This window comes from Physcomitrium patens, chromosome 7, assembly GCF_059467195.1.
Source record: "Physcomitrium patens ecotype Gransden chromosome 7, ASM5946719v1, whole genome shotgun sequence".
NCBI lineage: Eukaryota > Viridiplantae > Streptophyta > Bryopsida > Funariales > Funariaceae > Physcomitrium > Physcomitrium patens.
Window position 1 is genome coordinate 2,193,092 of NC_143416.1, and position 72,089 is coordinate 2,265,180.

The 72,089-nt window shown below is 32.3% G+C and overlaps 3 protein-coding genes and 3 long non-coding RNA genes across 6 annotated transcripts in view; 1 reads left to right on the forward strand and 5 right to left on the reverse strand.

The window, feature by feature from the left end:
- Positions 1-19,050: 19,050 nt before the first annotated feature.
- LOC112284425 (F-box/kelch-repeat protein At5g15710) lies at positions 19,051-21,409 on the forward strand. Its single transcript, XM_024524201.3, has 2 exons — positions 19,051-19,527; positions 19,756-21,409. The coding sequence occupies exons 1-2, from the start codon at positions 19,521-19,523 to the stop codon at positions 20,985-20,987; spliced, it is 1,239 nt and encodes a 412-aa protein (XP_024379969.1). The 5' UTR covers positions 19,051-19,520; the 3' UTR covers positions 20,988-21,409.
- Positions 20,416-22,408, reverse strand: LOC141045577 (uncharacterized). The gene is made up of 2 exons (XR_012217800.2): positions 22,243-22,408; positions 20,416-21,949 (listed from the first exon to the last, which is right to left on the reverse strand). It is a non-coding gene; the product is annotated as an uncharacterized LOC141045577 (long non-coding RNA).
- Positions 22,409-56,720: 34,312 nt separating this feature from the next.
- LOC112284520 (uncharacterized) lies at positions 56,721-58,287 on the reverse strand. Its single transcript, XR_002970435.3, has 2 exons — positions 57,654-58,287; positions 56,721-57,406 (listed from the first exon to the last, which is right to left on the reverse strand). It is a non-coding gene; the product is annotated as an uncharacterized LOC112284520 (long non-coding RNA).
- Positions 58,288-59,751: 1,464 nt separating this feature from the next.
- Positions 59,752-66,464, reverse strand: LOC112285071 (uncharacterized). Its single transcript, XM_073535151.2, has 13 exons — positions 65,187-66,464; positions 64,458-64,786; positions 64,054-64,272; positions 63,635-63,904; positions 63,138-63,313; positions 62,663-62,897; positions 62,490-62,537; positions 62,223-62,342; positions 61,917-62,114; positions 61,651-61,737; positions 61,402-61,502; positions 60,315-61,288; positions 59,752-60,095 (listed from the first exon to the last, which is right to left on the reverse strand). The coding sequence occupies exons 1-13, from the start codon at positions 65,404-65,406 to the stop codon at positions 59,995-59,997; spliced, it is 3,078 nt and encodes a 1,025-aa protein (XP_073391252.1). The 5' UTR covers positions 65,407-66,464; the 3' UTR covers positions 59,752-59,994.
- Positions 66,465-67,475: 1,011 nt separating this feature from the next.
- LOC112284585 (digalactosyldiacylglycerol synthase 2, chloroplastic) lies at positions 67,476-71,319 on the reverse strand. Its single transcript, XM_024524486.3, has 6 exons — positions 70,343-71,319; positions 69,981-70,119; positions 69,373-69,860; positions 68,897-69,163; positions 68,400-68,746; positions 67,476-68,246 (listed from the first exon to the last, which is right to left on the reverse strand). Exons 1-6 carry the CDS (start codon positions 70,931-70,933, stop codon positions 67,685-67,687), a joined length of 2,394 nt encoding a protein of 797 aa, XP_024380254.1. The 5' UTR covers positions 70,934-71,319; the 3' UTR covers positions 67,476-67,684.
- Positions 71,320-72,050: 731 nt separating this feature from the next.
- LOC149988517 (uncharacterized) overlaps positions 72,051-72,089 on the reverse strand; it is a 466-nt gene continuing 427 nt past the window's right edge. Inside the window, exon 2 of the long non-coding RNA XR_016504055.1 lies at positions 72,051-72,089. This exon is cut by the window's right edge and continues 197 nt beyond it. This is a non-coding gene — a long non-coding RNA (uncharacterized LOC149988517).

Consider the following 72,089-nt stretch of genomic DNA (forward strand, 5'->3'; position numbering starts at 1 on the left):
ATGGCATGGTTGAGAATACAACAGAAGATACAACTCAAATCCTTACCAACTAGTGATCAGATTCAGGAGTTCCAGCCATACTGGTGTAAAAACCGAATTTTGGCTTCTCAGTGTTAAAATAAACCGGAGTGGAATCTAGCTGGTCCTAATGATAGTTTTACCCTTAGTAGTACTCTGACCCAACCCTCCTGGGCAGACCTGGCTGGGTTGCTGTACACTAACCTTTGCAATAATGAAATCTTCATTTGTGTAAAAAAATAAATAAATAAATAAATAAATCAACAACACCAACAACATTCATTTCATCTCGATGTTTGAATTGGGATCGTCAGGTGAGGGCTAGGTTGTGGGACACTGCACCCGCATGATGGCAGAGCAGTTAGCCATGCTTGCCAGCAAACATCAACACCTACAACCACATCTACAAAAACATCAATATAGCCCCCCCCCCCCCCTTTGCCTTCACCTTAGCCCCACCTGCTTTGTCGTATCTTCTTTTTCTTCTTCTACGTCTTCTTCATGCACCAGTAGCTGCAGCATCGGCAGCAACAGCAGCAACACGAAAAATAAAATCCTAATTAGTCAGAACGACGGTGTAGTAAAGTGGTGAAGGGCGGTGAAGTGGAGGCTCACATTAGCCCAGCCTTGCCCGGCCCGGCCCAGCCCGGCCCCGCCACTGGCACCATCTCTCTCTCTCTCTCTCCCTACTCCCAGGGGCCAACGCGCCTCCTCGTCACTATTTTTCGTTGCCTCTATTCTGTTCATCCAGTAAACTCTCGTTCGCCATGTTTTTCTCGTTGTTTTCTTTTTCTTACCATGTCGGTGATACGTCAGCGTGAGAGTGAAATGTCTTATACGAAGTCTTAAGAATTTGAAATTTGGGATTTTTTCTATTTTTACGCCCTCTCTCCTCCTCCTTTTTTTATTTTTTTATTTTTCTGTCATTTATTTTATTTTTTATTTTTCTGTCATTTATTTTATTCTCTAAACATTGTAAATTCTATCAATATGAATCATAGCATTGATTTACTAGTATTTTAATTTTGAAACTTTCTACTAAAAGATAATTACAAAACATCTTTTGTTTTCACTATTTAGATATTTTCAAAGAACTTGAGGTATTTTAAAGATTTTTTCTGTTTTTAAACATAAGCTATTAATTATAGAGCTAATTTGTCTTAAAAAGTGGTTGTTATTTTTTGAAGCTATTTTTTGTTTAATTTTGTTCAAATCATTATTCTTTTTGTTTCATTTCTTTATATATTTTAACATTTAATTTTAAGATATTATAAAATATTATATTATGGAATATCTACAATTATTCATATATAAAGATGGTTGTCTTATCGTATCTCATTGAAGCTTATTGGTACTAATTTTTAAAGCACTTGCAAGCTTTGAAGCAACATTCTTTGTCTCAATAAAGATGTTAATGCAAGCTCTAATCCACAAGTTGGATTTGTACATCTTTCAGAAGCTCCATTTTTATCCCAAGAGCCTTCAAAAACTTGCAAGTTTTTTTGTTGTTTTTCAAGGATTACTTAGATAATGGAACTAAGATCATTTGTATTGTTTGCATGTTTTATATACAAACTCAATGGTTGTGTTATTGGACTTAGTCAATCTACTAGGTACTCTCAATTGTAAAACCATAAAATGTTGCAATGGTATCTTTGAGAGGTCAATCAATAGCATTGAACTTTCTAGATTGTCCTCACTAACTCTTTAATCAAAAATTCTACAAGAAGTCTAAGTTGCTCTTGCAGATTTAGGTGCACCCTCCACCTTTGCCAATAAACATAAGTACAAACAAAAATATGATATCTAAATAATTCAAAAATTTCTTCTAAAAATCAAAAAAAATAAGTACATATTTTTAGATATGTATGTTCTATAAGTTTGTCTACTTTTTGCTTAGAAAAAAGAACATAAATTATTTTATCTAAAAATTAAATAAATTACAAAAAAAGTATAGAAGTTATTTATCTAAAGTTAGTTATTTAAAGGATTCAGATTACTATTTTTGTCAAAAAAAAAAAAAAAACTATAAAATTGAAAATATTTTCATGGTTTTTATGATTTTTTTATAAATAATCTAAATATATATATTTTTTATCTCTAATATTTTTTTAATATGTTTTTAAAAAAATTCTTAATATCTTTGTTCATACAATCATAGGCATTTCAATGTTATATATATAGATACATATACACACACTATTATGTCAACTTCTCAAAGCAACTAGAAGAGTGATCAGAATTTAATTTTTTTCATATATTTTTCTATAATATAATTAAAAAAATAATATGTATAATTTTAAGATTTTTTAAATTATTTTATGCAAAACTTATTTACTTAAAAGAATTATGTTTATTTTATAATATATACTTATATTACTAAATAAATAATAAAATATATATTTTTTAAATATAGAGTACTAAGATTTGAATTCAAGATATTAATATATTTGATTATTAAAATTTTAAAAATACTCTATATTTTTAAAAAGAAAAAAAATTATGAATAAATTAATTGATAAAAAAATTGAAAAAATATTTTTAGACATTTTCAACACGTTATGAAATAATATATTTATGATAATTTTTTGTAAAAGGATGTAGATATTGTTACTTGATTGAGATGATTACATTTGTTTACAAAGATGTTATCCATTTGAAGAGTCTATATCCTCCTATGGATGATATCTATCAAAGTACCTTGACAACACTATACTAGAAGAATAATAAGCAAAGAAATAAGGTGCCATTATGAAGTTGCCAAAATTAATGATGATATATTAATGTAGAAGGATATTTAAGTATTAGAAAAAGCCCAATGAGATAGTTGAGAATTAGCACCACAAGCTAAGATAGTATTAGGTCAAAGATCATGTAATTTTGACTAAGTAATAAATAATACCTTGCTATTCTTTTTCAACCATTATATGTATTGTATTTGATCTCATAAGATCTTGTTACATACTTGTTAATAATTTCAAAAGGCCAAATAATATTTGGAGATTATATTAAGGAGCATTGTATATAAAAACCTTGAAAGAATTTGGTGAAGGATGAATATAAGATCTACAAGCAAAATGAATAAAAGAATTGCAATACGGAGAGACATAGAAAGAAACCCTCTTAATCAATCTAAGTCTAGCAAAAAAATCTGAGAGAGGTTACTATTGTTTATAAAGGAACCAGAGATTTATTAAGTTGGTATCAAGAATAAGAACCTAATGAAATCAAATAACCAACTGAGACTTTTCTCAAAGAAGTATGACAAAATAATAATAAAGAAACATATACATTAAAAAGAAGCTAAAATGGCTATTGCTAAAAGACAAGAAAACTATAGACTTTTGAATCTAGACTAGAGCAAGAAAGGAATTGACAAGAATAAAGAAGACTTCACTCTTATCTCTATATATATTATCGACTTAAGAGCTACATAGCAACAAATTATATTTTCCACATACTCTGATCTTTGTTCTCTTTGAAGATGGTTAATAAGTCCTCTCAGCCATCGATAATGTTTTATACTAGAGTAGGAAGACCACCCTATTATTTGATCATTATTGAAGCTTTTTTAACTTCTTTCAAATAAAACATTTGGAACACTTTTAAAAGTTGTTTTTACTTCTAATAAAATTATCAAACAATAGAAGTCTCTTCTAAGGTTTTGATATCAAACTTGTTATATTTTGCCATCTATTTAAAGAAAAATATGCCATTCTTGAAGATCTTTATTTTAATTATGTCATCTTGAAGGTTGAAACAATTACAATGTCTCACCCAACAAGTCAACAAATAATACCTCTTGAGTTGAATGTATTGGTTGTTGGTTTTCTATCTCTTTAGTACCATAATATATACATAAGCTACAAATAAGGATAGAAAATAAAGTATTATCTCTTCTTGATTTTTTTTCTTTTATAGCAAAGATTTGTTATTTTTCATTTAGGTTTTGATAGATGTTGATGAAAAGCTTCTACTTTCTTAGCTACATTTGCAAGGTTCTTTGGTGGCTTCCATGTGCATTCACTAATATCATGTCTAGACAAATGAAGAAGATATTCCAACTAATTTTGATGCCTCTTTGAATCTAAGACTTTTTCTACCTCAAATTCTTTATTATTATCTATTTCTATAATAAGAAGTAGTACCTATTTTTTTCTTAGTATATTTATTAACTTGTATAGTTCAAGAAGAAACTCATGGAATATAAAATAAATCTTTATTAATTCTAGTAGGTATAATCAATAAGCATTTGAATTGATTTCTTCACAAATAAGAAAATGTATAAGCTTATAATAGTCTAATTTATTACAAGAACAAGTAGTCTTAATATTATAACAAAGTAATCATATGTTGTCACTCACATTGAATTATAGTTGTTCCTTGTTATAGGCATCTGTATTTATCTTATGTCATTCTTGAGCTTCTTTTAATTGTGCGTTAATTGTTGCATTTAGCTTTGATAAAAAAATTGCTAAATCTTTTGCCACATAATTATCAACTCTTAAAAAGTCAAAAGTATTAAGTTGTTGATTATAATCAAAATTAATAAAAAAAAGGTATTTAATGAATAGAAGAATATACCATGTTACTATAGGCAAATACTGCCAATGACAAAAGAATTATCCAATCATCTTTTTCGTAGTTGATGGTACATTTCAAATATTACTTCAAAACTTGATTAATATGCTCTATTTGTCTATCAATTTGAAGATAAACGATCAAAGATATCTTTATATCTATCTTTAAAATATTAAAAAAGGTTCTCAAAAATCTTAATATAAATTAATTTCTCTTATTTGATATGATATCTTTAGATAATCCATGATAGTGATAGATGTTTTTAAGAAAAAACGTAGCTATTATTTCACTTGTGATAGATTTCATACATAGTACAAAATATGCTATCTTAATAAAATAATCTGCTATCATGAATATATTATCATACAAACTTGAAACTAAAAGATTTGTGATAAAATCCATAGAAATAGAAGACCATAGTTGTTTGGATATGGACAATGGTTGAAAAAATCCATAGGATTGATGATAAGGAATTTTTAATCTTAAAAAAATGCTACATGACTAAAATAAGTCTTTCATTGCTTTCTACATTTATAGCCACCAAAAATCTATGGATATAAATTCTAAAGTCTTATTGTATCCAAAATATCTAATTGTTGAAAGTCATGACATGCTTGAAGAACACATATACGTGTATTTCTTTTTGGAATATATAGGCATCTTTTAAAATAGAGTAAGTTACTCTTAAATTCAAATTTAAAAACATCATAAGATTTAAAAGAAGGTTGTTTGATATTATAAATAAAAAAATCAATTGACATACTCAATTAAATTTTTTTGACAAAGATTAAATCAATAGTCAATGTTGATTTTATTACTTGAAGATGAAAATGCTTTGGCTTTAAGAAAATCATTCTTTGTTAATCAAAAGATGTGTCTCTTTCTTTTGATATAAAATAAGAATGTTCAAAAAGGGCGTCTAATAAATCTTATTATTTTTTGGATCAATAAGTGATCTTGAAATCAAATCTTGACAAAGATATGTTCTAATAAGCTTAGCAACAATTCAAAATTTGTATTGATATAAAATATTTAAGATTCTTATAGTTTATATAAATAATGATTAGATTAGAAGTGTTTTTTTAGATAATGGCAGCATTCTTGAAATGAATCTATAATTACAAGAAGTTCTTTGTCATGAATCTTGTAGTTAATCTTGACTACTGAAATTTTTCTTGAATAAAAATTATTGAGTAAAGTTTATCATCTGTTCCCATTTATGACAATACAACATCCAAAGTAAAATCTAATGTATTTTTTTCTATAAAGAATAGCTTAGAAGAGTTGACACAATACAAGATTGGTGTAGAAATAAAGTCTATCTTAAAAGCTCTAAATGTTGCTTTAGCTTCTTGATTCCATTGAAGTTTGTGAATAGAAGTCAAATATATAAATAGAGTTGTAATTTGAAAGAAGTCCTTGATGAAGATCAAATAATGATTGGCAAATTTCAAAAAACATTGGACATCTGTTATCATCTATGAGATCTTCCAATTCATAATAGTTTGAATAATATTGGCTTGGAATGCCACTTAAAGTCTTTCTACTATTAGAAACACGTGCAACATAAATAACACTAGGTAATCTTTCTTTTGCAACATATAAAAAATCTCTTATATCCATAAATATAGATATAATTACAATAAACTTATGAATTTCTACTTGATTAATTATACTCTTAGTTATATTTTTAGAAAAGTTAAGACTATAAAAAATCTAATCTATTTTAGGATTATATTTTTTTAGTGATGATAAATCTAAAGTGACTAAATTAGAAGGAGATCTAATGATATTAAATATTATAAAGCTACTATGGCCATTAGTTGTTATTTCTATAGGAAGGATTTCATGAGTAATATATCTTAAAGAAAATGGATGAACATCTATGATTTCTACATAAATATATTTAATTTTCTTTATTAAAAATATATTATATCTTTTAGCAAACTCTTCATTTAAGAAATATGCTGAGACTTCTGAATCTAATAAGGTTAAGGCTTTGTAATGTTTAGGTCCTAAAATAATATTTATTATAAAAAAAAAAAATGATTCTGAGAAGAGAACATAATCTTCACTATATATTATATAGGATTTCAATCGCATGGTCTCTATTATACATGGATAAATTCATTTTTTGACATACTATCTTCTTTGATAACTGTACTCTTCATTTTATGATTGTATCACTTCTTTAAACAATATTGAAAAATATGCTTAGATTCTCTATAATACAAGCACAATCCTTCTGGACAACGATAAGTCTTTTCTTTCTCAATAAGAGATTTAAAATATATTAAATTAATTTATATATTGTCTATTTCTAAATATATGTATTGAAGAAATATTGCTATTATTATTGAATTATAGTAATATTAAGGCACACTTGTGCAACTTTTAAATCAAAATTCAAAAAGTTGATTGTCACACTTTACAATAAAGCCAATTGTTTGATTCAATGTTTGAGGATCAAGTAAGTTGAGCATCAATTTTTTTTACCTCATATTAAAATTCATAGAAAAATTGGCTAACAAATATACCATCATCCTACTTAATGTCAGTTACAAGTTGTCAAAACTGAGAAGCATATAATATTATTGATTAATTGCCTTGTCACGAAATATAGATCTTGTTGGTTGCAACAAAAATTACATTATGTTTTCTATACATGGATTAAAACTTTGTCTAAAAAATCTCATAATTATCTAATATTGAAACTTATTGTTCAAGTAAAGATAAAAATCATAATAGTGTTAAATTTCAAAGAAGTATATCAATGAATCTAACTTGCAATTTTGGAGTTGAATAGCTTTGAGATTGAAGTTCAATTAGAAGTTTTACTTCATTGATAAATCCTCAAAACTTGGATCTTGTGCCATTAAACTTCTTAGACAATGCAAACTTTGATTTTTTAACATTGGAAGGATATTCTATCATAGGAAAAAGGATATGATTTAATCCAAATATTGAAGTAATTCTAATTATTTCTATAACTTTACTCCTTGCTATTTTTGTTGTTACTTGTGGTGATAAATTGAGTTGATGCATTGCAAGCATTAATTCTCTCAATTGTTCTTACATTTATGCCATTACACTCTTTATTTCAAGAAGCTCTAGTATGATAAGACTTAAAAAAGAAAATATCTCTATTATTTCTCAAGATAAATAGAAGAGAGGACTTGAAAATAAATAAAAAAAAATAATAAAGATAATATTAATTTAAAAGAGGATAATTTGCAACTTCTAATATACTTATATCTTATAAAAAAATAATAATAAACCACTCTTAATCAAAAAAAAGATAAAGCTTTGATATTATAAGTATATTCTTGTCAATTTTTCAAGGACAAGAACTTGATGAAATCAAATAATCAAGTGAGATTTTTCTCAAAGAAGGTGATAAAATAAAAATAAAGAAATACATGTATTAAAAAAAAACTGAAATAGCTATTGCCAAAAGATAAGAAAATTAAAGATTCTTGAATCTAGATTAGAGCAAGAAAGGAGTTGACATAAATAAAAAAGACTTTATTCTTGCTTCTATATATACTATCCACTTATAAGCTACATGGCAATGTCCTATAGGACCTCCAACATATGTTGACTTTATAAGCTACATGTTTTAACTTGCAAGGCAAGTTTTTTATGTGTGGGCCACAAAGTTAGTTTATTCTATAAGCTATCCACACATATAAAACATGGCTAACTTATTGACTAAGTTTCTAATTTAAAAAAAAAAAAAAAAAAAAAAAAAAAAAAACTATAAATATGTATAGATTCAAAATTGTGTCTATGAAGCTTCTTTAGAAGATATTATGAAATTAAATTATTTTTATCTATTTTTATATACTTCTATCTAATCATATAGATAATTACTAGAATAAGTATGTATGTCCATGATAGTATGTTTGTGACAATTATATATAACACTACACCACTATAATTGAAGATTACATAAAAACAACTTTACATGAAATATTACAATATTATTAAGAACTTATGAAAGTTGTCATGAGTTCACAACTTAAGTCTTAGGCATTCCAAATCTTATAACTAAATAGAGAGATAGAAGAGGACCATGGCCAAATGCCACAAGAAAATCCACCTATTTTTCCAATATCAATGGCTTCAATTTTGATCTTAGAGATGGTGGTAAACTTGAGACAACTCAAGCTTAAATATTTCATTTATAATTACATAGATGACTCCAATAAACATATCAAAGCATCCTTAATTGTAGCAAAGATTAACAAGGTCATATTACTAAAAATATTATAACAAATATTTGAAATAATGTTATAAGAATCAAGTATTATATAATTTTTATCATTTATCTATAGATATCTTAAGGCCATTTAAAAGAAATTTGAATTAAATTTCTTGAAAAAATTTAGACACATAGAAACCAATGATGAGATTATATTAAATTTGTTAAAAATTAAGTAAACTAGTCATAAGACAATAGAAGATTATTTGGACTAGTTTATGAATCATGTAGAAAAATTCAACACTATTTTCATTGACTCCATGTAGATCTTGTGGTTCAAATAAGATTTATTGCCTAATTTCAATTAAAACATGATATACATGCAGCTCAAAAGTATGGAAGAAACAATTGAGGCTACTCTTAAGATTGAATGTATGTTATTATTCACATAAGAATCTAAAAAAAAAAAAAAAAACTTTGGCAAAACTTTGGCAACAAGTAAATGTTGCCACAAGACGTAGTTTAGAAACTTTTTGTGAGATTCTTCAAATCTAAACAATCATTAGAACAATACTCAGAAAAAGCTAACTACTCCAATCATAAAAATTAAAGAAGAAATCGAATGCAACATGTTTTATTTGGAATACAACAAAAGACTAAAAAATTGGCTAATATAAACTAGTCCATATTTTGCATGTAGAAGAAATCACCAAATCAGCAAGTGCATTCATATACGAAAACAATGGACAAAGTATCAAAATCAGCAAAATTTATATAGAGGCGAGGTAACTATCATAAGCACCAAAGAGCCATAATTTTTTAATAATATCAAGAATAAAATTTGAGTGTGCTATGATAAGTACTCAAGCTAATTAATGCCAATCTAAAATATCTAAAAAAATAAAATGAAAACCTCGCATCTTGTATACTACAAAACATTGAAAGTTGTTAGAGAAGATTTGTAAACAAGCACAACAAGAGCTATGAGTAGACAAGGCTATGAAACCTATAGACTCCACTACTGAAAAAATTGCAATTGGTGACATACTCAATAATATTATGATTATTATTTTACTTGCTTAATTATTCAAATTAAACCCTAAGATATTGACATATCTAAAATACAAGGCACATTCCAAACCATCACATCAAGTAATTGCAAACTTAAATGCCACAATAATAGATCTTAATACCATAGTTATAAAATTTGTATCAAGAAGCATCAACTAACTAATGTACTTATGGATGGGGAATCTAGCATCAATATCATGGCAATTCATATCTAAAAATTCCACAAACTTCTTCAATTTGAAGTAACTTCATTCATACTCTATATGGCAAATAATACTTGTATTAAATTTCTTAGAATATTATCAAATATAATCATCACAATCCAAGAGGTTCAAACACCAATTATCTTTTCAATAATTAAGATGCATGACAAGAGTTACTTCTTAATTATTTTGAAAAGATTGTAGTTGAGAGATATGAATACAACTTATGACTAGTTTAGCAATAAAATCATGATTCACTACCAATATCAACAAATGCATATCCATGTTGATAGTTGTATAATTCAAGAAAAAATCTTTGATAATTTTACAAATCATAGACAACAATTAATTGATTGGATTGAATTCCAATAAAAAAATACTAATATTTGCACTAAAACCTTATTTGTTTTTTATTACAAAAATAAAAATTACAAAAGTTACAAACAATAAACGATTGGATGTATTTATAAAATTTATTGTCAAACTCTAAGATTGTCCTATTATAATGAACATCCAACATACACCAAATAAGAAAGAAAAATGATCATAGGATGGTTGCTTAATTAAAAAAAAATAGAATTTATTAACCTTGGGACACCTTCAAAATTCAAATATGTAAAAATAAACACATACATATCTAGTAACATAAAAATTATTATAATCTTGTTCTTTCATGAATATCATGACATATTTTTATCGTCATATAAAGATTTTAAAAAAAATATATGTGAAGGTAGCTAAGCATTGGATCGATTTTGCTCTAAATGCCATGCCAATTTAACAAAGGCAATATTGAATAAACCTTAACTATGCACAAACCATAAAGCAAGAGCTAAACAAACTCCTACAAGCCAAATTTATTTAGCTTCTAGATTCTATTCCATTGTTATTATATATAATAATTATTTTAAGAAATTATGATTTCTATAGTTTTGTATAAAATTTTGCAAGTTAAACGCTCCTACAAAAAATGGTCATTATTTCTTCTTATATATAGAAGAATTATTGTTAAGGTAGTTGGTCAAAAGATATATAGCTTTATAGACTACTTTTTGAAATACTATTAGATGGCCATGGCATTGAAGGACAAAAACAAAACTGCTTTTTCCTCAAAATCGAGTCATTCTAGTTTGAAGAAATGTTGTTCCCTATAAAAAAATGCACCAATGATGTTCTAATGGATGATGGAGTTTGCTTATAAGCCATACCTTAAGATTTTTTATAGATTATATTTTGATGATAGAACAATCTATGAGCCTATAAAAAAAAAACATATCTGACATTTACAACAAAACTTTGAAGCTTGTAAAAAATATAGTATTAGCCTCAACAAGAATAAATGCATGTCTTTATTCTTCTTCGGACTCATATTCAAGTATATCATCTATGGCCTAAACAAGTTATTAGACCTAAAAAGAATCAAAAAAATCTAAAACATATCCAAGCCTTGCAATCAAAAAGTAGTACAAAGTATACTTAGGATTGTTCAAATCAATAAGGCTTTTATAAAAAAAAAATATGACACATCTAATCTCTTACATATTAGAACTCAATAAACCTAAGTGTAAATACAAACTTCATTAAAACTTGGCAATTGTTAAAGCTTTTAAGGAGGTCAAATGTGCATATATAAACTATGTAATATTATTGGCAATCAACTGAAATTTTGTTTTTTGCATAAACACTAATACTTCTAACATCATTTTCATAGTTATGCTTGTGAAAAATTACATGGAGAAAGTAAATCAACTTATGTTATATACAAGTCATAATTTAAACAAAACAAAACAAAATTATTTAACCACAAAATAAAAAGCTCTTATAATGATTTATATCATAAAAAAATATAAGCATTATTTGCTTAAGAATAGATTTTAGTTTATCATTGATCATCATATATTATTCTATTTAATAAATAAATTTGTAAGTATAAAATAAATAGCAAGATAAATAATGATATTTATGAAATATGACTTTGAAGTTGTTCACATGGATGGGACACAAAATATAATCACAGATTACCTCTCAAGAATACCTAGTCCTATACTAGATTTGAATATCAATAAATCATTCCTAGATCCATATATATACAATGTTATTGTGGATATAACATTACCTACAAATTATTTGATGCATAATATTATCAAATATCTTATGACCAAATAAATTTAGCCTACATCTATAGGATTGCATTCTCTCAATTTTGATGCAAAGTATTATCATATATATATATATATATATATATATATATAAATGATAGATTGTATAAACTTGAAATAGATCATATTATCCAATTATGCATTTCTAAAGTTTAGCAAAATGAATTAATTCATGCTTTAGTTAATGATTACATAAGAAGATACTAAAGAGCTGACACCACTATTAAGAAACTTCTTGCCACATAGTATTGGTGGTCTATGCTTCATAAAGTTATTCACAAATATGACTCCTTGAGCCATGCATATTAAATAGCTAAATCTAGATTTATAAAAACAAAGTAAATCTTAATAAGGTCCATATCTTCACTTGTATTATTTATACATTAGAGGCTAGATTGTATTAGTACTATTAAACCACTTATTTAACATCACAATAAATATATACCTATAGTAGTAGATTATATCACTAAATAATATAAAGTATATTTATTAAAAATCAATATTGTCTTAATTACTATTAATTTTTTTTATAAAAATGCTATTACACATTTTAGATGCTCAATTGAAATAATCTTTGATTAAGATACACATTTTATAAATGAAACAATCGAACAACTTATAGACACATTCATAATTAATCATTGTACATCTATAATATATTATTCTAAAGATAATGGTCTTATTAGGTTTACTAACAAGACCATTATTAATATGTTATGCCATTGTATACATAAGAATAAGGCCAACTGGGATGAATATTTATCATGTGCCTTTTGAATCCATCATATAGCATATAAAATTAAAATAATTCACTCACCGTTCAAACTCTTATTGGTTTTTAACTCTTATTCTTTACGAAATATATTGTGCTTACATTAGATAAATTTATGCCTTTGAAGGACTTAGCTATTAAAGCACTTATGGCTTATATAGAGGATCTTGAAAGAATTGAAGAATTATACCATCAAACCATGACCAATATGAAGCTTAGTCAGAAGAAGATGTTAGTCAAATCCTTAGAAACAATGACAACTTAAAATTATCATATGATCTTAATTATGAATTAAATCCAACACATTTCTTTAAGATTGTGGTTGCTCACATCACCACCTTATTATTTAAACATAATATAATAACTAAAAAAACTATCTTTTCAACAATAAAAATGGTAGCCACCATGATGACATTCAAGAATCTTCACATTAATAAGGTTTTTTATACAAACACCTCACAAAATCAATTTGCCATTTTAGAATCTACCCGTCTTACTATTCCATGCTCACAATCTCTTATATCTTTGTCTTCTTATCTATTCCATCTATCCACTACATTTTTCTTATTAAAAAAGTGGCACCTTGTCATTATGCCTCTCATTTATAATTCTCAATTGTACTCAAGATATAAGCATGGATCAATTTAAAGAACAATGAATTAGTCAATAATATAAAATTAAAAAGTTACTATTGATCTCCATGAATAAGAAGTGATGGAAGGAGTTTATAAAAAATATGACTTATTGCAATATTACTGAAGAACAATATACTTACATAGTAGAGGACTAAAAAATTATAAAGAACATCAATTATTTCCACATTATGTTCACGTTTACCTTCTCAAAGGATATCTATTCAAAGATTTTGTACCCACCTATGGATGATACTTGCCAAAACATCTAAAGATCATGATGTTACAAAAATAGTAAAAAAAGAGATAAGATGTTATTATAAGGGTTGCAAAAATTAATGATGATACAATAAGGTAGAAGGATATTTAAGGGTCAAAGGAAGCATAACAAGGTAGTAGCAAATTAGTACAATACTTAGTAGATCCCCCATAGTAACACCACAAGCTAAGATAATATTGGGCCGGAGGTAGTGTGATCCCAACTGAGTAATAAATAGTGCCTTGCTTTCTTTTTTGATCATTTTGTGTGCCACATTTGGTCTCATAAGGTCTTATCATGTGCTTTCTAGTAATCCCAAAAGTCCAAGTAATAGATATATATATATATATATATATATATATATATATATTAACAAAATTATTATGTAATATTTTTTTTCAAAACAACAATATATATATATATATATATATAATATTATAATAGATTTTTTTAATCATTTGAAAAATTGAGTATTCTAGAAATTTTCATAACTTATATTAAACTTTAAACATATAAAACTTAAAGAAGAATATAGAAAATTTGGTTATCTTAGAAAAGCTTAACATGCCAAAAAAAATTATCATGTACAAAACAGGATTTGTGAATAATACATTACAACTTATATTTCATCTAAAACATTTATTCAATTAAAAAAAAAATTACAAAAATACAAAAATACAAAACCAAACTATTAGAGTAGAAACATTAATCAAGTTTACTGACCTAATGAAAAAAATACTTTTAAGTACAAAGAAGTAATAATTGACTCTACTAATTGTATGGTTTAAATGTGATTGAGAGATACTAAAAGCATTATTTGAATATACTTGTAATTCAGAATCTCTCCAAATTATTCTTGAAAAAAATCACTTGACAATAATTAATAAATATTTGAATATAAATTTTATATATATACATACATACACACATATATAAACATCACTTCAAGAATGTAAAAAAAATATGTCCCTTAAAGATTTCAAACAATTTACTGGATGATGCAAATTGAAATCAGATCAGAAGAAATGTGAATATTTAGAAGTCATTTATAGAAACGAAGAAACAAAATCAACCCATTGATGTACACTGATTGTTTTTCTAAATATGATTTGTCAAAAAACAATAGTTCTGTTACAAGATTTATAGATTCAAGTGTTGTTGATGTCATGGATAAAAATTGGTTCATTTTTGTTTTCTGTGTTAAGAATACTGTGTAATTTGATATGTATTTACTTACGTGTATATATGTATTTATATATATTAAAACAGTAGTTTTCTAATAAAAGACATGTTTGATTAAAAAAATGATAAAATACTTGTGTGGGGGCTGAATTTTTTATTTGAGATGCATCCTTGATTTTTAATTTTTTTTTTGTGTAGTTTTATATTTTTAAATTAAAATAATTGGATAATATTATAAGTATGATTTTAAATTTAAACATGCAGTCAAAAAACTCCTCTACTTTTTGTTTTGTGATCATACAAAATGTAACAAGAATAACATACTTTAAAACTGCCAAGGTAGTTTTGGTCAGAAAAAGTTTCTGAAAGTAAATTACTAACATAACCAAAGAATATATAAAATATAACCAACAACAATAGTAAAACTAAATATATATATATATATATATATATATATATATAGTTTTTATTTTTTTACGGGAAAGGGGAAATTGGTTTTTACTCCATTTGCACAAAGTTGCCCCACAATTCCCCATAACAAGGAGCCATAAACGAGGAGGCTCAAAAGCTTTGCTCAGCCCTAATGCCTACATTTAGGGTTTGGGGGACCCACTCTTATTACTAACCATTAATGGCTTACCTTGGAAGATACAAAATTAAAATTAGGCAATGAAGCCCCAAAAAAATTCCATATGGCTTGGTTTGAAACCACGTGCCAATTCTTCTTCTCATTTTTTCTTCTTGAAGGCTAAATATTTTACAATTTATGTTGGAAACAAGATTCTTTGCAAACATGCAACTATATATATATATATATATATATATATATATAAATGCACTTACACACACAAATATCTATTTATTCGATGAGAAAAATATAAAAAATAAAATGTTCTGATAGTTGTATTTTAAAGATTTCCTTCTTCTGGGAAATTACACTTAATACGACATTAAATTATGTAATTATTATTATTATATATAAAATTATGTATATTATTATTATTATTATAGGGACTTATACATGTCTAGTTTATTATGTAATTTTTTAATAATATAACTATATTTGTTGTAAATCTTTAATTTTGTAAGTTACAAAATGTAGTGCATTATTTCAATCATAGTACAGCTATTCATGCATGCAAGAAGTTGACGAATGTGGTTCTTTATCAAATACCAAAAAAAATCTATTTAGAAAAAAATAAAATAAACACAATGCTTTAATTGGGGCGTTGGGAAAAAGAAAAACAAAATACCCAGTATTCAAAGTTTTATCCCGTAAATTGAATGAATTAACAACGAATTAAATTATTATTATTATTATTATTATTAATTATATCTGTTTTGAATATCAGAATACTAAACCTAAAGTGAAGCTTTTTAAAAATTAGGAGGTAACTTTAAAGAGGAAATTGTACAAATTTTGAATGAAGTGGCCTCCAAAGCAATGTGTGGTCCCCAAGGATGGGAACTCACATGAGAGGGGGCTGGGAACCTCAGTCTTTCCCATATAACGAACTTTCAAAAGGTGAATGAATGAATGAATGAATGGGGAGAAGGGATGATGACCTACCTCACATGGAGACTAACTAACTAAGTGAGTGAGTTAGTGTGTATGTTCCCCTCTCCTCGGGAACAAGAGAGCTTCGTTCCCCTCCTTCTATTCCCAACCCCCCCATCCGGGACCACTGGCTAGAGCTTGATCATTATATAATGCTAATAATAACAATGATTAGAAACTATATTGATACTAATAATGAAACACAGCTCCTGGCTGGGGGGCAGCCATGGGTCCAGCTGGCACTCTTCCTTTGACTTTTCCATGGGAGCAACAAAAAATCAAAAAGGTGTTGTGAACTTTTCTTTTCCCGTTTGTACCACACTACCCGCCAGTAAAGTAAAAGAGGGAAGTAAAAGTAAGAGGATAATATGAAATTAGAAGAATGGATGGCATGAATCGTTGTGCTTCTTAACCTCCATAGTAATTGCATCTGGTGTGTCTTGTCTAGGAATTCGATAGCGGTCCTCAATGGAGATGTCTAAATAAAGGAAACACCACATCATTCTAGTTTCTCATTATCAGATTTGTTATTTAAAAATGAGATTCACTCTGGGGATCTGCGTAACTTTCGAGATCGGACGGATAGATGGATGAAACGGTCAGTATATGGATGAACTATATATTTCCACCTTTCATCGTCCAAAGAAAGAATGCTTGTCTGTGGAGAGGGAATGGGAATGGGCCTTTTCGGGGTGTCGGTTCAAGAGGAAAAAGGTGAAGGAAGGGGAGGGGCAGTCTTTGCTTTCCTTTACCTTTCTTTCTTTCTTTCTTTCTTTCTTTCTTCTTTCTTTCTTTTCGTTTTTAGTTCCAACTTTGAAGTTTCAATTATATATATATATATATATATATATATATACATATATAATGGGGATTTTGGGAGACCGCATTGTTGGGGGCACCTCATGATGGAGCAAATCATTAGGGATGGAACCCACCACCACCTCCACCACTACTTTGTTTTTCCCCCTTACTTTTATGTTTTTTTGGTTTTTTTCCCCTAAAAGGAGGGCAGCTTAGTTCCTATATATAGGTGAGCCCTTCCTTAGAGCGGGCAGCATGCACAGCACGTCTTTTGGGAGCAGCGATGTTGTTTTCATGTTCAATTTTTTTTGAAAAAATATATATATATATTGGGGGTGGTGGCCCATTTGGGTCGGCATTAGTGGCAAACGTAAAATTCTTATTGCACATGCTGGAATAAAGAAAGAAAAAGAAAAAGAAAAAGGAGCAAGCAGGCTTTTTGTTCACAGGGGGAAATTATTTACACATTAAAAAAACTTAAAAAAAAATCACTAAAATTAACAGGGTATCTGCACGTCTAATAGAAAATTGCATTCAACTCAAAATGTATCATTAGTAATGATTGATATCAACAAGAATGTAAAAGGGAAAAAGAGGAAAAAGAAAACTCACTATCTAATTAAAAAGAAGCGACACACTGATAAAATCATCCACACTTAACCAAATCATAATACAAGTCTAGTTTTCACCCAATCATGTATAATCCACCACACAGAGTATAATGCACAATTTTCTGTCCAACATGTGAACATCGATTGTGGGAACATACGAATGAACTTATTGGTGGATGAAAACATGAATGAAAGTATGGATGAAGTAGTTCAACAGAGAGAGCGAGTGAGAGAGTGTTGCGAGGGATGGATGCTTGCTTGCTGAGTTGGGGAGGCATTTGACCAGCCCTGCCAACTAAGCAAGAGTCAAGCAGTGAAAGACGAAGCATGCGGAGGGACGAGGGACGGAAGGAGGAGGCCCAGATGGCTTGCAATGGGAACTCGTGCCCCTATTCAACCTGCGGCTGGTCTGGGCTGCCACACACTCGCTGGGAGCCCAGGCCAGGCCAGTGCAGCCTCATAGTCAATGGCGACGACGAGGGGGGCCATTCCGAGTCAGAATGCCCCCTCCCCTCCTCTCTCCCTCTCTCTCTCTCTCTCTCTAACTAACTAACTCAGTAACTTCGTTTCTCTCTAGTTAGAAACGGCTCCAGTTTAGCGGCAGCGAAGCGAAACCTCCATTTCTCTCTCTCTCGTGTGCTTCACGCATCGCCTCTTTTGTCCGTCTGTCCGTCTGTCTTTCTGTCTTTCTTTCTCGTGACATCAGAAGCTCCGCTGCACTATAAATAAGCTCAGCTCTGCGGCCTGCTGCTCATTCGCATTCATTCAATCCGATCTTCGTCCGGAACGAGTCTAGCCGCCACAGCTCACAACCCACCGTTGATTGATTGCGTGAAACGCGTCTCCATTGCTGCACATGGGCTGAGTCCCCCCCCCCCCCCCCCGACGACGCTGCTGCTGCTGTTGGGTACTCTGTAATAGCGGTGATCGGACCTGATTGCGAGGCTGAGTGGGATATATTAACTAATTGGAGAAACACAGTCTAGTGCTCGGAAGCAAACGCATAGATTGATTGGTGCGTCTGTGTGTGTTTGTGGAGAGTTTTAGAGGAAGAGTTGCTTGGTGACTCTCGATAGCGTTCGAGGTTGGCTTGTTGAGTGCAATAGTTCTGGGAGAGGTTTGAAAGTGGTGTCGAAAGTGAGAGTAGAGGTGTGAATGCAAGTGGTAATTCTCCCCTTTTTATTCATTTATTAAGTGTGGGTGGCTTGCGGACCGATTTCTGCAACTCTCGTGGTGGTGTCTAGTTGGGCAGAGGGAGCTCTACGGAGTTTTTTTTTTTTTCTGTTTGTGAATTTGAAAGCAGCCAGCTAAAGTTTGAATTTGGCGCATTCGGATCTATACCTGGAGCTAGACCTTAGCTTGTTTTGAAACCGCTGCACTTCCAAAATTCCCGAACCACTCACACAATTGTGCAATACACTCACTTCGCCTCTCCTCCACATATCGTGCAAAATTCCAACTGAGATACAATGCCTGGTAATGTCTCGAATCTCATTGAACGCAGAATTGTTGCATTAGTTTCGCCTTCGGAAGTGCTCGCTCAAGGATTTGTGAAGCGCATTTTCATTGATTGTTTTGATAAAGAACCAGTGATATTTTTATTTTATTTATTTTTCTGGTAGTAATCCTCTGACCGTGAAAGTGTTGCTAAACATACATACATACATACATACATACATATTTATATTTTTCTCTTGGTTGCAGGGATAAACATCAACCTGACGAATCTGTCACTGAATACTACCCCGACTGAGTTGAAACGAAACCAAGTGTGGATGGACCCAGATCTGTGGGGTGCTCTGCCGGAGTCCCTCTTGGAGCTCATCCTCACGCACCTGCCTCTCCCCAACCTTCTGCAAATGCGAGCCGTTTGTAGGAAGTGGAATTCTCTTGTGCAGACTCCGCGTTTCCTCGATGCCCAGCGCTGCACTTCAACGCAGTGCCAGTCCTACGTGCTTACAGTCTCGGAGCCTGCTTTCTCCGCTTTCTCATTCTACCAGAAAGGCCCAGAGCTCCATTACCTCCGCAGCTCCTCACTCTACTGCCAAGTCTCGCGGACCTGGTTCAACTTGTCTTTGGACTTTCTGCCATTCGCGGATCTCTATGTGACATCTGTGGGAGGAGGATTGGTCTGTTTCGTGGCTTACAAGGGCAAAGCCAACAGAACTAATCGCGAAGTCGTGATTGGCATCGCTAACCCTGCAAGCCGCACGTGGAGGCTGCTTCCTAGCTGGGGAGACAATACCCCATGCCGCAATCTGCCAAATTTTGTGGCGATGGTGGTGGACAATTTCACTCGGAAATATAGAGTGGTGGCGGTAGACTACGACAGGATCACCACCTACATGTACAACTCGGCGCATATGTCATGGACGAAGAGCAAAGACGTCCCTACGCAACACAACTTCCCATACTATGACCGCACGCCGACGCAGGCGGTGATGACAAGCGACGGCTCCAAGCTGGTGTGCACCACCCAATGCAAAACCGGCATCTCGGTCTATGATATGGACACGGGGCTGTGGGATTCCTACCACGTGTTCCTGCCTGGAATGCACAGCAATGTGCACCTGGTGCAGCACCGGGGCCGCATTCTCCTGATCAGCCGGATAATGAAGGCCAAGTATGAAGGCTCAGAGCGACTGCAGATCTCCGAGCTCGATCGAAAAGGTTTGCGAGTGACCAAGGCCTTGGACGAGGTACCACTCGGTCCATCGAAGCAGTTCCTGGACCATTTTAAGGTTTGTGACCTTGTCGGACCCGACGACTCGCAACAAGGCTTGTGCTTCGTCTCTGTAACCACTGGAGAGCGGTGGGTGTATGATTTGGAAGGGAGGTTTTGGCGGATTATGCCCAGCTGGCCTCGAGTGAGGAGCAAGAGCATGGCAGCTTATGGTGGATTCTCAATTCAGTTGCGAGTGGACATTCAACCTTAGCAACTCCATCGACCCTCTCCTCGCAATGAGATCTCCATCCACGCCACCGATTCGTTTTGTAAAAAATTACTTCGTTCCGACTTACAAAAAGAACCAATTATGAGCTGACATTTTATATCACGATTAGCTCTAGGTCGACGACTGAAGCTTATCGATCATCTGGAACTATACACTGAAGAACTGTCTTCATTCTTTATGAAAAGGCTAATGGACAAAGTGAGTACACTGGAAAAGGGTGTAAGCGGAATTTATGAGGGTGTAGTTAGGCTGGATACGTGGCCATCTTTTCAGACTGGTTTCAATGGGGCCCCAATATTTTTAGCTAAGGTTCACATTCGGAGCCACTCATCAGAAGCTTGAGTGATGCTATCTGCCTTGTATAGAGAGTTCCACAATCAAATTAATATTTTTGATGAAGATCATTACTGTTGCCACAGGTCGCATCATTCCCAAATTGCACCAGGAATATCCAGCCCTTTGGTCGTTTGCACTCTATGTACAGTGGCATTGTTGGTTTTGTAATTATGGACCCTAAATGTCGCTCGTTGCACTCCGCACATTCAGAAGCCTAAGAGCTAATATTACAACCTTCGGAGCCCGGTCAATTGAGTTTGCGCCCGCGCAACTGGGTAAAGTGCATCACACATTCCAGTCTACTATTTTCGGGGAGTGGCGACCAAATGTGGGAAGTGAACCACTCATTATTTCGGAGCATGGACAATTCTAGTATATAGTTCAGACTGTTCTATGTCCTGTAACGTCATATTTTATTGTGCAGCTTAGGGGAAATTAGCTCTAGCGCAGCATGCACCACCATAGTTTTAGAAGTGAGCATAATATGGGCGACTCTCGAGACGAGGGTTTCCGGAAGTACCGAGATGAAAGATGCGAAAATGCCTTGATGTGCTCCTTGATGTGCTCTTGAAGCAGGCTAGGCCACTTCGTTATTATCTGAAGAGCCACTAGAAGAAAAAAAAAAAAGACAAAAAAAAAAAAGAGGTTTAGTTTAGCAGCCTCAATGGAAACTCATCCCCTGTTGACTTCAGCCCCCAATCCTTGACTACAACTTTGCCAAAGCGTGCACCCTCTAACTCTCTCTCTCTCTCCTGCCACAGTAGCTTGCAGAAAACGCCAACTTCCACGTCTAAAAATCTGGATTGTAATTCAATCTCACTCTATATATCATTCAAGTTGCAGAGGAAGGTATTGCTCAGTTCAACGCAGACCATGAATAGCATTCAGGCTTGTGACTCACCGATCAACATGAATAACGGCATACAAAATGATTCGAAGAGCTCCAGAATATTTACCCACTGGATTCAAGCGTGGCCTCCTCTTGGTAGCATGGGTTCAGTTCATCTGCAGCAGAGCATAAGGTTCTAGGTCATATTGATTTCGGCCAAGCCAGTCACTAATTGCAGCGATCTGATATTCTCCTTGACTATGGAGGCATAATCCCAGTACACTGAATTCTAGCTGGCTCCCAAGTCAAGCAGCCACCAACAATTGGCTGGACCTACATTACACCTCAGTACACCAGTCAGATTTCATGATCAACCTTTGAATGTTGAAAGGGGGTATTTTTTTCCCCCCTCCTGGAGCGTAACATTCTCATCACTCTGAGGGTAACATTTTGCAGAGCACTCTCCGGCCCAGGGCACGGAAAGAGGCAACAAAAATATAAAAAAAAAAGAAAGAAAAGAAAGATGAAGAAAAAGATTTGTCATGAGCCAGAGAGCATAATCCATCAGCGATCTGTAGATTTACCTTCCCTCCTCCCCCTCTTCACTTTTTTTTTTGTCTCTTACTAAATATATCAATTTATCTACACACCTATAGTCTACATAATTGCATGGCAACAATCCTTTTTTCTTTTCTTTTTTTTTCCTTTTTTTTTTTTTTTTTTTTTTTTTTTTGTTAGAGAGAGGTATCTGTGAATATATATATATACACAAACCACCAATTCAGGAGAGTAAATCTAAGGGAAGCACAGTGTTCAAACTCTCTCACTCACATACTTCTGTACTTTACTTACGTACTTGCTTGCTTTCCATTGTATGTATTGTATCAACTTATATATATCACACACACATACTTTCTGCAGTGTTGTGGATGTCAGTCCGTTTATCTGCGAGGAGTGTGTCTGTCTGGCTGAGTCCAGTCCAGTCAGTCTGTCTTCTGTAGGGCTGCTCCACAGGCTCTGAAAGGGGGGAGAGGGAGGTTGCTGGTCTCTTGCCGGGGGACCAGTGCCTTTGAGCAGGTCGTGTTGAATGTCAGAAAGAAAATAGAAGCAGGAGTAGTAGGAGTAGGAGTAGGGGACGAGGGGGGGGGGGGGGCTATTGATGGGTGATGATCTAGCAGCATGAGCTCCAGAAGCAAGCCAAGCCAGAAAGTTAAGCTCCCTCTGCACTGTTCATCATCATCATCATCATCATCTCAGTTGAGGAAACAGCAGCAGCAGCAAAGAAGGGGAAGCCAGGAAACCAGGGCCAAAGAGGAAGAAGGAAGGACTTCTACTACTCCTACTACTCCTTCTGCATGCCTTCCTGCCTGCCTGTGTGCCTACCTGCCTGCCCCTTCACCTGCCAATAGTTGCAGTAACAGTAGATGATTGTGTGTGGAAGTGGTGGTGGTTGTACCCTATGCTACCCTAACCCCTATATTATCCTCCTCCACCCTCTTGCTGCTGCCCTACCTGTACCCTTGTAATGCCACTGCCAGTGTATGCATGTGTGTTTGTATGTGTGTGCCTGTGCCTGCAAGTGTTGTAGCTCTGTGAGTTTTTCTGTCCATGGAAAGTCTCATTTGAGAATTTGCAGGTTTGGCATGGCTGCTGAACTCACACAAACAGAGAAAGAGAAAGAGAGAGAATCCAAAGTCAGTCTCCCTCCCTCCCAAAGGAGGAGGAGGAGGAGGAGGAGGAGGAGGATACAAGGTGGTCACATGGTGGTGGTGATCATTTTTCCTTCTTCTTCAGTCTGAATTGATAAAAACTGATTATTATTCTTATTATTATTATTATGCTGGAATATGGGTAGAAGGTGTTGTCCTCCCTCTGACAAATTGAAATATTGGTCAGTGCTCATTTAAAAACCCAAAATGAATGAATAGCTTTAAAATTCTTTTGAGAAGTTGGTGTTTGATAATTTTGGTTAATGGAGGTGGTTTTCTTTTTTCTTTTTTCCTTTGCCTACACTAGAAGATACAAGATGTTGCAGGAATTTGGTTTGTGTGAAAAAGCCAAAAGGCTCTATTCTCTATGCCCTTATTTTGAAGGGTTGAGATCTTTGTTCCTGGATTTGTAGAATCATTGTGGAACTGCATTCAGCTAAAATAAAAACTAAAAACAACTTGTAGGTTATGTATTAAAAAATAAAATAGAAGAATTATATTTTTTTGTTTTTTTGAAGACTGCAAGGATTCTATAGAAGTCAAAGAGCTCTACATGTCAAGCTGCCGCATCTGTTGGCAATGTTCCCAAGGATTGGAACTATTGCCTCGGCAAGTTGACCCTCATTTTTCCCTTTGACATTTGCTTCATCCCATGAATTTTAAATAGCAAAATCTGATGCTGTGACACCATGTTATTATCCATCCTTTAGATGAAAAAGATAAAATATAATTTTGCACATAGAAACAATGATAATACAACACAAAATAATATAATTCCATGGCTTCTAGAAATTAACATTGAGTAGCACAAAATTCACACATCATTTTTAGATTTTTTTTAAAAAATTTAGGTTATTGTTACAAGAATTTCTGTCCTTTTCTGTTATTGTGTTTTGTTAGGACTATACAATCTATAATACAAGGGAAAAAAACTAAAATTAAAATCTTGAGGTTTGAGAAAAGATGAAAATACAAAGGAGCAGTGGAATGGAGCATTCAGCAAGGAAGAGTGAGGATGGGCTCTGAAAATCCCAATTAGGGAGACTAAGTGGAACAGTCTGCCACACTCACGGGTTGCCTTGTGCACACTCTGTGTGCAACAACTGCTGCCTCAATTTGCTTTGCAAGAGCTCACAGGATTCAATTGCTAGTTGTATGGCAATAATATTATTGCTAAGTTTCCTTGAGATACACATCTTGCTGAAATCTCGAGAGAACCAAAGAGTGGTGGAATTAGGGATGTTGGCATGTGGCCATGCAGTTGTTGTTTCTTTTTTATTTCTTGTTTGTTTTGTTTTGTTTTTAATATAAGTTTTATTTATTGTTGAGCATTTGTACAGGTGTAATAGCTTTATAGACAGAGCTTGTCAGGGAAGAGATCCAAACAGAGGAATATAACTATATGCAGTTGGAAGCTAGACGGACACAATTGGTAGAGTCAAGGGATAGAATTGTGGGTGTGAAAGAAGCCTTCTCCAACATCTTTGTAGAGCAAACAATTTCAATGGGGGTGCTCCATCTAACCAAGGTTCAACCATGTGAGGATTTATCTGAAGAGTACTCTAGCAACTATGTTGGGTTTTTACAACAGGACACCAACCATGTCATCCTTATGAATTAAGCAATGGTTAAATAAGAGATGGACTTTCTCTCCAACTTTGTTGCCACCCTTGCTTCATGGGAGGTAAGCCTTTAGATATCCAACTTTGATAATAATTAATACAATGCATAAAACAAGGTTTAAGATACATTGACATTGAGTTGCAATCTAGGTAAAGGATTCTTTTTGATTAAAATTAATAACACAAAATATTGACAAATCTATTGCTGGGAATCTCATATAGATAGATACAAGGGCTATGTATCTTTCAAAAATGGGTCCAAGACTTTGATCCCTTCTTGGAACAAGGTTGCTTAGATAATGAGAAGTTGATGAGCATAAAAATTCTCACTTGGGTTCCATCAAAATAAGTCTTGAATGAATTCCAAGGAACAATTCAAAAATTTCTCTAAAGATATGAAAGCTACTTGGGATAGACATTGCGAATATGAAGGTAGTTGACCTAAGATTCTATCTAGTCTTCAATTCTAGAGTAGAATGAGTGCTATAAATCACAATCTATAAGAAACAAACTTAAACTAAAGCTATAATTCTAATTGATTATAACTATCTTCTTATTTGATACTGCTATTGCTTCAACAATTAAAACCACATTTGTAATTGCCATACACAATTAGAGCTTGCAAAATTGCTTGAAACAACCATACTTATACAACATTATCACAAGAAGGAAGAAAACTACTCTTAAAAAAAAAAAAAAAAAAAAAAATACCCTCAATACAAATTTCAAATAATTCAAGTCGGTTCCTATCAACAATTATAAGTCTATCCATTGATAAGGAATTATAAGTTTATTTGCCAAAATACAAATGCAAGGAATATAGCCACTTCATCTTGAATTTGTATTGGAACTAAGAACTTGTAAGGAAATAGATGCCATAGCTAATACAACCACCCAATATAATAATTCATACCATAAACTTAGCCACCTCTATCAAGCTAATATGCACCATACTAAAGTCTTTAGGTCATTCAATTTGCCCAATTCAAGTTATCACTTCTTGATCCTTATGTTAGTTCCTATCATGGATATATATATATATATATATATATATATATACTTGAATAATTATTCATATGATTAGGTAGAAGTAGATAAATATAGATTAATTTCATAAAATATTCTAGAAAAGCTTCGTAGAAGCTTCATAGATGCAGTTTTGACTTCAGATGTGTTTGTAGGTTGGAAACTTGGCCAATAAGTTAATGGCGTATTGGTAGCTTGTAGAACAAGTTAACTTGGTATAGTAGGTTGTGGAACAAGTTAATCATGTCACGCATATATAGATAATTTGCCTTGCAAATTAAGACATGTGGCTAGCAAAGTCAATATATTTTGGAGGTCCTGTAGGACATTACCAAGTAGCTCCTATATAGTATATATGGAGGCAAGAGTGAAGCCTTCTTCACTCTTGTCAATGCCATTGTAGTCCTTAGTCTTGTTTCAAGACTTTCTAGTCCTCTTGTTTTCGGCAATAACTATTCTAGTTAAAATTACATTACCTTTTAAGTGACTTTCTAGTTCTCTTTAGTGACACAAGAGTGCATCAAGGATACTGTTTCTTTGAGATTCATATCCTTGACAGTTTGACAAGAGTGCTAATATACTATTTCTATCTTATTTAAGAAGTGAGTGAATTATTCCACTTCTATTGTTGTGTTTTAAAGGTTGCGGACTATCCACCTTTTAAACAAAAAAATCTTATTTTCTAATACTGATCTTTCTTTAAAGAGAGTGGATTATTCTTTTTTATAAAATTTTTTATTAGAGGTTGAAGATTATCTTCTCCCAATTTATCTTTTTGAATTTGTTTGAGTTGCCTATACAAGAAAAGATTATAGATGCTATTCCTAGCAGAAGTGAAAATAGATTTGCAAGTATTATAAATCTTCATGAGCTTGTCAATACTCTTGGAGTGGAAATCTCATGTATTTCTAATGTGAATTATGGAGGCACTATACCTATGTCTAAGGAAGAAGTTCAGATTCTGTGGCAAGAAGTTGTACAATTGAAGGAAGCAAGTAGATCAACCTTATAACCAAATTTAGGGAGTTTTGCTTCTATAAGTATGGCAAGGATAAGGATTAGTATGCCTAAGAAGTTTGATGGAATAAGAAAAAAATTTCAAGGATTTTTGCAACAAGTCAAGCTCTATCTAAGGTTGCACCCTTTCCAATATCCTTTTGTATTTATAAGTGCATTTCTATTAGGAAGTACTCTCTTTTGGTTTGCACCTTTAATGAAAAAAGATTCATGACTACTTTATGATTTGAATTCATTCATAGAATTTTTTATGGTCACATTCAAAAAAATTCATCGAGAGTGAGTAGCAAAGACCAAATTCTTATCTTTACGACAAGGATCACAAATAGCCACCACATATGCTGCTGAATTCCAAAACCTTGCTTGCGATGTAGATTAGAATGATAAAACACTTATCAATCAATTTCAATATGGATTGAAGGATAGTCTCAAAGATTTATTATTAGCAATGCCAAAAGCAAAATCTTTGGAATAATTTATTGATCAAGCCATTACATGCAATAATTGATTATTTGAAAGGCGTCAAGAATAAAGAATTGGCTGGAGAGGAACAAGTCAAGTAATGGCAATAGCTTTGAAGTTTTTTAAAATATATTCATCAAAGTAGGAACTAATACAAATTGATACAATATATTTTAAACCTCTCACGAAGTAGGAAAAGACCTAACGTCACCAAGATGGTTTGTGTTTATATTATGGAGAAGTTAAACACACTGCTCAATATTATCCTAAGAAGCAATGTAATTACAAAATGAGGAGTATAATTATTAAAGAAGATAATGTGTCAAAAAATAAGTTTCTCCAACTACAATAGGGACCATGCGGCTAGAATCATATGCAATACCTAGTAAAGGTCCTATTCTCTCCTCAAATCCTTCACCTTATTTTATAATAGATGTGTGTTTAGGACCTAAAAATCACAAAGTCTTTGTCTTATTAGATTTAGAGGCCTCAACCTATTTTATAAACAAAGATTTTGTCAAAAATCAAAAAATATCTTTAGCCAAGAAAATTAAACCCGTACATGTAGAAGTCATAGATGATTGTTCGTTGTCTTTTAGAAATGTTATCCATGAGACTATTTTTTTAGATATAGCAATTAAAGATCATAACATCGTAGTAATATTTAATGTAATAAGATCTCCCTCTAATCTGATTATTTTAAGATTATCATGGCTAGAAAACTATAATCCTCAAATATATTGGATTTCTCATAACCTTAACTTTTTTGGTAGTATAATCCAAGTTTGAGTTAGTAGAATAGAAGTACAAAAGTCTAGTATATCCAAATCTTTATTGATAGGTATGAGAACTTTCATGCATGTTGCAAAAGAATGATCATCTTTTGCTATATATGCTACGCCTATTTCTAATGGTGAAAAAATGTCAAGTGGTATTCTTAGCCAATATCAAGAATTCCAACACATTTTTGAAAAGAAGAATGCAGATATTCTTCCAAAGCATCAACCTTATAATTGTTCAATTGATCTGCAAGAAAGAGCTCAACCATCATTCGAACCAATCTATAGCTTATTGCAGAATGAGTTGGCTGCATAAAAAGAGTACATTGATGAAAACTTGGCAAAGAACTTCATACACCATTCTAAATTTCTAGTCAAGGCTCTTATCTTATTTGTGAAGAAAAAAGATGGATCTCTGCGGATGTGTATGGATTATTGATGACTCAATAAGATCACTATAAAAAATAAGTATCTTTTGTCTTTAATTTCAAGACTTCTTGTCCAATTCAATCAAGCAAAGTTCTATACCAAAATAGATCTACAAGGAGCACACAACTTAGTTCGTATAAAAGAAGGAGATGAATAGAAGACTACTTTTTGAACTAGGCATGGACATTTTGAATATAATGTCATGTCTTTTGGACTCACGAATGCACTGACTGCTTTTCAACATCTTATAAATAATATTTTTTATAAATTTTTGGATGATTTTGTCATTTTTTATTTAATCGACATTCTAATCTATTTTAAGAATACAAAAGAATATGACCTTCATGTTTGTCTTGTATTACAAAAACTTAAAGATGCAGAATTATATGCCAAGTTGAAAAAGTGTGTATTCTACACTACTCAAGTTGACTTTTTAGGGTGCATCATTTGTAAAAAAGGCCTTCAAATGGATCTCAAGAAGGTCCAAACTATCATAGATTGGAAGATTTCAAGAATATTACGAGATGTCCAATACTTTTTGGGCTTTGCTAATTATTATCGAATCTTCATCAAGAACTTTTCTTAAGTTGCAGCTCTATTTATACGTTTGACTTGTAAAGACAAACTTGAGTGGAATAAAGAAGCACAAGCATCATTTAATACTTTAAAGAAAGAATTTATTTCTACACCAATCTTATATTGCGTCGACTTTTTTAAGATATTTTTTCCGGAAATAAATGCATTAGACTTTGCTATAGGTGTTGTGTTATCACAAATAGGAACAGATGACAAATTCTACCTAGTAGCTTTTAATTCCACGAAATTTTTAGTAGCCGAGATTAATTATGAGATCTATAATAAAGAGCTCATTGTAATTGTGGATTCATTTCAAGAATGTCGTTATTATTTAGAAGGTGCTTCAAGTCCACTCACTATGTATATGGATCATAAAAACCTTGAGTATTTCATGTCAATGCCTGTTTTGAATCGTCGTCAAGCCCATTAGAACATGTCTTTATCCAGATTCAATTTCAAGTTCACTTATTGATCCGAAAAATAACAAGATCTATCAGATGTCTTTTTTAGACATTCTTATCTTGTACCAAAAGAAGGAGATGCATCTTTTGATCAACAAAGAATGATCTTCTTGAAGCCCGAGCATTTTCAACTTTGAGCAATAAAATCAATATTAATTATTGATTCAACCTTTGTGAAGCAAATTCAATCAAATACTTCCTCTGATCTTCTTATTTATAATATCAAGAATACTTCTTCTAAATCCTATGATACTTCAAAGTTTGAGTTTAAGAACAATCTACTATATTTTGAAGATCGCATATATATTCTAAAAAGCGTGACACGATTACATATCTTTTAAGCTAGTTATGATTTTCTAGCAGTTGGACATTTAGGATATAATAAGACTTTGGAGCTAATATCAAGAGGTTTTTGGTGGCCTCAAATGTAGAAGGCAGTCAAAGACTTTGTACAATCATGCGATACTTATTCAAGATCCAAAATTCTTTGCCATTGACCTTATGGACTTCTTCAACAATTACCAATTTGAAAACAACTATGGTCTTCCGTTCCTATGGATTTTATCATGGATCTTTTAATCTTAGATTCATATGACTCTATATTTATAATCGTAGATCGCTTCACCAAAATGGTACATTTTGTATCATATATAAAATCTATTTTAGGTGAAGAAATAATTAAGCTTTTCATTAACAATATCTATCACTATTATGGATTGCCAAAGGATACTATATTGGATAGGGGACTCAATTTATATCAAGATTTTAGAGAAATCTATTTAAGATTTTAAAGGTGGATATAAAGCTTTCTTCTGCTTTTAATCTTCAAACTAATGGATAAAGAAAACAAATGAATCAAGTCTTGGAGCAGTATTTGACATATACCATCAACTATCATCAAGATGATTGAACAACTCTTTTGTCATTGGCAAAGTTTGCATATAATAATTTGATACATTCTTCTACTCAACAAATACCTTTCCTTGCCAATTATGATTATCATCTACATCTTGTTATTTTTGTCTTTTCAAAAGTTAATAATCATGCGGCAAAAGTTTTATCAAATTATTTGTCAAAGCTACATGCAAAAATAAAGACATAATTAAAGGAAGCTCAAGAACGACAAAAGACCAATGTGGATGCCTATTGCAAGGAACAACAACAATTCAATATAGGTGATAAGGTATAGTCACTTCATTGCAATATCAAGACTACTCATCCTTGTGATAAGTTGGACTATCATAGTCTGAGATCTTTTTCTATTTGTGAAGAAATCAATCATATTGCTTATCAATTATATATACTTGAGACTTTGAAGATCCACCATGTATTTCATGTATTCCTTCTTGAACCATATAAGACAGTGAATATCATGGAAAGAAAACAAATGCCACCTCCTCTTATAAAAGTAAATAATCAAGAAATCGAGGTGGAAGAAGTCTTAGATTCAAGGCGGTGTTAAAATAGATTAGAATATCTAATTCATTGGCATGGATATGATATTAGCAAACACACATGGAAGCCAACAAAGAAAGTTGAAGCCTTTCATCAACAACATCCATGAAAATCAAGATAAAGAATGAAAAATCTTTGCTATAAAAGAAATAAGATCAAAGGAAGATAACATTCTACCTTCTATTTTTTTTTGTAGCTTTAGTGTATTTGTGATACTAAAGAGATAGAGAACCAAAAATGAGTAGATTCAACTCAAGAGCTTTCATTTGCGGACTTACCTCATGAAACATTGCAATTGTCACAACCTTCAAGATGACAAAATCAAGATGAAGATCCTCAAGAACGACATATCCTTCCTTGAATAGATAGTGAGATACAACATGTTTGGTATCACAACCTTAGAAGAGACTCTCAATGTTTGGTGATTTTATTAGAAGTAGGAACAACTCCAAATGATATTTCAAATATTTTATTTGAAAGAAGTTACGAAGGCTTCAACAATGATCAAATAACATAGTGATCTTCTTGTCTTGGTATGAAACATTATCGATGGTTGAAAGGGCCTATCAACCATCTCCAAAGAGAGCAAAGATCAAAATATGTGACAAATATAATTCGCAGCATCTTAAACTTCCTTAATATATGAAGATTGCTCCTTGTAGAATTCCTTCCTAGAAGGGGAGATAATGTCATAGATATATAAATTTACCTCAATAATTACTTATATGATTAAGTAGAAATAGATAAATATAAATTAATTTCATAAAATCTTCTAAAAAAGCTTCCTAGAATCTTTATAGATATAGTTTTGACTTTAGATGTGTTTGTAGGTTGAAAACTTGGCCAACAAGTTAACGATGTCTTGGTAGCTTGTAGAACAAGTTAACTCAATATAATAGCTTGTGGAACAAGCTAACCATGTTGCACATATATACATAACTTACCTTACAAATTAAGACATGTGGCTAGTAAAGTCAACATGTTTTGGAAGTCTTATAGGACATCGCCACGTATTTCTTAATTAAGAATATATATAAAAGCAAGAGTGCAACCTTCTTCACTCTTTTCAATATTATTTTAGTCCTTAGTCTTGTTTCAAGACTTTCTAATCTTCTTGTTTTTGGCAATAGGGATTCTAATTAATATTACATTATTTTTTGAGTGACTTTCTAGTTCTCTTCAATAACACAAGATTGTATCAAGGATTCTCTTTCTTTGAGATTCATGTCCCTAATAGTCCCTTCTTAGCAACCTTGTGATAATGCAATGATTCTTATTAAGTTGTGGGGACTAAAATATGCCTCCAAACTTGCCCTTATCAAGTTTCTCTCTGCCTTGTACAAATCAAAGGCATCTACTCAATTTATTATATAATCTCTTATTACTATGTAACAAGATTTGAATTCTTTGCCACCAAAAGATAACGTATATATTATACAAGCATCAAGAAAATCATACTCTATTGCCTATATTCAAGAATTACATAAAGTAAATTGGTAGTTATCAAAACCTATATATTTACCTAAATAAGAAGTGTTAGATAAAATATAAATATAGGTAGATTTGATATTATTTTGTGGCAAAGCTTCTTAGAAGTTTTATAGATGCATATTTGTTTTCAAATGTATTGTAATTGATTGATAGGTTAGAAACTTGGCTAACAAATTAGTTATATGTTACACATGTTAGTAGCTTGTGGAATATGCTAATTATATGGCACACATATAAGAAACTTGTCTTGTAAGTTAGACATGTATCAGAGGTTCTTTAAAACCTGATTACATAGTTCTTAGTTAGATAATAAATATGGAAGTAAGAGTGAAGCCTTCTTCACTCTTATCAAAGTTTTTTTTGTACTTTGATAATAGCTATTTTAATTTAACATCATTTCTTCTTTGAGTAATTATCTAATCTTTTTGATTGACACAAGAGTGTATTGAAGTTCAAAGTCTATTTCAAGAAGTTGTGAATTGAAAGAAGTAAGTAAATCAAGTTCACAACTAAATTCAAGGAATCTTATTACTACAAGTATGGAAGAAGTAAGGATAATTATGTTGGAAAAGTTTGATGGAACAAGATCAAAGTTTTGAAGATTTCTATAATAAATAAAGCTCTATCTAAAATTGCATCTTTCTCAATATCCTAATAGATTTAGTGGAGTTAGATTTATAGGTGCATTTTTCTCTAGGAGTATTCTTACTTGGTTTGCACTTTTAATAAAAAAAGATTTACTTCTTTTCTATGATTTGAATTCATTCTTAGAAGTATTTACAACCATTTTTGGAAAAAATGATTGAAAAAAGATAGCAAAGATCAAACTTGTATCTATATGATAAAGATCTCATTTAATTACTATATATATTGCTGAATTCCAAAACCTTGCTTTCATCTACAAATAAAAATTCATCTACTTCAAATCAATTTTCATCTATAAGATTCATCCAATTTAACATAACTTCATCCATATAATTTTCATCCATTGCAAAATTTTACATCTATGATAATTTCCTTTAATTATGAAATTTTGATCAGGTCATTTGTTTGAATTCTCACGAGAGAGAGGTAATTGTCAAAGAATAATTTTTTTGCCCTTGTGGTGCCATTCTTCAACCAATAGATCCAGTGATAGAACAGCCAATTGGAGCTCGACTTCTCAACGATGGATGCACCTTGTTGAGTCGTTCCATTTACTTTTCTTCTTTGTGGTTGCCTCCTTCTAATCTACCACTATAATATCTTAGCTATCTACACAAGTACTAAGCCATTGATTTTGCAAGGCTGACCAACACTATATATCTTGAGGGAATTTCTTCTAAGGATACTCAAGGCCACTGTAATCCCGAGCTACGTCAGTGTTGTACCACCCACACGACTTGGACAAAAGGACTATGGACACTCCTGCAGAGCCTAGCCTACACTGCAACTGCACACAGAGATTGTATTACACACAAAAAAACACACAGAACTGAAAATGTTGTCAAAAAGCCTTCTCACAACTTCCTTGACCGATCCCTCGAGCAACACGTCTATGGATTATGCTGCACAAATTTGATGTTGATCGGAAGTCCAGACAATTGATGTCACTGGTTGCCTTTGATTAGCCGCGGCACGAGCCTTTGCAGTGCTTCTACGCCTGAATGAGAGTTGACATGCTATGTCAACTATAATCCCAATCTAAGCACATAATGCCATGCTACTTCCTCCCAGAACGAGTCACTTAAGAAGAAAAAAAATGAGCGCAGACAATTCTTCCGCAAGTGAGTGCAGACACAATATTAAAGTAAGCCGATAATAAAGAGGATTGTTGTGTTGCAGTACTTTATCTCCAAGTCAACCACCTCCACTTTCTCTGCAGGTGAGAAATAAAGTCTACAACAATTTGTCTTCTCCCCAACAAAATCAACCACCGCACAGCAACGTGAAAGGAAAAGGAATACATGAACTGCACAGCTCCACTACCTGGCCGAATCTTGCCACCCACTACAATTCACATGGCTGATTGACTCTATCAAACCACAACGACAAGTTCAAGAAGAAGAATGGAACCAACGGCAAAGGAAAATTGTGTCGAACTTGCAATGCGACGCCCACCCCACCAGCTTAGAAATTAGCATTCTAATCATTGCTCTACTGCAGCCAATCATCGCTGCCCTGGCGGAATGAATTGCGCCAACGGCCACTGGCCAATAATGCAAGGGAAATAGAAGAAATTGCGACTTTGTTATTAGCCAAAGCATTGAAGGGAAAACCAAAACAGAAACAAGGCGAGCAACGCCGCCTACAACCCAAGCACCATCGCAACAACTCCACTCACCGAGCCTTTGGACACAACTCCGAAAATTGCGAAGCGCTGCGACGTAGCCTAGAAAAAACTAAACATGAAGAAGAAGAGCGTTGGAGTCCAGACCGGACTCCAATTGGCTACACTTCCACCCGGAAGGCAGAGGTCAGTGGCCGATTGACACTCGTGTTCCACTACCCGACCGGCTCAAAAACCGGCCTGCCCCATATCCAGTCCATGGCCCATATCCGGATTTGGTAAGATACTACATATGATATAGCTTAATCATATTATATTATATTTTTATCATAGAGTATTGCATCAACATTGTATCCAATATAGCTTCAAAATTTATTCCTTCTTATTTCGACTATATCTAGATCATATTTGATTGTATGTAGACCTTCTTTAAATCATGTATATATCCTATACTATTAGAATTTTGACTACTCTAGAATACTAGATTTTTTTCTAGATGCTCCTAAGATACTAAAAAGATGTCAATTTGATGTCTCTTAAGATGTCTTTTACATGTAGATTTCTACTAGATTTTTTATACTAATTATATTTTTTCTATTAATACTATTTTGCTTATATCTAGTCTTTTCTAACCTAATCCTTCACCTAATAATTGTACTTGGTATTTTAATTATATATTTTTAATTCTAACACAAATAGTAAGTTGATTTTGTGATTCATGTATGGTGACCATCTATAACAACTTATAAAAGAGAAGAAACTAAAAGTCAATATCTAAAATCTATTGAATGAAAAAAAACTTATTTACAGAGGTTATTAACTTTTGTAAGACTAAAATAAGGAAATATACCTACTTAACATAATAAATTAAAGTTGGTTTAGTTCTATAGAACTTACGCAAGGGATATAGGAAAAAAATAAATCTAATCTAAGACCTAAGAAAAATTTAGAATAAAGCTAAGAATTAAAAAGGTAGTATATCTAAGATCCTTCTATCATGGACATAAATATTTATTCTAATATTTAATTATATGATTAAATAAAATTAAATAAAAATAGATTTATTTCATAATATTTTTTAGAGTAGCTTCTTGGAAGCTTGATAGATGATGCTTTGACTTTATATGTATTTGTAGTTGAATGGTAGGTTAGAAACTTGATCAACAAATTAACCACATGTTGGTAGCTTGCAAAATAAGATAACTATGTGGTGCATACATAAAAAACTTGCCTTGCAAGTTAAGATATGTGTCTTATAAAGTCAACACATTTTAGAGGTCCTATAGGACATTCTTACATAACTCTTAGTTAAGAGTATATATGGAGGCAAGAGTGAATCTTTCTTCACTCTTGTCAATGCCTTTCTAGTCTTTAGTCTTCTTTTAAGATTTTCTAGTTTTTTTGTCTTTGGCAATAGCCATTCTAGTTTAATACCATATTATCTTTGAGTAACTTTTTAGTTTTTTTGAGTGACACAAGAATATATTAATAATTTTTTTTGAAGATTTATGTCCTTGATATTTTGAAAAGAATGCTAACTTATTGTTTTTATCTTGTTTTAGATGTGAGTGAATTATTCCACTTCTATTGTTGTATTTTAAAGGTTATAGGCTATCTACCTTTAAATAATATATATATATATATATATATTTTTCTAACACTGATATTTTTTTTAAAGAGAGTAGATTATTCCTCTTTTTTGAAATTTTCATTTGATATTAGAGGTTGCAGATTACTTTCTTCTAATTTAACCTTAAATTTGTTTGAGTTGTCTATAGAAGGAAAAATTATGGATGCTACTTTTAGTAGAAGTAAGAATAGATTTGTAACTATTGCAAATCTTTATGAGCTTGTCAACATTCTAAGAGTAAAAATCTTACATATTCTCAACATGAATCATAGAGATGCTATTCTTATGCCTATAGAAGAAGTTCAGAGTCTGTGTTAAGAAGTTGTGTAGTTGAAGAAAACAAGTAGATCGACCTCAGAACCAAATTTAAGAAGTTTTGCTTCTACAAGTATGATGGAGACAAAGATTAATATGCTTGAGAAGTTTGATAGAAGAAGATCAAAATTTCAAGGATTTTCGCAACAAGTCAAGCTCTATATAAGATTGTATTCCTTCCATTATTCTAATGAATTTATTCAAGTCAAATTCATAGGCGCAGTTCTATTAAGAAGTTATCTCTCTTAATTTACACCTTTAATGAAAAAAAAATCACAACTCTTTTATAATTTGAATTCATTCTTAAAAGTGTTTATGGCCACATTTAGAAAAAGTGATTAAAAAAGAGTAGCAAAGATGAAGCTCTTATTTTTATAGCAAGGATTACAGTGAATTATCATATATGTTGTTGAATTCTAAAACCTCACTTCCGACATGGACTAGAATGACAAAGCCCTTATTAATCAATTTTGATATGGATTGAAGGATAATATCAAAGATTTGTTATTGACAATATGAAACATAGAATCTTTGAAATAATTTATTGCTTAAGCCATTACATACAATAATTGATTATTTAAAAGTCATCAAGAATAATGACTCGACAAAAGAAGAATAAGTCAAATAATAACGATAACTTCCAAATATTTAGAAACTTATTCATCAAAGCTTAAACCAATGAAAATTGATACAATATGTTTTAAATTTCTCATAGAATAGGAAAAGACTCAACAACATCAAGAGGGCTTATGCTTATATGGTAGAGAAGCTAAATTCACTACTCAATATTGTCCAAAGAAATAATATAACTAAAAAATAAGAAGCATGGTTGCCAAAGAAGACAATGTATCAAAAAAATAAGTTTTTTCAGCTATAATAGGAACTGTATGGTTGAAATCTTGTATAATTTCTTGTAAAGATCATATTCTATCTTTAGACCTCTTATCTTATTTTATAATAGAATTTTATTTAAGACCAAAAAATCACAAAGTCTTAGCTTTGTTAAATTCAAGAGCCTTGGCTTCTTTTATAGATAAATATTTTGTCAAAAAATAAGAGATATTGTTAGTTAAGCAAATTAAATTTGTACACATAGAAATCATAGATGATTATTTACTATCTTTTAGAGATATTACGTAAAAGACTATTAATTCAGATGTAGCAATTAAAGATCCTAATAGCATGGTAATATTTAATGTAATAAGATCTCCATCAAATTTGGTGATTTTAAAGTTATCTTGGTTAAAAAAATATAATCTTCAAATAAATTGGATTTTTTATAACCTTAATTTTTTTGGTAGTTTAATCCAAAATCTTATTATTAAAGTAAACATACATAAGTCTAGTATATCCAAACCTTTATTGATAGGTATAAAAGCTTTTATGTATGCTACAAAAGAAGGATCATCTTTTGCTATATATGCTATGTCCAATTCTGATGGTGGAAAGACATTAAATAATATTTCTAGCTAGTATCAAGATTTTTAGGACATTTTTGAAAAAAAAAATACAAATATTCTTTCAAAGCATCATCTTTATAATTATTCCATTGATCTTTAAGAAGAAGCTCAACCACCATTTAGACCAATCTATAATCTATCACAAAATGAGTTGGTTGCACTCAAGGAGTGCATTGATGAAAACTCGAATAAGAATTTTATATGCCATTTTAAATTTCTAGCTAGAGCTTCTATCTTATTTGTAAAGAAAAAAGATGGATCTTTATAGATATGTGTGGACTATTGAAGACTTAACAAGATCACCATCAAGAATAGATATCCTCTACTTTTAATTTTAAAACTTCTTGATTAATTCAATTAAATAAAGATCTATACAAAAATAGATTTACAAAGAACATATAATCTAGTACATATTAAAAAAAAAGATGAATGAAAAACTACGTTTCAAATCAAGTATGGACATTTTGAATATAATGTCATGCTTTTTGGATTCATGAATACATTAACTACTTTTCAACATCTAATAAATGATGTCTTTCATAAGTTTCTTAATGATTTTGTTATCTATTATTTGAAGGATATCTTAATCTATTCTAAAAATATAAAAGAGCATAAAATTCATGTTTGTTGTGTATTAAAAAAACTTAGAGATGTAAGATTATATACCAAGTTAAAAAATTATGTATTCTAGACTACTCTAGTTGACTTCTTAGGATACATCATTTCCAATAAAAGACTAATGATGGATCCGAAGAAGGTCTAGTCTATCATGGATTGGAAGATTTTAAGAACAATAAGAGATGTGCAATGCTTTTTGGGCTTTGCCAATTACTATAAAAACTTCATCAAGAATTTTTTTCAAGTTGCAGCTCCACTTATATATTTGACTTATAAAGACAAACTTGAATAGAGTAAAGAAGCCAAAGCATTGATTGATGCTTTAAAAAAGGAATTTATTTTTGTACCAATCTTATATTATGTTGAATTTTTCAAGATATTTTTCATAGAAATAGATGTATCAGACTTTGCCTTGGGTGTAGTATTGTCATAAATGGAAGTAGATGACAAATTGGTGGCTTCAAATATAGAAGATAGTCAAAGACTTTTGTATAATCATGTGATATTTGTTTAAGATTCAAAACTCCTCACCATTAATCTTATGGACTTTTTTAGCCATTACCTATTCCAGAACAATCATGGTCTACTATTTCTATGGATTTTATTATAGATCTTTTAGTCTCAGATTCATATGATTTTATATTTGTGATAATAGATCATTTTATCAAAATGGCACATTGTGTACCATGTATAAAATCTATCACATGTAAAAAAAATAGCAAATCTTTTTTTTGACAACATCTATTGCTATCACAGATTATCCAAGGATATTATATCAAATAGAAGGAGTCAATTTATATCAAGTTTTTGAAGAATCTTTTTTAAGATTTTAAAGCTAAATATAAAGATCTCTTTGACTTTTTATCCAAAATTAATAGGCAAATGAAATGGGTGAATTAAATTTTAGAACAATATTTGAGGTATATTATTAATTATCATTAAGATGATTAGACAACTCTTTTGCCATTAGCAAATTTTGCGTATAATAGTTTAATATACTCTACTACTCAACAAACACCTTTTTTTTGCCAATTATTGTCATCATCCATAACTTAATACTTTTGACTTGTTAAAAGTTAATAATCCTACAACAGAAGATTTGACAAATTATTGTCAGAGTTACATGCAACAATGAAGGTGTAATTAAAGGGAGCTCAAAAACTACAAAAAATTAATGTAAATACCTATTGCAAGAAATAACCATAAGGTTATTTTTTCATAATATCAAGTCTACTTATTCTGACAATTAATTATGTTGTAAATTAGTAGATTTATTTCATAATATTTTTTAGATTAGTTTTTTGAAAGCTTCATAGATTCTGCTTTAACTTCATATGTGTTTGTAGTTGATTGGTAGATTAAAAACTTAGTCAATAAGTTAACCAAGTGTAGATATCTTACGGAATAAGTTAACTATGTGATACACATATAAAAAACTTACCTTACAAGTTAAGATATGTATCTTGTAAAGTCAACATATTTTAGATCCTACATGACATCATTATGTAATTCCTAGTTAAGAATATGTATGGAAGCAAGAGTGAAGCCTTCTTCACTCTTGTCAATGCCTTTCTAGTCTTCTTGTCTTCAACAAAAACCATTCTAGTTTAATACAATATCATCTTTGAATGACTTTCTAGTTCTTTTTAGTGACACAAGAGTGTATTAAGGATTTCTTTCTGCAAGATTCATATCCTTGATACTTCTTCAACTTGAGAGGATTTTATTATCAATCTTTTAAAGCTTACATATTGATTAAGTATGTAGTATTGGTCTTTCTTGCACTAGCACAAGCTCATTAAGATAGCCATTTTTTTCAACCAAATTTGAACTTAAGACACTTAATTAACAATCTTTCACTTGAGTAACATTTCTACAATCTTTAAAGATTTAAATATGATCAAAATATACATAATTTTTAATTAATATAATATTATATAAGAGTCTAATCATAAGAGTCTAATCATAATATCCTCTTATTATCATACTTCTTATATTATCATCTTGATAATATTATATAAGAGTCTAATCATAATATCCTCTCTATTTACTTAAGATTTCCTTAAGTGTATAATAAAAGAGTTGAATTTTGAGAGAAAAAAAGACTAATAAACTGTTCATTGCTTGTCTTTAATTCTAATATTGAAGTTCTTAAAATTCATCTAATTTTTATAATTTTTTTATTTAAGGCCTTAGATAAGAGTGAATATATGATTAAAATTTTATTCCTACATATAATAAAAATGACACTTTATATTTTTATATCTATTTTTAAAAATTTAGAAGGAAAAATCTTCTTTATTGAATATTTACAATCAAACTAAATTATATAAAAAGAATTATTTAATCATGTAAGGGCATAACCATATAACATTAAACTTTCTTGGAAAATCTAATTTCATAGCATCTTGTAAGGAAACTAATATGATAAGTTTAAGAGTTCTAAACTTATATTGTTGTCATATTGTAACATGACTATATGATAAAAGATGATAATATGGATCTTATTATAGAAGAGCCAACTTAAAGATAAAGTAGAAAAATATGGATAAAAGATAGGAAGATAGTAAAACTTTTAGTAGTAATGCTAACTTTTTAGAAAAGTGACTTCTACTTATTTTGTTGGACAATAAAGAAGGAAAAAAAAAAATAGATTGAAAAAATAAATTATATAGATATCTTTAAGAAAAAATTAAGAATAAATTATAGCAAAAATCACTTAGAAAACTAGATATTGATGCCCGGAGTGGACCGGTTATGAATCAAGGTCGAAATCAGACCTTGAGGCACAAAAATAAGCCTTGACAAGGATTCAAAAGTTCTTTTGTAAATTGAAGACTGGAATTTGATAGCAGACTAGATAGGATTTCTATATGCATTATTTTGTGTGATTTGGATTCATAATGAATTTGTAATAACTTTACAAAGTCAAGTTTGTTTTTAGATGACTTGGATTTTTGTGAAATAAAATAGGGTTGATGTTTTGAGCGATTTCAAGAGTTTTTTAATAGATCTACATGTGAAAATTTATGGATTAATGGTTATAGTTGTACTTAGTATGTATTTTGAATTTTAGCTAGATCTAATAGTTGAATTGAAGGTTATTAAGGTTTAAGTGGGTCAAGGTCTCAAAAAGTAGAATTTTAGGTCTAGTGAGGGTTTTAAAATTTCTTACAATCTATTGGTTGGATTGGAGTAGAAGTTATGTGTTTGAGTAGTAGACTTGTTTTTCTTTGTATGTGAGAATTTTGAGATTGATTGAATGGTTTGATAAGAAAAAATTGGCACTGGAAATTCCACATTCACATTGGAGAAGAAGACCGACCCACATCCGAGCACATTATTATAATTATCATTTATTTGAAGTTAAAAATATTATCTTGCTCCTCAAAAATTTTGAGCTCAATTTAACAGTTGGATTAGAAAAAATTGAATGCTAAAGTTCTTTAAATTTGAAGGATATTGGTTATTGCTACTAGATATTGGTTATTGCTACTAAGTATTAGTTGTTGCTACTAGATATTAGTTATTGGTCACTGGTATTGATTATTGGTTGGTTCTACTAATTATTGTTACCAAAGCCGATTACTATTATTGATTATTTGTTGTTGCAATTTTTCCTTTATCTTCCATAGCTAGGTGCTTGGTGCATTCTCAAGCTAAACGCTTCTTAATATGATATCATTTATCAAAGGTAATTTTTTTGTCTTTATTATATAGTTTCTTTATACTGGATATTTTGCCTCCTTGTCTTATCTAGACCTTCTAGACATTCCAATCTATCCCCTAAAGATTGTTTAATTGATAATCTTTTTGTTAATGCAATTTAAAGAAAAAGAATTTTGAATCCTATTGATAAAATAGCTTCTATACTATAAATAAAGGAAAATAGGATATATTCTATAATTAAAAACTTATATTTTGATAATATATCTTTTGTTAATTGAATCCTTATTTTTATAAATTTTAAACTTTTATTTTTTAAAGAAATATCTATTATTTTATAATCAAGGTTGTAGACATATAATTGCTTTGTAGGTCTTCTATAGCAATCATTTGAAATTTGTGGATAAATGGCTACATTATTTTCAACCATAAGACTACTAAAAATCTAATTAAATTAAAAAAAGAGGATTAAAGTCATCTTCTTCAATTAAATTGTCTAATTCTTGAACTTAAGTACCATCAAGGTTCACTCTAAAGATATTTTCACAATTGATGTTATCAACCAAGGTTACTAAATCTACCTCTACTTCATCAGTTTGCTCATTCAAGGAGATGGTCCATTATTTTATCATATTTCAATGAGCCACCTCCTTATCTACTAAATTCACAAATCTCATTTTTGTTTTTTGTTTTGTTTTGTTTGTTTGTTTGTTTGTTTTTTTTTTTTGTTTGTTTGTTTTTTTTTTTTGTTTTGTTTTGTTTTTGTTTTTGTTTTTGTTTTTGTTTTTTTAATTTTTTCTTAAGTTGTAGGATATAAATTTCATCTTCAAAAGAATTGGGTGAAGTCTATACTAATGGCAATCTTTGGGATTGAATAAGGAATTTTGTAAGATTTTTTGGTGGACTTTAAATGATATGGGGTTATTTACCATCTTAATCAATTTTGGCATTTTTTGCCTTTAATCATAGTATGAATTAAAATAAATCTCTATTAATTAAAAATTTATTCTAATATAAAATAATAAATTAACTAAGAAAATTTTATAAGTTATAGTTTTTATTTATATCTTGATCAACTCACTCTTAACTTCATCAAATCATCTAAGTAGTAAAATAAATTCTTTAATACTAATTCATATTTCATCTTTAATTTAAATTTTATCTAATAAATTTCATTCAAAATTTTAATACACCAAATTCTAACTGATTCTTTTTTAATTTGGATTTTTTCTATAAATCTTGAAATCACCTTGTTTGAAATCTTCTATTAATAATAGCCATTGAAGAAGAACCTTTATCTCTATATGTGCTCCTTGAATCTTAAAAAATCAACATCTCTATTTGAACTATATGACTTGATCTACTTGTTCAACTATTTATTTTCCATTCCTTATACTTTGAATTGTTACACATAAAAGAAGTGTTTGAGCCACATAGAGTAGTAGAATGTACATCTACATATAAGTTAAAGTTGGCTAGATTCAACTACTAGTAAACCAACTATCGCATATTTTTTAGTTATAAATTAAACATCTTCATCCAATGTTATTATTGAACTATAACAAACTTCAAATATTAAGTAAATTTTTACTTTGAGAGAGACATGAAGAATCTTTGTTCAATTTTACCTCACCAAAGTCTAGAACACATGAACCACCAATAAAAAGTCTAACACAATTTAGTCGCCTCTATCAAATAGCAAACTAGTCATATATTGGAATAATCAACAAAGTTTGTAAATATGGACAATAAATCTCAATGCTAAAAATTCTACTTCATGCCTATGCTATCTAACTCGTCCAATGCTTGAAACTCATATATTTATTGGATATTATTAAAGACAAAAGCTAGTTACAAAAATATCCATGAATAGCCAAATTCACTCTATATTTCTTTTCTTCTTTAAGTGTGATGATCTTCAAATTTTTCTTTAGATTCTTAGTTTCTTTATTCTTACGTTGCTTAAAAACTATAATAATTTTAATGGTTATTTACATAGTTATTCAACCTACCTACCTCAAATGATCTTTAACTTATTGAAATACCATGTTTTATTATCTTACTTTGATATTAAAACAATATAGACTATAGATACTATGAATGATAGCATCATCACTCTACTAAACAAATCCATAAGGCATGCCAACAGAATAGATGTGTTAGTCTTAAAAGTGTCAAGACTTGAGAGCTAGATCTCACGTACCAACTATGTAAGGACATGCACAAATAGATCCTGCAAGGTCTTTGTGTAAATTTTAGAGCTTAAATTTATCTATGATAATTGATGTATCCTATATTAAGAAAATCAAATAATCTAAGTGATAATTTTGAAGTTGATCAGTGAGCTAAATACTAAGCAATACTTTAGAATAAAGGCTACTGCAATACTTAGAACTTATTCTAAGTCAATGATCACACTCACTAAGAGTTATCACCATTGGAGACAATTAGTAGTCTACAAGTAATTACTTATTAAGCTATTAATTTCTTCCCATTCAATGAATTGTTTTAATACTACCATGATTTTCAAGAGCATTTTCATAATGCTTCCCGTGTCCACCAAAATAAAGCTCAATTCAGTGCTATCATTGCCACTAGTTTTTTTTCATAGCACTATCTCAAGAAAAAACTTCTACGAAATTTGATCTTAATAGAAACCAAATACTTATAACTGATTTTAATAATAAGAGAGTGGAAAAATCAATGAGCCACTTCTAGCTCCATAATGTAATAAAAATCGCTTTACACTAATACATATTGCAATGATGAATTTTAAAGGCTATTGTGAGTCACCAAATTGACTCACTAATTGTTTTAGGATAAAAAGATGCATTTAGAATGCTTAGAATCACAATATATGGTATATAGTATCGAAATCTTTAGACAAATAGAAAATTAGAATGTTAGTTGTAGAATTGGCAATTATCTTAGTTGGTTTAGTATTATTTACTTATTATTGAGTATTGAAGGATATTTATTAAGTTCAATATTTATATTGGCCTTTTATCTATGCATATTATTTATAAAAAAAACTATAAATGTTAATTATTAGCTAAAAGAAGCATGAGAAAGAACCTCATGTCTTTTTAATTATTTACATAGAAAGTAGGATTTATAGTGGATTTAAATTAATTTTATTATTATAAAAAATAATAAAGATAAGAAATTATAGCTTCAGAATGGTTTAAATATTATAAAATATTATAATTATTTTTAGAATTTATTTAGAATTTTTAAGGAATTTTAAGAGTGATTTTTAAGACTTTGATAAAAATGAGTTTTACCACTTAGAAAGCCATTATGAAGAAATGGAGTAAGATTTGAAGGCCACACTACGTTTATAGGCTAATTAGGTATTTTTCAACATTATAGTGAAGTAAAAAATACAATATTATTGGTTTTACTAGTAAAAAATAGGAGGACGAGCAGCTAATATAGTCCTTGTAAGAAGGGAGGTGCACAAGTCCCATATGGGTTGTAGCACCTTAAAGGTAGTTAGGAAGATAAAACTAAGGCCTTGTAGCCTCTCTTAGAGACCCATATATACTACTTATGAGCTTTGGTGAGACTTGAATTCTTAATCTCTTAAGCAAGTTATCTTTGAGATAAAAATTATTTACTTAAGTTTTTATTTATTACTTTTTATTTTTAAACCTTCATAAATTATTAATAGTAATTCTAAGTTACATATAAATCCGAATTACTATTAATAACTTATTTATATTATTGAAAAGATAAAAAAATAATTTTTAATTTTTACTAAGTAAAAACTTAGTGAACAAATTGTGACTAGTTTTGTGGCATTCAATTGCTTGATTATACTTATTTATTCTTCTTTACCATGGCTTTAATATTCCATTTTTTAAAAATATTTTGAATGGTTTGGATACACACATGATTATTAATAATATTATTAAGGTTTTTAGCAACCTCAACAATTTTTTTAGCCTTTCTAATGTTGATTTAGCAAATGATTGCCCTTTCATCTACTACGATCAGCTTCTTTGGTTTGCATAATTTAAGATTCTTCCTATTAAAAGTGATCTTTTTTGCTAGCGTAGAGATAGTAGCTTTATTGTAGCCAACTTTTAGAAGCAATTTGATTATAAGATTTTTGAGAATGAAGAAGAATAGAGGTGATGTTGTCTTAGAGAGAGTGGGAAATGGATCTTATAGTTGTTCAAGGAATTATTAAGGATATAAGAATTTGATAAAGAAATATGTCAAGATTAAAAAGAAAAAATGAGATTAATAGAAAAAGTGGTTCCAAAGACTCTTATATATATTATAATGAAGATTACAAAAGTCTATGGTACTTTCTATGGAAGTTTTTAAAAGCCTATGGAACTTTTTAAAAGATTTTAGAAGATTTTACAAGTATCTAGAAGGTTCTAGAAATTTGTAGAAGATTCTAGAAGATCCTAAAATGTGAAAATTTGGAATATGTCTATACTAAGAATTGTGATTAAAAATGGTATTTTTATAACTACTAATAAGTATTAATGATGTCATTAGATTAATAATAATATTTTTATAGTAACTCTAATGATGATAGAATGTTGTAATGTTGTGTAATTGATAGAATCCAAAAACTAGATACAACATTCAAAAAATTGTTTCAATACTATTCCAAATTAGATTGGTCATAGCTTTAGAATTATTTAATGGATTCTTTTCAACCTAGGCTCATTTGATAACCATAAAGGAATATTTTATTATTATACAAACCACATGTTATTATTTACTATAATTTATTTGTAATATACTATTCTTTTCAAAATATGTCAACATTAAAACAGTTTTTTGAGTCACTGTAGAAGAATCAATTGTTGCTTTAATTGATAATTATTTTGAAATAAATCTTATATCTAAAGATTTTTATAAGAAATAAAGGTGGAAAATTGATATAGAATATGGATGGATAATACAAGCAGCTAATAACACATGAGGTGAATTATATGGAATTTGCCTAGATATTAAAATTTGGATTATAGATATTACAATGGAGCAATAATTTTTTGTTCAAGATACAATATCTTATCCAATGATTTTAAAAAAACCATATATTATAGTAATATGATTGAAAATAAAAGAACTTGATGAAGGTTGAGCCTATATACAAATACATAATAAAGATTAAAGAAAAGTGGTATAATTTCTAATTATGCCTCTTAATTATGAATAAAATCAAGATAGATTGAAAAAAAAGCCCTTGCCATGAATTATTGAAGAATTCAAGGATTTTAGAAAAGTACCATTATAAAGTAGAATTATAGAGGTATAAAAGAGGATGTACTTTTATAAGATGTAGGTATCTTTGATGCAAGATTTATTGGTATTTTTTAAAATAAAAATATTATATATAAGAAAATTAAAGATTTAAAAAGAAATATATATATATATATATATATATATATATATATATATATATATATATATATATATATATATATATATATATAATATATTAATAAATAATGATATAAGTCAAAAATATTAGAAGATAATGGGAGGATTTTAGGTGTTTATGAAGAAAATAGATTGGAAGATTTTTTGGAGATAATTGCATCTATTGGATTAGGAGATGATAATAAGATTGTAAAAATTTATTTAAGAGAGATTTATTCTATACTTAAGTCTTTTCAAGCACCAAAAGTTATTATAGAGACAAAACATAAAATAATAGATAAGAAGGTAAAACCTATTGCTGAACCTTTACCAAAAGATTTTATAAAACAAATGGAAGAAGCATCAAAAGAAGAGATTTTACGAGATTCTAAAAATATTAGACATCTATTTACAAAGGACACTTTTGAATAATTGAAGTTTGAATGTACTAGTTCATATTACCAATAGAAATTGAATATTTTAAAAAAATACTTATAAAACGAGGTAAATCATTTGCCTTTGGATCTCATGAGATAAGATGTATGGATCCTAATATTATTGGTCATATAGTTGTCTTTATAGTACCACATGTATTTTGGAACTTAAGACCAATTCTTATGCCAAAGGTACATTTGCCTAAATTGTTAGAATTATTGAAAGAAAAGATATAAATAAAGATTTAAAAGCCTTCTTTTGCTCTATATTCTAATCGTTGGTTTACAGTGCTTAAGAAATATGGATCATTGAAGAATATATATGATTTTAAAAAAAAATACATAGATTTTTAGAAGCTTGTATATTTTATTGTATATGGATTCTTCATTATGCTCATATAGCAAATCCATTATATAAACTATTATATAAGGATTATTGATTTAAATAAAAAAAAAAGCATATTAATGAAATTCAAAAGCTAACAGTATTATTTTTGATACTTTTAATTTTAAAAAGAATTGATTATAAATATAATAGATAAATAATACTTATTATAGATATTAATCCTATTACTATTAAATAGGCTATGAATCAAGATGATTTAAGTAAAAATAAATTTGCAGTTTGATTTGAAACTGAAGTTTTAAATACTTGTCAATATGCATATTTTTAAGTCAAAATAAAACTATGAAAAGTTATTTTGGCTATGAAAGTTGAAAGATTATTTGATTTATGAAATGATAGTAATTAAAACAAATTACTTGCCATTTTTTGGAATGACTATTAATTATTTAATAATAGATATTATAATGCTAAAATAGATTATTTATATAAAAATTGATCTATAAAAAATTTAAATAAATAAATAAATAAATCATATGGATTTTTGCTTCAAGAAGGATTTTTATGGAAGAGCTTAAAGAAAGGAACTAGAATGCTACTACAAGTAATAGGAAATAAAAAAAAGAAATAAAAACTACTAAAAGGTTTTGACAATAGTTTATAAGCAAGACATAGGAAAATTTGGGCTACTTTTACTAAACTTAAAGAATGATGTTGGTAGAAAAATATGTATTAAGATGTATTTTTATTTGTAGAATTGTGCAAAAAAATTTAAGAGTATTCTAATATACTAAATTAAAATAATCTACATCCAATATATTCTTTGGATATATATTTTAAATGGATTGTTGATTTAGTTATTATATCAATTAGATTATGATAAATGAGATATTTGGTCTTAACTTATAAAGATTTATAAAACCAAGTAGAAGGTAGACCATTGGAAATAAAATTTATAAAAGAAATTCATAAAGAATTCATAATTCTTAATCTTTCAAATAATGAATAATGATGAAATAATGAATTTCTTTAAGGAAATAAAAGAAATTCATTTGGATTTTGGTCTTTGATAGTAGATTAGATAATCAACATAGTATTTTATAAAAGTCTTTTAAATGATTATTTGAATCATATATAGTAATAATTATTTATGGTAATGTAACTTATTTATTATGAAAGCTAGACGAAATAAGATTAAAAATACCAATTGTAGAGAAGTGAGTGAAGATATTCAAACAAAGATACATAAAAATAAATATAAAAGACTTTGTTGAAGACATAAATCTTTCAAGAAAATAAGATGATTTTGACTTGAATAACAAAAATGATAAAAAAAAATTAGATAGATATGGTAAACATAATATGAATAAATAAGATTTGGATTATTTGGCATATACCAAAGGATGCTTAGGTTTAGAGAGGGTGGATGTTGAGTAATAATACAGTTATATGGTGAAAAATTAAAAATATAGTTATTATCATAGAAGAGCCTAGTATATAGATGTAGGAAAAAAACAAAGATAAATGATAAAAAGATAGTAAAAAGTTTAGTCTTAGTATTGTTTTTTGAAGAAGGAAGTTCTATTTATTTTATAGAAGCATAAAAGCCTCAAATAAAAATAAATAAAATAAGTAAATAATAAAACCATATTTAAGAAAAAATTAAGAATATAATTAAGTAAAAATTACTTTAATTTATTAAAAGATTGATACTCAAAGAGTAAAAGTTATGAATCTAAATTAAAATCAAATTCCAAGGCATAAAACCAAGTATCTACAATGATTATAAGAGTCGTTTATAAATTAAAGGATGCAATTTGAAAGAAAACTTAAGAAGAATTTCTTAAGAGTTTTTTTTATATCATTTGGATTAATATTAAAGTTTTGAGGGATTTTCTAAGTTAGTGATGTATTCAGTGGATTTAGATTTTGAAAAATAAAAATAAGTTTACAAATTTGAGGATTTTATGAATTTTATAGTATATATATAAGTAAAAATTTGGAAGTTTGTTTTTGTACTTGATATAAATATTTGTAATAAATTTAAGATCAATTAAATATTTAAATTAAAATATATAAATTTTTTTGTAGATTATGGTCCTAAAAATTGGAATTTAGAGGATCAATGAAGATTTCAAGATATCTATCAATCTGCTAGTTGGATTGAAATAAAATTTTGCTTAAAGATAGCTAGCATGGATTTTAACAATCATGCAAAGTTTGAGACCAATTGAGCAGTGAAAATACTAGATTGTGGCTTGAAAATATCAATATTAAAGTTTAGAAAGGAGGTTGGCCAACATCAAAGCAAAATTTAGGAATTAATGTCTATTTGGTAGGTAGAATTTTTTTTAAATGTATTATGCTTATCATTAATTTAGTTTTTTCAAAGTTTAAAAATTTTGAATCAAAATCAAGAATTCAATCTTTACTTATTGATTTGTAATCTAATATAAGATTTATTAATAGTTTGTTTAAGATTTAGGATTTGATTAAAGATTGATTAGGATTGGTCTAAGGTTTAAGATTTTGTTAAGATTTAAGATTTTTCTAAAATTTCATCAAGTCTAATTATGATTTAGGATTTGATTAAAATTTAATTAAAATTTAAGATTTCATTAAGTTTTAATTAAGATTTGACTTAGGATTTAATTAAGATTCATTAAGATTTCAATCAAGATTTCAATTAGAATTTAATTAGGATTTGATTTAAAATTTGATTAAGATTCATTAGGATTTTAATTAGGATTTAATTAGATTCTGATCTAATATTTAATTAAGGTTCATTAGAAGTTCAATTAAAATTGAATTAAGATTAAATTAGGATTTATTTAGAATTTAGTTGAAATTTTTATTTTTAATATTTCTTTAAGGTCATCTCATTTTTTTAAGATATATTTTTATATTTCTTTAGAATTTTTTTGCTATTTTTTTTAGATTAATTTATGAATTTTTTGTATTTTTTATAACTTTTTTAAAATTTATTTTGGATTGATTAAAATTGGATTAAGTTTATTAAAGATTACTTAAAGCTTATTTAAGTTTCTAATAGACTTGATAGGATTATTATTATATTTCTATTTACCTTCCATAATTAAGTGCTTGATTCATTTTTAAGCAAGAATATATATAATATAATACTACTAAAAATTCATGATGTGCTTGAAGAACATATAAACATGCTTTTCTTTTTGGAACATATATGTGACCTTTGAAATAAAGTAGGTTTTTCTTGAACTTAAACTTAGAAGTATCTTGAGACTTAAAAGAAGTATTCTTGATATCTTAAACAAGAAATTAGAAGACATATTTGATTGAATTTTCTTAAGAAAGGTTGAATTAATAAACAATGTTGATTTTATTGCTTGAAGATAAATTTTTTGAGACTACAAGATTACTATTTTCTATTGATTAAAAGTTATATTTCCTTCTTTTGATACAAGACAAGAACATCTAAAAAGAGTGTCTAACAAACTTTGTTGTTTTCTAAGTTAATATGTGATTTTAAAATCAAATCTTGATAATGATATACTCTAATGAGTCTAATAACAATTCAACATCCATGTTGACATGAAATACTTGAGGTTCTTGTAATCTATATACACAATGACTAAACTTAAAGCGTCTTCTTAATAGTGATGCTATTCTTAAAAAGAATTCACAATTGTAAAAAGCTCTTTATTATAGATTTTGTAGTTGATCTCTGTTGCTGAATTTTCTTCAAATATAAAGCTACTAAATGGAGTTTGTCATCTACTTCTATTTGTGACAATAATTGGCTGGTGCATATTGCAATGCTAAAATAGATTGTATGTTCTTTGTAGATCTATTTTTGTATAGATCTTTGCTTAATTGAGTTGGTCAAGAAATCTTAAAATCAAATGTAGGGAATACCTATTTTTAATAGTGATTTTGTTTAAGTTCTTAATAGCTTATGTATATCCACAAAGATCCATATTTTTTCTTCACAAATAAGATAGGAGCTTCTATTAGAGATTTTAAATGGCATATGAAGTTATTGTTAATATACTCATTTAGTGCAATCAATTCATTCTATAATAAGTTGTAGATCAGTCCGAATGGTGGTTGAGCTCTTTCTTATAGATCAATTAAACAATCATAAATGCTTTGAAAGAATATCTACATTCTTCTTTTAAAAAATACCTTAGAAATCTTGATATTGATTAAAAATACTACTTGGCATCTTTCTACTATCAAAAATGGACATAGCATATATAGCAAAAAATGGCCCTTTTTTTGTCACATGCATGAAAGTTTTTGCACTTATTAGTAAAGATTTGGATGTACTAAACTTATGTATTTTTACTTGGCCAATAAAATTTTAGATTAAATTATAAGAAAAATCAAGGTTACAAGAAATAAAATCTATATGAGAATTATATTTTTTTAATCCTAATAATCTTAAAATAATAAGATTAAAAGGAAATCTTATGATATTAAATATTACTATACTAATATGATCTTTAATTGCTACATCTATAGGAATAATTTCATAGATAACATCTCCAAAAGACAAAAAATAATCATCTATGACTTCTAAATATATAGATTTGATTTTTTTGATTAAAGATATTTCTTATTTTTTGACAAAGTCTTTGTCTATAAAACAAGCTGAGGCTCTTGAATCTAAAAATGTAAAGACTTTGTAATTTTTAGGTCCTAAATACATATCTATTGTAAAACAAGGTAAAACATTTGAAGAGAGAATAAGAACTTTATTGGATGTTGTACATGATTCTAGCCGCACAATTCATATTGTATCTCAAGAAACTTGTTTTTTGACACATTATCTTCTTTAGCAACTATACTCCTCATTTTATGATTGCATTGCTTCTTTGGATGATGTTGAGTAGTGTGCTTAGCTTCTCCATAATATAAGCACAAATCTCCATGACACATTCTTATGATGTATTTAATTTAAGTGTATCAAATATATTTGGAAAATAATTAGTTATACTTATAAAGAGAGGAATATAATACTAATATATTTATAAATTTGAATAGAATTTAAAATATGAAATTATTATCTTAAATAGATTGTTTAAGCTTTGAAGGTATTATCTTTTAAGGTACATATTTGGCTCTATAGTGGTTCAAGGTGGATATTGAGAAAAAATTAGGATATAAATTTTGGCATCAAATTGATTTTTTTTTATTTTTTTATTTTTTATGTTTTGCTTGGATAGGAGTGTGTAGGTAGAAGATTGTGGGAATTTTTGGGCAATAAGATTCAAAACTAATTTGAGGTTTTCTATGCTATTTCTTACATTTTTTATTTTTTTGTTTTGAAATTTTGAAAGAAGCTAAATCTTGTTGTTAGCTTTCCAATAAGCTTTAGCATACAAGAAGAAGAGTTGTGATAAGGGAGATCAAAGCTAATTTGTAGACGAAGGTTTTGAAGGAAGTAACAACAATAAGCGGCCAACTTTTTTTCTTTGATTTGGTTCTTATTTTTTCAAAATTTTATTTAATGACTTTGATAATTTGAAATTTGTAGCTTGAATTAAGCTCAATGAACTAATTATAAAGGAGTCATGAATCCTTTTCTATCAAAGATGCAAATCAAGAGAAAGCACTTCTAGATAAAAGTACACCTATGATTATAACTTGAGTAAATCTATGAGGATATTGAAAAGAATGCAATCTTAGATAAAGCTTGAATTGTTGTAGAAATCCTTGAAATTTTGATCTTATTCCATCAAACTTCTTGGGCACACTAATTCTTGTTCCTATTGCACTTATAGAAGCAAGACTTTTTGGATTTAGTTGGAAGGTCAATCTACTTAGTAACCTAAACTATACAAATTTTTAATTTAGACTCTAGACTTCTTTCATATGTATAGGAATAGTATTTCCATGGTTGGCATTGGTGATCTATGAAATTTCCACCTTAAGAGTGTTCACAAATTTGTGAAGATCTGCAATAGTTACAAATCTATTCTTACATTTGTCAAATATAGCATCTATGATTTTTTCTTCTATTTCAAATAACTTAATAAATCTACAAGTCAAATTAGAAGAAGATAAGCTGCAACCTATAATGTCAAATAAAAATTTTCACAAAGACGGATAATCTGCTCTCGTTAAGGAAAAATTCAATGTTAAAAAAACTAAACTATTTGTTTGAAGGTAGATAATCTGCAACCTTATTAATTGGAATAAATATGTATGTCTATGATAGGAAGTTAGGCAGTAATCTAATCTCTAAAGGTGCTAGATCATGGTTGATAGATTGGAATTGGTTTCCTACAACTTCATATAAATGTTCTTAAAAATTGCTTATATTTTGACATAAATTAGGATAAAATTGGAAATCCTATGGTCTTCATTTTTCCACATCTTTTCTTATTATTTATCAATATCTTCAATAATCGAGACTATTTTTTTTTTGTATCTTTTAAATTTTTCAATCTTTCCTTGAAGTTCTCTTTAATTATTCCTTCATTAGTAGATCCTTCGATAAAGAAATGAGTGAGGGTAGTATTTGTGAAAAAGATTCTTACAAATCAAGTGACTACTAGTTCAAATTGCCAAATGTATTTTCTTCTTTTTCTTCATTTCTTCTTTTCTATTTTTTTACTAAATTTTCTAATATAATTTTTTTCTCTTATTTTTATTTTTTTCTTGTCGATAAAGAATCATCTTGATCCTCTAGTTGAAGCTCTTTTTCTATATTACACTTGTGAAGAGAAGGGATACAAGGGGTGGAGGGGGTGATTAAATCCTCCTATGACTAGAGAATGGTCCTCAATTGGAACTCACAAGAATGCAAAGAGATGGTATAAGGAATAGAGGAGATGATTAATTCTACTTGCCTTTTAAGTTGTTAGAATTGCCTCACTTTTGGCAAATATATCAAAATGTGAATTAAAATAAATCCCTATTAGTTAGAAGCCTATTCCAATTCACAACAATTTAATTGTCTAAATACTCTAATAAGTCCCAATTAATGATTGATTTGTATTCAATAATTCCAATAACTTTTCAATTGTGAGCTAAATAAACCCCTAGGAGGTGATTTATTCTAATTTGCAACTACTAATTCATTTATGAAGTGATTAAATAAAATTTCTTCTTAATTCTTACAACAACAAAAAATAAAAAATAAAAAATGAAGTCTTTAATTAGCTGAATTTTATATGAGGTTATTTTATTTTTGATAAATTTTTATTTTATTTTTTATCAAGTTTTAATTATCATCCAAAACTAAAAATTCATCCAATGACAAATTTTCATCTGCAAATGAGTTTTCATCCATAAATGACTTCTCATCCATGAATGAGAATTCATCCACTATCAACAATTGCTCATTCGTCAATTGTATATCTAAATCTTAAAAGTCATCCAACTCAAACCATAATCTCATCCGACCCAAGATCTCAGTTATCATCCATTGTAAACGTCAATTATGTTTAAATTTCATCATATTCTGGGTTTATTCAAATCTAAGAACTCCATCCCATACAAGGCTATCACCTTCTGGATGCTAAAAGGTGAGCTTGAGGTGTTGTCCAGCTCATATCTTCACGCCGCTATCGCACTCAACGATGTTTGCGACTGAGTCCAATTGCTTCCTGGGAATCCCTCCCACGACGCCAACGCCTTCACCGTTGTTGTCCCTCAGTTGTCCACTCTTTCCATTCACGTAGAGCACTGCCACTGGAAGTCACTGCTTCCTTACACAATTCAAATTAACTCTACGTTCCAACTACTAAATTCCGCTATCCTGGCTACTTGGCTAAGTCAATTAGGTTGCTGATTACGATACCAAGATCTAAATACTAGGGTTGTCCACACGAATTTGACAATGCTGATGTCGATCCATCGTTCTAGTGTTTCGGCTGAACTTTGTAGCCACAACCCCACAGCAGTCGAATGAGTCTTGTTGTAGAAGCACCGGATCACGACTAGTTGCTTAAAGGAATGAGGGAACACAACTTGTCGATGCTCCACTTCACTCCAACCGCATCAAATCAGAACCAGACGTTGTTCAAGGTAACGGTGGAGGTGGAGACAGCCAATTAAGAGAGCTAGGAGCAGGTGGCTCCCACGAGCAAAACGCAAGCTGTTTAGAATGACAACACCGCCACCCCAAGATCACCGTCAAGGAGAATGGAGAGAGAATACGGAACGTCGAACGCTCTAGCAACAAGCCTGGCCGTCACACTCCGCACCACTCAAGCAAACTACGGAAACAAAGCATCATCAAAAGGAACAGTAGCAATACAGTTTGAGCACCGGAATTGGCAAAACGCAAAGATCAAAGGAAAAAAACGAACAAGGATCCAGAGACGCAAGGGCAACCAGCTCACGTGCTAGGAGAGCCAAGCTCCAGATCCGCCACCACCGATGCAGCCATAACTTCTCTAAGTGAAGCTTCAGGGACGTTGACCACAGCAATCCGATTCCTATCCAATGTTCAACCTTGCCGCCGTAATGCAACGGAAGAGAAGGGGGACAAGGCATCTTTGATGACGGACGCTCCAGCAGCTCACCACCACAGGGTCTAACCAGGAAATGACTGGAGCTCGCTACTCAACCAACAAAACAGGAATAGGGAGGGAGAACCTCGAAATGCCGTTGCTAGAAACCACTCAGCCTCGACCTCCGTGCCACAATCCAGAAAAAAACTACCGCACTACACCCTCGGAGCTCCAACCATCCTTGAGCACTGGTTCCATAGCACAACAACAACAGTACTCTTCCAGTCGAACAACAAAGGATCCGGAGCTGTAGAATATCATCAGCTCCAGCCGCTCGAACGACACTGCTGACTTTCTCAGCTGCCCCGTTGCGAAGGCCGAGGCTTTTGTCACACCCGGCTCAAGCTCCGCCTGCTCGATACCCGGACGATGGGATTCTCCCGTGGTTGATATCCCCCTAAACTGCACCCGTTTGGATCATGTACAGTATTCTTATTCTATATTGTACAGTATTCCGCTCGTATTCCTATCGCATTTCAACCATTCCACTCAATACAAGTAAGGTAGGCTCCTTGCTCTCCTACTTTCTAGCATAAATAATATAAGTGGCCTATATTTTACTTCTTCTACAATTAAACAAAGTTCAAATAGTTCCAATATATATATATATATATATATATATATATATAGAGAGAGAGAGAGAGAGAGAGAGAGAGAGAGAGAGAAGCAAACAAAGGAGCTATTACTTTAATTCTTTTAAAAATATTTAAAATGGTCTATATAACTATAAAATAAAATAAAATCATGTGAATAGTTTTTTTAAATTTAATTGATAGATGAATAATTAAAGAAAATTTGTAAGGAATAATTCTCTTACTTTCCTTACTAAGAGAGATTACACAATCAATCTTGCCCCTCCAGCCACTTCTCTACAAAAGAAATTATAAATGATAAGAAAACTTGCCAAAATTTAATCTGTATTAAGTAGAAAAAAATCAAAAAAATAATTAAAATATTTTAAAATTAATAATAAAACTTGAAGATTTTATAAAATTGTAATCATTTAATATTGAAATAAATCATGTCATAACTTTTTGTGTGCATATATATATATATATATATATATATATATGAAAAACCTTACATCACTCAATATTTTCCAAAACAAAGCAAAAATATTAAATACAGAAATATGAAAATCATTAAAGTATAACCTCCATAGAAATATAATTTCATGGACTTTAAAATTGAACAATTTCATATTCAAGACTCTTTTCTTTCTTTCTTTTATTTTTATTTTTTAGAGGTTCTTTTTCTGGTGCTTCTGCAGTTTAAAACTTATTACTGAAATTTTATAACAGTTAAAAATCTTCAAAAAACTAAATTATATATAAATAAATAAATAAAAGAAAAAAACAATTTTACAATCACAAACATAGTGATGCCATTGCCATATGTATGTATGTATGTATGTATATATATGTATATATATATATATATATGCTTTTAACAGAAAGAAAAAGAAACTCCTCCGATCATCACAATAATATAATCTCAAGTATACAAAAAGTCACTTTTATTACAAATCCATAACCACAGAAGTTTTACTCAGTTATACTTTTACTAAATATAAGATTTTACTGCTAAATGTATACACACAGATAGAGAGGTTTAACTCACTGAGTAATATATATATATATATATATATATATATAAGCACAAACACATACCTACACAAACAGAGTCATAAATTATTAAAAAAAAGATTCCTTGATTATTTGTCATGACTCGTTTAGTATTAAAAAAATTCAAAGATTACCAAAACCTTTTTTCACGATATGTCACACAATTCAGAATTAATCATTTTTAACAAAAAAACCACAACCAGATGCACCAACCAAAGATGCTAAGTGCTCCTCAAACATGTTTGACGAACCTTAGACCGAAGCAACCACTGCTATGGGAATCACAATTTCCAAAAACAAACTAAAGGTACAACGTTCATCAACGCTTATAAGAAAGAGGATGGTATTTGTTAAGAGAACCAGGAGATCTGGTTCACCAACATGTAAGCATGCCAAAGGGACTCTTCAGGCAACAAGCGAGTGCTGGTATGAGAAGCCACCAGCAGGTACTCGTAGCAACCTACCGACACAGAATCATAGACATGACTCCGGTGCCGTTATGCATCATGTGCATCAATTTACACCTAACTCATGTGACCAAGTGATCACCTTTCAAATGGCGTCAGCTGACAACAGCTAACATGAACCGCCCCACAAAATGTCGCTGCCGATTGAGTGAAGATCCCCTGTTGACCGGAGGGGAATCCTAATTGCACCAAAACCACTCAATAATACAGCTGCACTCGTTATTCTTGAGCTTTCGGGCACAAAGTTAACCTAGTTCATTCTCATTTTAACTTAGCCGAGATACAGACAAAAAATATCACCTTAAGCTATTCACATTCTGGCTGCCTCACGTCCAAATAGGCCATCCTTGCCGCGAAGGGCGACACGCCAACAGGACTTGGGCAGGCAGAAGTCGTACCTTGAATTGGTGACCAATCAGTACTGCCCCTGTGAGCTCTGTCAGATGCACCATTTTCTTCGGTAGATCTTTTTATTTGGACTGTATCTTCATCAACAGACCAGCGGGCCTCTTGCCTCTCCCTCTCCGAGTTGAAGGAAATCTTTCTCATCTCAGTAGCGCTTCTGTCCAGGCGCGAATTTGATGACACTGAAAGGGGTGACAAAGTTGATCCGAATAATGGTGTTTTTGTATCCCCATTAAGAAGATCACCAAAACAAGGCGACTGGGGACTCCCAAAACGTCGTGATGGAGAATATCTGTTGATGTCCTCGGTTGTAAAAGGCATGGAGTTAATAGAAGGAGACGCCTCGGAGTCACAGTTGAATCTATACCTTTTAAAAAAGGTTGGGTTCACAATAGGCTCCGAAGAATTGTAAGTAGAAAAACGCTGCTCACTAAAGATGTGGGCTTGAGATTGAGGTTCAGGCTCAGGGCTGCTCATACGGTCGCCTTGGTCATAAGCTTGAGATGTCTCTACTATTGCCTCAAGTCGTTGCACACTAGATTCTGCAGTCTCTGAATTACAGTAGTTTCCTGAAATGTCTACAGTATCCAGAGGCTGACCCATGCCAGACAGACCAAACGAAAATCCGCTCGTAGCTTCTGAGTCTGGTCTGTGTAGATTCTGCAACGAGTGCTCGCCCACACAATTTGATTGTCGTTTGGATCCCACAGCATTTTCGTGATGCTTAACAGGTTTCCGGAATAAAGTCCTCGAGGTTCCAAATGGCCCACCTCTTCGTGATCTAGAAGTAGAAACTGGTCCATCTGAAGCTCCAAGTTGGAATTCATAGGACTTCTCAAGAAGCTTCATAGGAGAAAAAGTCCTCACTGCGTTACTCTTATTTGGACTCAGATATCGTAAAGCTGAGGAAGAGCCTTGTTCCAAAAATTGTGACGAACTCGTTCCAGTTAGCGTTTGTAAAGTGTTCCTGAATACATCCCATTCCGTTTGCAAATGAGGGAACATACACACAACAAACAAAAGCAGCTGACAATCAAGAAACGCTGTTCAACTAGAATTTGAGGTTGATTGAGTTAATACCTTGAATCCTGGTCTAAGGAGTCGCGAGCCGTCGAACGCTTCTTGTGCGTGGCATTTAGGCTATGAGTCCCGGATGTCTCCTTAACAGTTGTCCACACATCCTGCACGTTATTTAATCATGAAAACTTTCAAAAAGAACAAGGAAGAGCTGAGCTGCCCATGCTGCAAAAGTCATGACAATTAGCAACCAGAAGGAACTGCCGTCCACAATTAGAAGAAAGAAACTCTACATGAGAACAGGATAAATACCCGGATGTATGGAGTATGTGGTGATGAAATCTGGAATGAAGTCGAAAGTTGCTGAACGATTGAAGAAGTCTCCTTAGCTATCACATCCTGCATTATCGGGCATTGATGTTATTAGAAAATAATATTCAAAAGAGTCGAATGTTTTATAATCAGGAACACAATCATTAAAAAGGAAAAGGTTTAATGCTTCTCAGTACAGGAAGCATCAGCATAGTGAATTACTATTCGATGTTTCAAAGTATAGATTATGAAGATCGTCCTCACACCTGAACAGCAAGTTTCTGCTCAATGCTTAATACGGAGGAATTAACCTCAGGGTTTCCAGCGTTCGATCTGACAATAACCTTGGCCACAACAGACTTGAGCTCTGTAAGTTTGGCCTGATGCTTGGCGAGCTCTTTCATCTCCCTCTCCACATCTTGTTGCTTCGCAACTAGATCTAATTCATGTCTTAGCTCTTGTCTCTAACAAATCATCAAGTTTAAGACATATTAGTAACCATCCTCGTGCAGCACGGAAAGAGATAAAACTGTTATTGAGCCACCAAAAATATACAATTCAAAGCGTTGTACCTGTTCCACCGACATATTTTCAGACAAGTGCGAGAACGTCAGTGAAAAATCTGACTCCTTCCATCCTTGGGGACTAGTTTGCGACAAAGTATGAGCATCGTTATTGGACTCAACATGTTTCTGCAGGAACAAAAATCATTTTAAGAGAACGTCATCGTGGAGAAAGCAAAACAATGTAGTGTTCTTATATCACGTCAAGGAACTTGAAGAGACATAGATTTAATAATGTGAGGCATAACAAGGAGCATGAACCGTGTCATGACCAACCTGAAAATCCTTCAGAACTCGACTTGCAGCCTGCATCTTCTCGGATACCTATACCCCATAGATAATAATTTTCATCAGAACTAAAAGTTTTGTCTACTGCAGCCTAAACATAAATTCGATTGAACACCCACAATAGAAAATACGAAAATAACACCAAGACGCCTCTCACTCACCGCTTTCGATGTTACAGCTAGTGCGGCTGCGAGTTGGTCCACTTCTTCCTCAAACTTCAGAATTAAGCTTTCATCTAGCATCTCAATGATTTCAGAATTATCCATTTGGCTGTTTTCAGCGGCTGGAGCTTCGAACCGCCTCGTATGCGAATTAGAGACACAAGGTGATTCTCCTTTAGCAACACTTGTTTCACTGTCTTGTTGAAAATCATTTCTTGCAAGAACAGACTCGTCACTGCAATCATTCCCACATTTTGCAACTCGAATTAGCTTGCATGTGTACTTCACTTCACAACATTCCACAACAACTAGATCCAAACCCTAGTAGTAATACCATATTTGTCTGCTGCAGCACTTAGAAAACAACTGTAGTAGCTAGATATGTTCATATAAAGAAAAATTCGTTATAAAAATTACAAAAAAGGATCCAGACAATTTTAAATCAAGATAATATACTAATGGAGAGATTACACACCCTGACTGCTGGAAGTTCTCATCAACGACCCACATGCGTGATGACGATACTTCTCCATTAACAGAGGGGGTGACAGGCCGGTCAATATTGTGATTCAAGTTCCAACTCGGCTTCGTACTACGAGCATCTGTCCGTCTGCTAAGCTTGCTGCTCCTAGCCCAATCGTTGTCCCTGGTCTGTTACCATAAACAAAGCAAGACATAAAGTCAAGACAATTTACAATACTCTGAACAAGCATATCAAATTTTGATACAATGTGAGGAGGACATTTTTAATTTCAACAGTTCTTGACACTTCTGAACTTTAAGATAGCCAGCGAATGATACCGGCAAGCGCTGAGCATCCACGCATTCTGATATATACTAGATGACTACGTGATGGAAGACGTCAACTCCAAAATCTTATCTTGAAGAGTTGAAGAAACATAGTTAAATATCAGACAAAAAGCTTAAGAAGGAACAGTGACATAATATGAAGGCAAGGAAGTGAATACATACTTCTATCTCAAGCTTGTGGTGAAGTTCCTGAAGAACACTAGTCAGTTGCAGGTTTTCTTGTTCCTTGGCTTCTAACAAACGTTGCTTTCCCTGAGCTAGACGCTTGACCTCCTCCAGCTCAGTCGCCAAAGATGACACTTTCTTTGATAGTATCTCACACTGCCGCAACTTCGCATGTGCCAAGTTGTCTTTCGCTTCTTTTTCTCTTTCCAGACGCTGAATTTCTTCACTCAACTTCCGTGATTCATGAATGATTTCTTCAACATCCTTCTGCAGTATCCGTAAAATCACCATGATCAAAAAATAATCTACACGTAGTCTTAAACAAAAGCATGTAATCAAAGAGAATTGTCTATGTCCCCTAATTTTCTATATAATTAAATAAGACGTATGAAAGAGAAGGAGAGAGATTTTCTTACATGATGCACCCATTGCCGTTTAATCTCAGCAACCGCAATGTCAATACACTCTTCATCCAAGTCACCAATTTGTTGGGCACGTTGTTTCATCAATTCTCGGTGTAATTTCTGAACCTCCACATTGGCTTCAAATAGATTTGTGCTGATTGCTTGCACGCACTCTTGAAGATCAACAGAATGGTTGCGATGCATGGTAATCACATGGTCCGCCAGTTGGGTCTACAAAGTAAACATAACAAACTGACACTAAATTAAGCGTACAAACTGCGACACGCCTGCCAAATGTGCAGAAGTCTTATCAACATAAGATGCAAAAGCCAGGGATTAGGATCTGCAAAAGCAACGAAACGTTAGTATAGAGAATTAAAAGATTCTAGAAGCTCAAAAGATGAGGAATACCACACCTGCATGTCGTTAATCATTACATCTCTACTCCTAATTTGCTGTCGCAGCCTGTGAACCATTTCCTGTCTGGCTGTAAGACCTGATCGTAATGTTGTTGAATTGTGGGCATCGGATTGGACCGAGTGCTTATTGGACTGACAAACTGAGATATGACTAAGCTGCCGGAAACATTTAGAAACTTGCGGAGAAGAGTCGGCTGGTGCAGGACGTTTGGTTTTAGAACTGCGAAACTCAAACTTAGCTTGTGGTGGAGCCACAGACTCAGACTTGTCCCAGAATGGTGTCCCGTCATGAACCGTCTCGTACGTGTGCATTGAACCAGTTTCATCTACAGAAATAGAAGTCAATCAGTGACTACAAAGAGTTAAGGTTTCTATACATCCGGAAGCAATTTTTTAAGCAGAGGATAGAAGACACAAGAGAGTTAAATTTACGAGGATGGTAGACCCTGCAACTTCGTGGCTCCGAAATAAGAGCAGTTATTTTATAGTCCCTTAAACATGAAATTCACAACTGACGAGGAGATATTTGAACTGGATTCTCACAATTTGTGTCAGATGAAAAGCTTACAAGCCTCATTAAATCCACCCCAGCGTCCAGTAAAAAATGAAACAAAATCACAAGATAATTCAGCTTGCTTAGGTTACACATGGTCCACGGATCACCCGATGCAAGAACGTTGTAAGCAACTGAACAAGCGAATTAAGCGTTGCTTGAGAAGTGTGTACCAAGATCCTGATGATGCGGTGATGATGCTTGAGTCCTGGCACTAGTGTTCAAAACTCTCTCCTTGGTCTTCTCCCCATCATTCAAAATTTTTTTTCGCCCGAGTGCAACACTCACTGCCATCACTACAGCACCTCCAGCTATCATGAACCAGTTTGGACCATCCTTCTTCTTTCCCATCCTGAGGGTTCTGCCCCCAGGGCTTGGCTCGTCATCACTCATCTCGACCTCCACCACTCACGACCACTCAAGGGTGCAAGAGAATTTCTCTGCCCAGGCGATTGTATCGCAGTAATCAAATGTGGTACTGAAATACTTCATCGCCAACAATGGCAAGGGAGATGCATTTCATCACGAGACACCATGATGATCCCTCAACCAAATGGTCAGGACTCCTCAAGGTAACGTTTACAAAAGTCTCGGGGATATAGCAAGTGTCGGCCTTCAAGCTGATCCTCACAAAATGGCATTCACCCAATCAAGAATGCTGCGTTCAACAGTCCTCGAAATCGATCCGGAAGAACAGGCCTTACAACAGTAGAAGAAGGCTATACCCAATGTTTCTGGGCACATCCGTAAGCAAATGTGGGGCTCTGAAAATGCACTGACGGTGCTTTAAAATCCAAAGAAAACTCCTGTAGTCCCGCCACTGCCGATCCTGTTCTCGGTACTTGAATCACTTTAAACGCTTGGCTAGATTGAAATATGCCCATACTGCCAGCTCCTCCCCGAACAAATTCTCATTGATGAGAGTTCTAAAACTAACAACAATCCCAAAGAAGGTGGAGGAGCAGATTCTTCGGAATCGAGAAATAGAACCGTCCAAGACCTGAAAACAGATCTTGAGAAGCTACGTGAATAATACGCCCACAGCAGCAAAAAAGCAGATTACGAAGCGATTTCTCACCAGAGTGACTTCACGATTCATACTGATGAGAGCTGAAACCATCAACACCTCAACAATCTCCAACACCAACCCAATATGTCGCTTACATAAATCACCAAGAGGAACACATAATTTTGTCCGATCCGCTCCAGGGACTACGTCAATCTTCACACGAAGAATGGCGACTTGACGAGCTGGTGACAATCCACCTCAAGAAGCTCGCCGCAACTTGGCAACTTCAACAGATGCAGATAAACTAGGTCTAGCGCGCAGCAACTAATGATCACTGATACAATTTGCAGCGAAATCCTGTGAGGTACTACAAACTCGGCGAGGAAATTGGAAACTAGGAGACTCCTAACCATTACTCTGGTCTTGTTACAGCGCTCACTCTCCGAGACATCACACCCCCCAAGAGCGTAGATGGCAGAACATCGCTAAACCTAGATGCGAATTCATCAACTCCAAAACTAGTCTCAGTATGGACAGCATGGACACTCAGTAATTACAAAAGTATTTTTGATCTTCAACCTTTCCGTATTGCAAAAGTATTTTTAGGTGGATTACCATGTGAGCATTGGAAAGGCTTCGGCCTAAAATTAAGATGTGAGGTTTGAAGGAGCTGGGTTAATTCGGAAAGCTTCAAAGGCGTGTGACTGGTGGGGAAGAAGGCCATAAATGTCACCGTGGGCGTGGACTAGACACTGGGCGGATCAGTGTCGTATTTTCCGGTAGTCTGGGGCAAAATACCTGCCTGAGATATATATATATATATATATATATTTATATATATTTATATATATTTATATTTATATCTATATATATATATATATATATATAGATGTTATCTTAATGTTTGCATACAAGTCCATGTTCATTCTGTGGAATATTTCACTCTTTTACGGAACTGAATTCTGCCATATTACAGTGACTGATAACTCGTGAGAAGAATTTTCCAGATGACACTGTTGGTGATGGCTAAGGATACGGATATGAAGGGTTGTGTGCAAAACGGACCTCACATGGCAACACAGCTGCAACAGTCGTAGTTACCCCAGCGGCTTCAACGAGTTTAAACGTTTACTTCTCTAGTGGCCTCGGTTCCGTTGGATCTGACTAGTTTGTACTTTCCGGCGTTTTCTAAACTGTGAAACGATCGGCTGCGTCAGAGAGTTCTTTGTTAAACCAAGGATTCTTGGGGTTACCTGGCAAGTACTGCAATAACTAAGAAGACTACAACAGGACGATTTCTCCTGTTCTAAAAATCACTGTGCTGGGTTGCAAGGGAAAACGACTTGCATGAACACGAATCGACAGAGAGAGAGGATCGAGAGTGCAGCACTCACAGGAACTGGACGGGGATAGAACACCAAAATAAGCACAGAGTCTAGAAAACTCAAACATCGAAGAGTAATTTTAAAATACACATTTAGTGATCCATCGTTTTACAGGACGACTGTAAGTACCTCCGAATGGTACATTCTAATTTTAAAAAGCACACTATTGTTTCTTAGGTGCTCATATGTTAAGCTGTCTGAATTAAGGTACAAGACCACAGAAGAATTCTGTAGCTAACGATACTAACAAACCTGGTGTGCAGATGTTATCACCAGGCTACCAACCATAAACAATCCTTGGAGGGGTAGGAGGGAGGTCCAAGTCCTTGCGGTATTCCTCACCAATATTCATCGTCCCTGGCAAACCTCCAGCTGCTATCCTTGCGATCTCAATGCCTGAAAGGAAGTAGTGACTGAATGCAAGCCCCGTATCAATCATGTTGCTCAGCGTCTTCTTTGGTAACGCCAATGACAGGGACATAGTCCTCCCTTTTGCAGCTTCGATGGGAATTCGCCGCTTCCTCTTCCGTTCGATCGTTCTCGCCTCTCGCGGTGGCAGGCTCTTGACCCCTGCAGAGTCGATGAAGCGATCCGTGGCAGCCTCCCACGAGAGAAGATGTTGAAGTTCTGGCGTCAGAGGTAGTGGCTCAGATGATAGTGCCAATTTCACCTTCTCGACAAACTCTTCAGGAGTGCGGTAAGTGTAGCAGTTGGGGAACGGCATGAAAAATTCGTTTGAAGGATGGTCTGCGCAAACAACGATCTTGCCCATGGCCAGCGCCTCCGCAGTTGTTGTGCATACCACATCGCTTTCACTTGGGTTGATAAAGACTTTGTAGCTGCAAAACAAAGACGTCAAAACGTAGTCCCCGGAGATTAGAAAAGCAAAAACATTTTGCAACGCAGCCACAACCGAGAATGAACATAAGGTCAAAACATGATACAGGAAAAGTTTACAGCCCAGGACTCCAAACAAGTACACAGCGTCTTACCCATGGAGGGAGGCATCAGCATGATCTCTTCCTGGATAAAAATTCAAGGCAAGTCCGTTCTGTTGTGCCTCATCTCTGACTGCATCCGAATCTTCCCCGCTTCCAAATATATCCAAGTTGATGTTGCAGAGAACTTCTTTGTTCTGTACTAAAAGATCTACCAGTTCCCTATATCCTTTCCCCCACACCATTTTCCCAAGGTAGTAAGCTCCCATTGAAAATTTAGGCTCGTTCCCTTCAATCTCCGCAAGGCCTTTTCCAATCCTCAGGAACTGAGGATTTACTCCGTGAACGTTGCAGACAGATGATCGAGGTAAATCCTGAGTTGCAGCCGACAATCGCAATACCTGGTGCAAGGTCATTGCGAGTTCACGTGATCAAAACTAGTAATCAAGTCTTTGTAAGAGCAGATTTGAAGATGATGTAAGCACATGATGAATTTTGCATGCATTAAATAAATTGAACGTTGACAAGGATTAAATGTAAAGGACGCTGACCTTGTTGCAGTAGATACGAACCACCCAGTTGTTTACATGCTTTAAAAGAAAAGCCTGAACGCTCCCGTTCCTCTCCCGCTTGACATATTCCAAGTAATTTGTGTGAACCACACCAACAACGTGCTGGAACTTATCAGTCCAACGTCTCCCATGGTAGTACCAGTTCAAATGTTCTGGCTCTTCCAGCACTGCAACGTCAGCTTCTTGGTTAGGAATGAACTGAGAAATATCCCCAGCTGCCAGGATACTACGCTTTTCTGTAGAGAACTGCACATCCGATCAGAGAGTACAAAGTTGAGGACAAAATAAGACATTATAGAATGAAAACCCTCAACGTCTAATCGTTCTTATCACAGATAATCTCTGTTCAATGCAATGGCCACTCGACTATGGCACTTGGTGAAGACATATAATATAGGCTTCCCCATCCATACACAGAGAAACACATCCCAAGGATAAATGCTGGTACATCTTACTTTGCCGGGATAAAATGATAACTTGAAGTCACATTGGAAACCAACTCGGTCTTCCACCCACTTTCGCACAAAACGCTCTTGCTCAGCTGGAGTTTCAAAGGTAATCTGATTCGGATACACGAGCACTTGATCTTTCTTGCACAACCAAGGAACCAGCAGATTCACCTTCTGCTCCCCAGACCGCGCCAAATAAGCTGCTCTAAACAAAGGATTCACAGCTGTCCCGGTCATCCAGGGTAAACTTGCGGTTGTAACAATAGCAATATTGCGGCGCAAATCCTTTGTGGCTGGTTGAAGTGTCTGCTTCTCTGTCAACAGCCCCCCTTTGAACTTGTAACCTGTGCTTTGAATCACGCTGGCAATTCGTAAGTCAAGCTCATCTTGGGCAGAGGACTCTTTTACGGTGACAGGAAGAGCGCGTTGGGTAACCGAAGCACCACTGAGAGCTTGAGGTCCAGTCACCACCTCACGAAACTTCTTGGTCACATCTGCAGTTAACCTGAAATATCTCAGCTCAACATCGACACACACCGCAAATCGAAAAACGAATACCTGCATACTGTAAAGAGGTACAAATGACAAGTGCTTGTCTCACAAGAAATTCAGACCTTTCCTGATACCAAGATGATCCAACAAAGGCTCAGACTCCCGCATGACAGCTTCGAATAACTCTGGAATAGTCAACGGCGCCACATCTGTTCCGTAGCTGCCAGTGTTTGTACCGACGTCAGAAGCCCTTGCAAATTTCTACAACAGATCATCATGGAAGAGGAAACCTCAGTGTATCATAACCTGTACCTATCAATTACCTCACAGACAATCTCACCAGTGGGAGTACAAGCATAAAGGAGTTAAAATCTTCACATTACAATGTTGGGCACGACATTGTCGCAAAATTTGACAAAGAATGACAAATGCGAGTCTATGTTGATAGAGATATCAAAAGCCAAACCACCCAACTGTAACTCACAAGATTCTTTTTCACGTTTTCGAAGAACTCCGTCTTCTGGACATTTTCAAAAAATTCCCCAGGCGTCTTGCTAGCAGCTGCCGTGGTCTCCAAGTCCCGCAAACTCTCTTCTACAGTCTGCTTTACCTTCTTGAGAGGCTCTTCCCAGTTCTTTGAAACCCTAAACGTCTTCCTGTCCCCCTGCGGTTTGAACAGAATGCGTCTATCTCGCTCCTGCTCAGCGCCCCCTCTGTCACGGCTCTTCCCCGACTCTCGAGCCTTGTCAATCCGCGGCACAACCCAGAGCTCGGACTTCCGCTCTTGCATGGTTGCGTCCAACCACGACCGGCCAATCATGGGCTTCAAGCTCTTGAGAATATCAAAATCGTCCACCCTGAGATTGAGCGGATTATCCTTCACAGAAAAATTCGGCAGGGGAGGACTCTTCCAGTTCTTGACGTTCGGAGTTTTAGAGCTCTCCCGAAACGACTCCACTCTAGACTGAATGAGCCTCATGTCCATCTTTGTGCTTTTTTGCACCTCCGTAAGAGATTTAGAAATGAAGGAGAGCACTCCATCACTAGTTGATTCTAAACCTGCAGATGGCGCCATGTGCAACTGCAACGCAGCAACGACCCCAGGCTTCCTCCAACTCACTTCAAACCTCTATTGCTCTCACCACATCCTACACCAACATGCAGCTGCAACAAAGCTAAAACTAGAACGATCGGCAACAGAGACACGGCGACGAATTCAAATCAGAATTCAAACCATTCAAGCTCCATAATTGACAAATGAATCCTGCAACTTCTCCTTCAGTAAAGAGACAGATACTTCTAGAGCGGATCTGAACCGCCAGTTGAAATGGGCGTGCGAACTGTAACGGCATCAGTCGCACGGAAAGGCGACCAGACCAGAGAACTAGATTGGTGGACAACCGTCCATGACTATGGCGCATGCTGACTAATTTAAGTAAAATATACGATGACGACGCAATGAGAATATTTCATGTCGAATGCGCCTCTACTGCCCCCATGTAGCTATTGCGGATACTCCTAATCATATCGATGACTGGAGGTATTCAAAAGAGATCCAGCCGCCAAACTTGCAGCCGATTCGTGGTCCTATTTAACGCAGTAGGTGTGGTCCATGACTGTCAACTGTCCGAGAATAGTGGTTCTGAAGCCACTTCAGGTCAATGTCTGAGCCGTGTTCACGGCTCGCGCGTCCCAGCAACCAGCGAACGAGTGGTTCTCAGAGAGTTCTATAACTTGTGGCATCATCGAAACGAAACATGTGGGCCATTTGCTGCAGAACTCAAACTCACATAGTCTGAGCTAACGGATGGTGGAGAAAACAAACTGCACAGTGACGATATCTATCAGGAGGTTCATTACAGAGAACCTGGCCATGTTTGCGACATATTGTCATGTGAGAAAGATAAGCACTTCATAATCTAGAGAAAACATCCTTCAACGTAGGTAAGGATGTTGAATTAATCCTAGCTTCAACCATAACTCCGAGCATAGGACCCTGGCTCGACGACATCAAAATTCGTCAACATGTCCTTTCCACACTACTGAAACAAAACAATATAAAGGGAAGAGAACAAGAAAACGGGAATTAACCCCCACCACAATCCAAAACACTAAGACAAGCTCAATGCGGATGATAAAATAGGACGCAGCCCTAAAAACTCTGCCTCAAAGCTTGAAAATTCCAGACCTAGTTTTCCATAGAGAACGCATTAGAAGGTGATCATTCATCT

What these genes read in the sequence shown, in the direction of transcription:
- LOC112285071 (XM_073535151.2), bottom strand. Translation starts at nt 65,406, where the DNA reads ATGAGTGATGACGAGCCAAGCCCTGGGGGCAGAACCCTCAGGATGGGA. An exon ending in TAGCTGTAACATCGAAAGCG is followed by an intron (nt 62,538 to 62,662) that starts GTGAGTGAGAGG and finishes TATGGGGTATAG; the next exon opens with GTATCCGAGAAGATGCAGGC. An exon ending in AAAATATGTCGGTGGAACAG is followed by an intron (nt 62,115 to 62,222) that starts GTACAACGCTTT and finishes ATGATTTGTTAG; the next exon opens with AGACAAGAGCTAAGACATGA.
- LOC112284585 (XM_024524486.3), bottom strand. Translation starts at nt 70,933, where the DNA reads ATGGCGCCATCTGCAGGTTTAGAATCAACTAGTGATGGAGTGCTCTCC. An exon ending in AAAACGTGAAAAAGAATCTT is followed by an intron (nt 70,120 to 70,342) that starts GTGAGTTACAGT and finishes GATCTGTTGTAG; the next exon opens with AAATTTGCAAGGGCTTCTGA. An exon ending in TATCATTTTATCCCGGCAAA is followed by an intron (nt 69,164 to 69,372) that starts GTAAGATGTACC and finishes TCGGATGTGCAG; the next exon opens with TTCTCTACAGAAAAGCGTAG.